At 32.4% G+C, this 72,089-nt stretch overlaps 1 protein-coding gene across 2 annotated transcripts; it reads left to right on the top strand.

The window, feature by feature from the left end:
- Nucleotides 1-31,120: 31,120 nt before the first annotated feature.
- LOC123218974 (30-kDa cleavage and polyadenylation specificity factor 30) lies at nt 31,121-53,290 on the top strand. 2 transcript variants are annotated; one of them, XM_044640629.1, is made up of 7 exons: nt 31,122-31,662; nt 32,257-32,646; nt 36,673-36,835; nt 36,920-37,030; nt 37,677-37,745; nt 45,687-45,773; nt 52,111-53,290. In XM_044640629.1, exons 1-7 carry the CDS (start codon nt 31,277-31,279, stop codon nt 52,999-53,001), a joined length of 2,097 nt encoding a protein of 698 aa, XP_044496564.1. In that variant the 5' UTR covers nt 31,122-31,276; the 3' UTR covers nt 53,002-53,290. The 2 variants fall into 2 exon arrangements, with proteins under 2 accessions (XP_044496565.1, XP_044496564.1); XM_044640630.1 differs by lacking the exons at nt 45,687-45,773; nt 52,111-53,290 and adding an exon at nt 40,343-40,680 and having other exon boundaries at nt 31,121-31,662.
- The last annotated feature ends 18,799 nt before the right edge of the window (nt 53,291-72,089 follow it).

The following is a 72,089-nucleotide window of genomic DNA, read 5'->3' as shown; positions in this document are numbered from 1 at the left end:
TGGCTTAAAGCAAGCTCTTAAACAATGGCATGAGAAATTTGACAGTGTGATCTTATCACATGTTTTTGACATAATAATGCAAATAAATGCATATACTGAAAATTCACTAAAGAATATAATGTCTTGATATGCTTTATGTGGATGATATGTTGATAATAGAAACTAATTTACAAGGGATAAATAATACTAAGGAATATCTCGTTTAAAATGAAAGATTTAGGTGAGGTAGATACAATCTTAAGTATTAAAGTTAAAAAACATGGTGTGGTTATGCTTTGTGTCAATCTTATTACGTTAAGAAAATAATTACAAAGTTCAATCATTTGGTTTAAAAACCCTAACACTCTACTAAATGTATCTTGTAAATTGATTAAAAATCATGAAAGGTCTATTAGTCAAATAGAGTATGCCAATGCCATTGGAAGTTTAATGCATGTCATGCATTGCAGTAGACTAAACATTGCTATTGAAGTTTGTAAACTTTCAATATACACATGCAATCCTAGCAAAGATCATTGAAAAACCATTGGTAGGATACTCTGTTATCTTAAACATACTAAACCATATGGTTTGGTTTATAATAGTTTTCTAGTAGTATTGGAAGGATACACTAATGCAAGTTGCATTACAAGTATAGGTGATAATAAGTCAACATCTGGTTAGATTTTCACCATAGGTGGAGAAGCTATTTCATGGGCTTATAGTTATAGGAAAAAAGGCTGAGTGGATAAGGAATTTATTAATGGATATAGATTTATGGTAATAACCAATGCCAATAATCTCTTTGCATTGTGATAGTTAATGTAATACCCCTAGGTAATGTAAAGGGTAATTCGATCACTTCCTTATTTCAGTACTATATTTTTATTGCTTAAATTTTTTGGTTTTAAATTATGTGTATGTTCTCGTATCTAGAGATTGTCTATGTCATGCATTTATTTGGATATTTATATATTTATAAATATCTTTCTACATTTATATGTATTTGCCTATTTGATTTAAGAATTAAAGATCATGATCCCATGACGATCATGATTGCCAAAACATGCATGAAAGATAAGTGTGGATAGGTGAAAGTTGCCATGAAAAGTATCATCTCTAACCTATATGCAAAAGCCACGACACTCGAAAAAGGAAAAGAGGAAAGTAACAAATTTCTTTAGATTTACTCAATACCCATGCAGAAAAAGAGGGAGATAGAAGAACCTACTGTATGTTGATTAAGGAAGGAAATCACCAAGGTAACCTTCACCACGGGATAACCATCATGATCCTCGAAGGAGACTTAAGCCATCAACCCTTAATTTTCTTACCTCCAAGTCTTGTAATTATGGCCTTTATATGTTATGTTTTGTATTTTTCTAAGGCATGCATATTATGTATATTATGGCTTGTGTGCTTACTTAGTCTTTCTATGTGAGAAATTGTATGTGTTTATGGTGTTTGTATGGATTATAGAATATATATATATATATATATATATATATATATATATATATAGGAATGGAGTTTGGCAATTTTTATTAATAGAATTTGTATAAGCATGGGAACTTGTAGATAGAGATTTATAAATGAGAATTAGAGAAGTTAAGACCCTTAGAATTTTAAATTGTTAGAAGTCAATGGTCGAATATAACAATCGATAGCAAGAAGTAGGTGCATGAGAATTGCGTGGTTGTGCCTTGGTTGGGTCACTGCCAAAAGCTAGGCTAGTAGCCTAGGCAAGTTTGGAGTTTATAAGAATACCAAACGTGCACTTACAAGAGCATCGTCGCTAGCGAGTAGTATACATAACAATCATGTAGCATACATGCTAGACATGTATTGTGCACACTGGTTTATGTTTTGAACATTAACGTGTGAAATCTTTGGCTTGGTATGTCATTATATGTCTGGAATAGGCCAAACATTCATTGTTGTTAAGGAATGTGAAGTCCTCATCATTTTTTAAAGGAAAGAAAAACACTACATGCCATGAATTAAAGGAAGAAAGAGTATAGAATACTATATTGTATGCACACTTGTATGAATCAAGGTGTACCTACACCATTTAAATAACACATGCATAAGCTGGTATATTGTGTGCACACCTACATGAATTAAGGTACACCTACACCACTTAAAACACATTCTTACAACCCATAATACACCCATGCTAAGCATGTCACATTTGTATTAGATCTCGAAAAAGTAATTTTTGCTCTATTCATAAGCGTAAGGGGTGGATTTAGTGTTTATAAGTATTTATAAAAGACCAGGCTCGAAAACATAGTTCTAATTATGAGTTAATGAGATGTCTTAGTCTTAAGAATACTCGAATCGATTGATAAGATGTCTTGATTCTAAAAAAAGAGAAAATTGAATTAATTTGATATGTGATAATGATGCGAGTGCACCTGAGATAGGTGTTTGAATTGACAAAAATGAAAGTAAGAGGTATCTGAGACAAATGTCTTGTCTAATACAAATTTATAAGAGACATCTAAGATGGGTGTCCAACCAGATATATGAAGGATGTGTAAGACAATGAGACTCCATCAAGGGTATTCATAAAGGGATCATAAGGGTTCAGGTCTAGAAATGTGATTTAATTGTGTCTAACTATGGGTAAGTCACGTCAAAGGCCAGTTGATGAGATGTCTCGACCCTTGGAGGTGGAATAAGAATAATTCGCTATTTAATGAGAGGTAAGTGACACCTAAGGTGGGTATCCATCTTGGTTATGGTTATAAAAGGTACCTAAGATAGGTGCTCAATTTGGTATTTATCTAAGATAGATACCCATAAGAGGGGTCTGAGACAAGTGTCCAGCCATTGTGTCTAAGACACGTTCAACAGTAAGACTTTGTCGGGGAAAGATTGATAAGGAATACCTTTGAAATCATGATTACCTACTAAGTATTACACTCATCTTGTTCTTTGTTCTACATTTACAAGTATGAGAGACGACAGGACAAGTGGATCAACACGTTGAGCTGCAAAACTAGCTACCATTATTTTATTGACTTACTTAATATTTTAATGAAATTATGCACGTTGGGATTAATAATATTATTTGTAATTGCTAAACTCATTTTTGGGACACCTTTTAGCACACTAATTTAATATTAATAAATATAGGATTTTTAAACATTTATTAATACATGACACATATGAGAAGGTCTAGTCGAATGAATGATTTTGAAGAGGGGTGTTACATTTTTTATATCAGAGTATGATTTTACGAACCCCAAAAGTTGTTGAAAATAGTTTTTATAAAAATGTGCATAAATTAGTAGCTGAAATACTGTCAATCACTCTCACGCCTTGACTATCATAGGTAAGTTACCTGCTATAATTGTGGGTATGTTTCATTCTAAGTTCTGTATAGTTTTGCAGTATGAGAAGGTCTAGCCGAATGAATTCTCCTATCCTAGAGAAAAGTCATTCAAAGACACTAGCATTGGTATCGACACCAACATTAAGACTAATCCTGACACCAAGGATGGTTAAGATGTCTGAGATTAGAAATATTGTTTAAGAGGTGTTGAGAGAGCATCATGAGTTATTTGTCATTCTTGGGCAATCAGTCAAGGCAAAGCAGCTTTGGTCTAGCCACCACTTATTTAGCAATTTACTTAACCTCTAGTATAATAAATGGCTGATGTGAGGCATCAGATGCACCTAATAAATGGATTAATGGTACCACGAATCCAATTACGACACTTAAATGGTTGAAGACCATGAAGAAGGCTATGGCCATGTTTACTATGATTAACAGAAAAATATGAAGTATGTTATTTACTTGCTCAAGAGGAAGGCTAAAGCTTAGTAGAGGCTTATGTATACCACTCGTCTTGTGGAGAGTATGTCAGAGGTCGATTTCAAATTGATGTTTGATAAGAAGTACAGGTTAGTAGATTTTATGAGATCCAAGACCCAAGAGTTCTCTTGTTATGTATGTCTTAGAAGTAACCAGTACAATTCAAAGCATGATGGAGATGTTTATCCAAAAACTTAAAGTTGACCTCGCTAAAGACATGATAATGGGTAGGGTTGGATTTGAATCGAACCGAGCTCAGCTCGCAGCCAGCTCAAGCTCGGCTTGATTCATATATGGGTGGCTCAAGTTCAGCTTGAGCTTGACTCAAGCTCGGTTTGACTCGACTCGAGTTTGGCTTGAGTTCGGTTCGACTCAAGTTTGGCTCGAGTTCAGTTCAGTTCGGCTCAACTCGTTTTTCGTTATCAAAATGACATTATTTTAAATATATATTGATCAAAACGACATCATTTTGTATAAAATATTTTAAAAAAATCTACCGAGACAACCTAAACCAGCTCAAGCTCGGCTCAAGCTCGATCGAGCCGAGCCAAGCCCAGCTCATTTCAGGTTCGATCGAGTCGAGCTTGAGCTCGAGGTCGAGATGGCTCAGCTTGAGTCCAGCCCTAATAATGGGGGCCTATCCCCCCACTACTTATTTAAAGGCTAAAACTAGGTCATGAGGCCAGAGATTTGATGGACTGTATGGATAGAGAAATGAACTCACAAATGATAAATAGAGGGACTAACCAGGGTGTAGTTCCAAGAGATGTTGCCAACGAGGGTACCGACAAAAATGTAGATAAAAAAGGGAAAATAACTTTTTAGCCAAAAAGATCTAAAAAAGATGATACGAATAAAAGGTCCCGTGAAGAAGAACCTTTGGTATGCCAGATATACAGTCGTAGACATCCAAGTGAGTGTAAATCTAGCCAAAAAATCTATTTCAAATTTGGTCAACTGAGACATTTTGCCAAAGAGTGTCTTACAAGAGCTGAAGTGACCATAGTAAGACCAAAGCAACCTACAGGTAGAGGACAGGCCAAGGTATACACCATTACATAGGCATAGACTATAACTAACCTATTTGTCATGACGGGTTAGCTATTTTTCTATATTATTCCTTTGTATTCTTTAATTGATTTGGGTACAACACATAGTTTTGTAGCTTAGGATTGTGGAAAGATTATGGCCAAAGCCTATAGTAGTAAACCACATCAGTATCAAAATGCTTAAGGGTGATAAGATATTAAACGATAACATGTAATTGAGTCAAACAGTGGTGTTGAAGGGGTTGAGAAATAACAATTAACCTTATCGTATTTTATATACCCGACTTTGACATGATCTTAGGTATAAACTTCTTTAACAAGTTTAGACTTCTTCAATAAGGGTCGACTATTCAATATGTGATAAACAGTGTCAAAGCTCACAAGATGTTAAATAAGGGATACATCGGATACTTGGCATAAGTGATAAATAGATATGATTCTAAGGTAACTTTAAGTGTAGAAGGCATTCTGATAGTCTATGAGTTTTCAAACATATTTTCAGATAACTTGCTAGGGCTACCACCTCGGAGAGAAATAAAGTTCAGTAATGAATTGGCTCTAGAAACAATACCAATATCAAAGGCATTGTATTATATGGCCTTAGCAAAACTCTAAGAATTGAAGAAGAAGTTACAGAAGCTACTTGATAGTGAGTTTATTCAGCTAAGTCATTCACCATATAGTGCATTCATCTTTTTTCTTAAAAAGAAAGATGGATCAATGCATATGCGTATCGACTATAAAGAACTCAATTTGATGACAATTAAGAAAAAGCACCTATTACCAAAGATTGATAATTTGGTCGATTAGTTGGTAAGAGCTACAATTGACCTAATGATAGACTTAAGGTTTAGGTATCATCAAGTTTAGGTTATCGAGAGAGATATTTTAGAAATTGCATTTAAAACTAGATACTAACATTTTGAGTTCATGGTGATTCCTTTTAGGTTAACCAACACCCTAACAATCTTTATAGATCTTATGAATAGGGCATTAGAAGATTGGTTAGACAACTAGAGGTCAGATATGGACTTAAAACTTTGTGGGTTATCATAGACTATTTAACCAAGTCAACATATTTTATTTTGGTAAGATATAATATGAGCACAGATCAACTAGGACAAATCTATGTGTGAATGATAGTCAAGCTCTATGGGGTAGCGAAGAGGATCATATCAGATAGAGATACATAACTTGTTTTAACGTTTTGGTAAGGACTACAGAAAGCATTAGGTACCTGATTGTCTTTCAATACAATATACCACCTTTTAGTCAAATGGTCAAATGGAACGAGTTAATCAAGTGATTGAGAATATGTTACAAACGTGTTGCCTAGATCATAGGGTGAGTTGGATTGACACATTGCCCTTAATGGAGTTCGCCTACAACAATAGTTGTCAAGCGACTATTTAGATAACCCATATAAGGCCCTTTATAGGAGGAAATGTTGATCGCCATTACATTGGGATGAGATTGGGGAAATAGATGAATTGGTTAGAGATTTGGGGCCCAAGGAGATTAGGTAAGATTGATTTGAGAAAGGATTAAATAGGTTTAAGATTTACAAAAGAGTTATGCCAATCGAAAGAAGTGTGACTTGGAGTTTGAAGTTGGTGATCATGTTTTTGTAAAGATTGCTTTGTATTAACATGTAATGAGATTCAACAGCAAAGGGAAGTAAGCGCTGCTATATATTGTTAGTTAGGACTCTAACTACTTAGGTGATAAGGTGTCCAAAAATTCTTATTAAATTAAGACTATTAATTTATTGAAAGTTTTAATGCATAGGAATGCTAATTAAATTAGGATTCCAGCTCAACCTAAACTTTTTATCAAACAAGGACTTTGAAATTATTGAATATTTTAACGCACAAAAATCCTAATTAAATTAGGATTCGAACTCAACCTAAACTTTCTACCAAGCAAGAACTTTGAAAAATCCATGTTTAACTAAAACACCTTACCCATAAGTTGACTCAGCTAGTTGACTTGCATCCATTATTTACCCTTGCTCGATTAGACTTCTAAGTGGGTCCAATATGTAATGCATTTACATGATGACATGTGGCACTTGTACACTAAATGGTTTCACTTAAAACACATCCAAATATTACTCTTTTTTCATGATCTGAAGATTGTCGTCAAACAATCTTTGCTTTTTAGTTCGTATCAAACCCTTAATGCATATGACCAATAAGCTCTTTATCGAATCAGTAGTATCTAAATTTGGGTCAAATTTAGACATGAATCAAGATTGGCCTCTAACAAAGCATCATGGCCATTTGAACGATAGTGTGTTGGTGAACCTTTCGATAAGCTTTTACAATATCATAGTTATGTGTAATTCAATGTTTTTGTCAATCGATATCTCTCGAGGTTAAAACATTAAAGTGTGTCTATCTTAGTAATTCCTTTATATGAGTTGATATATATTAATGATTTACATGGATTAGCCTATAACCTTATCCCACTGTGGCCATAGATTCAAGCAATCATAAATGTATTTTAATGTTAACATATAAGATATCTTCTTTTGTGCTTAGAGAGACAAATCATTTATTGATCAACGATAACTTCCATGTATCTCACGATATGCTTGTTTCCTACCTTTATGATACACCTATTACAATGATACATTGGATAGTGTCAAACCATACCAATCCTTACATGAGATGATTTAGTAACTTCAAGTCAAAAGATCATATACACTGTAGTGTTTAGAGGATTTGTTCCATAGATACTAGAACAATCATTCATATGGATATCCTTTAATAAACTCAGCCTAATAAACACATCTATAACATGTACCTATTGTTGTACCAAGCCGTCAACAAACAGCTTTAACACGTGAGAACTATTGCCACCTTTCGATGGGGTTGCTCAACACTATAATAATTCCATCACCATTACATGTACCCTTGGTCATTGCAATGTCATGATTATGGACATTTATAGAAAGACCATCTAATATGTGCATAGGGTTCCCACGATCAGTTATTTGATCCCCTCATTACAATTCTACCATTCTAAATGCATGTTATTCACATGATCATATAATAGACAAGCACATGAACTAAATAACTATAAATCATTTTATCAATTAATGAGATAAATTACAATTAAAAATGTCAAATCAATTGTCTTTAAAGCATCTACCTTAACAACTTTGTAGTTGAACCCTTGGTGTTTTGATTATGTCAAAATTAAGTTTAAAATTATTAATTAATATTTATTGAGCTAAGTAAGTCCATAACATAAAATTTTTACGATAAAAAAAAGGGCAAAATTTTTGTTTTTAATTTTTAGATTTAGGAAACCCAACCCCTATAGGACATTGGTACCTCTAATTGTCTTATGTCTATCCTTATAAGTCTAAAGCTCTCAAGAATTTTTGTCAAATGGATAAAGATGCCTATTTCAAATGAAAGCACACCCATCTGAGTTTGGAAGATGACCATGTGATGCCCATCCTTTCTCCAGTATATTCAAAAGCTAATTTGGAATGATCAACAAAGTTAACATGATGGGATGCATCATTCTCTTACCTGTCTTTTGCCCGTCCTTTCATATCTAAAGCATTCTGGAATTATGAAGGTGCAAGGTAGGATGTTGTCTCAGTAAAAACGATGTTAGTCCCTCAAGTGGTGCATTTAAAAAATTCGACCATTGGACGTCTAATTTAAAGCTGCCAAAGTAAGAATATGTAAGAGGATATTTGTCCCTCAATATAAAACACCTATCCCATCGTGTTTTCAAGACCAAAACACCATTTTCAAACCTCAATAGATACATTATCCTAACTAATGATTATTTGAGCCATTCTCGCTATCAAAGACTATAAATTGAAGACTTTTTGATAGGGAATAAATTAGAGATTATATATTTTGATGGGGAATAAGTTAGAGATTATATATGTAAAATTTTATACTCATTTTCTTCTCTAATTTCTATTACAAGCTCACAACTCAAATTCTAGAGAGATACATTTGTGCTCATTTTCTTGTATCAGCCTTGTAGAGACATTCACAAGCATTGTTTTTGTATTCAAACCTTTTTAGGCAAAATCCTAGATAAACTATTATGGTGGGCATAATCTCAAATCAACTAATGTACCTAGGTGAAATCTTGGAGAACTATTTTAAAGAGGGATTCTTTATTAATGGAACTTCAAGTAGTTTGTTTAAAGAAGTGGACATAGAAGGCTTGGAAGAAAAGTTATGTACTCTAAATCTTGAGCATTTCTTTTGCTTAGTCTCTTTGCATTACGCTTACATATGAGTTATACGCTTGATAAGTTTTTGAATATAGCTTCTACTTAATTGTTTGGTCATATCATTGAATTTACTTGTTTGGTTGTGATTGTTTATAAATTTTTCTTAAAAGATTTTTATTGGGTTAAAAAGTATTAAATAATCCTGTTCACCACCTTCTAGGATTATTGGTCATTTGGGGTTTTTCAATTGGTATTAGAGCTTAGATTTTAGACTATAAAATCTAATGATTTTTAAAATTTAAAATCGTTTTTAAAATGACTATGCATCTACCCTCGTGTTTGGTGAAGGATATAACATTACTAGACCACCATTGTTTTATAGGTTAAACTACAGTTAATGAAAAATTAGGGTGAAACTTCACATTCAATCAGTGGATTATACGTTGTGGAAAATCATTAAAAATGGTGACTTTGTGCTTAGGGACTCTAGAACAAATTTGTCTAAGAATGAAGAAGATTTTAATGAGAAATATGAAAAATTGATGAGTTTAAATGCAAGGGTTATGAATATGATGTTTTGTGCATTAGACTCAACCAAATTTAATCACATTTTCTTATGTGATTCAACCCAAAAGATATGAACTATCCTTTAAACCACTTATTAAGGTACAAGTCAAGTGAAGGAGTCTAAAAAATGGCTTCTCTTTCAGGGATACGAATTGTTTGAAATGAAGTCTAGAGAAGATATTTACCAGAAAAAATTTAAAAAAAGTCGGGAGAAGATATAACCGACTTGTATAAGAGGTTTTCAAACTTGGTAAATGATCTTAGAGGACTTGGAAAGAAGTTTGAGACCATTGCACTAGTGAATAAGATTTTTCGATCGTTACCAAAGTTATAGAGCATGAAAGTGACCGCTATTGGAGAATCAAAAGACTTGAGCAAAATAGGAATGGATAAGCTCAATGAAAGCTTATTGATATTTGAGATGAAGAAAAAAAACCTGAGGAAAAGGAAACTAAACCGAAGAAGAATATTGCCTTAAAGATAAAAAATGATAATGATGATTCTTCAACGATGAGGAAGATGTTAATCTTCTTGCAAGGAAATTCAAAAAATTCATTTCAAAAAGCAAAGGCAAGAACTTCTCCAAATCAAAATACAAGGAGGATAGTGACGATGAAGTTATATGCTATAAATGTAAGAAATCTAGTCACATCTAACAAAAATGTCCTTAACTCATGAAAAGGAGAAAGAAGAATAAACTCAAATAGAAAGTGTTTGTGACCACTTGGAGCAAGAGTGACAATTCAAGTGATGAAAGTGAGTCAGAGCATGAAAGAGTCAACATATGCTTTATGGTAATGAGCGAATCGAAGGTAGAGAGTAATAACTCTAACTTTTACTCTTTTAATGAATTTTAAGAACGTTTAATTATTTGATGGATAAATATAAATGCAGGTGTACTAAAATAAATCTTTGAGAAACAAATTGACATACATTAGGAATGATAAAGAAAATCTCATTAATGAGCATGCTAAAATCAAGAAAGAACTTGAATTAGTTAAAAATAAAAAGATTTAGCATCAAATGAGTTAGAAAAGTTTAGAAAGGAAAATAATGCAATGCTTGAAAAGTTGACTAACTCTAATGAGATTTTAGAAAAATTCAAGATAGACAAAAAAAAAAAAAAATTAGATGAGAAATAGAGATAAAAGCACCAAGGTACTTTGATAGTTAAGTTTCTTCAAGTTAAAAGCTTGGGATGTCAAGTAAGTACCTAAACTTTTCTTTGAATTCAATAACCATATGATTTTGTTTGTTGAGTTGGTTAGATGTTTGAAATTAAAAGCCTGAATGAATATTGTTTTTAAGGTTTGATCTTTGATACATTCTCTTGATATTTGATCAATATGTTTCATGGGATGTTTTAAATTTTGTATCTGTTATAGGTAAATTGACATGTTTACATGAATGTATACTCTGTGATATGCTTTTGGTTAAATGCTTATTAATATGATGATGATAATATTTAAACGACGCATTTGATTTGATTGAATGATTTCATGTGTATCTTGACTAATATATGATCATATAAATATATTTTACATGTTTGCATATTCCATGATTGACATGTTTCAAAGATATATGAATATATGACATTTGATATAAGTTTGAGTATCTAAATGTGTTTAATGCTTATTACAAAATCGAGTCAAATTGATTTGAACTTGTATTCAAAGTTGATCATGACTTGATTTGCATAAATATTCCTTAAAATGGTATAGGGTTTTAGGGCACTAATAATCGATAACACAATAAAATTAAAAATTTATAAAAATCAAATAATCTTAAACACCTTAACCAAGATACCCGTTTTAAAACATATTTATCATGAACATACAAAACAACCATATGATGTTTTAAGCATGGTAGAGAAACAAACTCTATCTAATCCTCATGAGGCAGTACTCTAGTATCCATGATTCGCATTCATCATAAGACTGGAAGTCAAATAATTGCAAGACCTTTTGTTTAATAAGTCTTGATATACGTTTTGGTCTTATGTGACCTAGCCTGCAATGCCACAGATATGTGGAATTTAGTTCATTTGATTTTAATCATTTATTACTTTGCACATTGAGAATTTCATTATCTAGTTTTAGAATATATAAACTATTATGTAATTCAACTGTTCCATAGAGAATATTATTCAAGCTAACGGTTATAGTACCACCAGCAGTCAAAAATGAATATCCTTCTTTATCTAAAATAGACAAAGAAACTAAGTTTCTAGAAATAGAAGAAATATAATAAATAATTAACTAATTCTAAAACTAGAATAGTAGACAACCTATGATAATAAACCCCTATAGCTAATGTAGCAAAACGTGTTTCATTTCCAACACGTAGGTTAACTTTTCTTTTGGTAAGCAATTTACTTTGTTGTAGTCTCTGCATATCTGAACAAATATGAGAACCATATCCTATGTTTATGACCTAGGATAAACAAAGAGAATAGTTTATCTTAATGACAAACATATCTGAAGTAGAGACTTTAACTACCTTCTTCTTCTTATTCTCTAAGAAAACTTTGTAATGTCTCATCGAATGACCAATTTTGCCACAATAAAAGTAAATAACTTTTCTCTTCCACACACTACCTATTGGCTAACTAGTAGTATCTGGTTATTTCTTCGCTTTGGGTTTGGGCTTAGCCTTGGATCTAAGTGCATGGACTTCAACCATAAACACATTAGTTGAAACTACCTTTCGTACCTCTTGTTCGGCCTGTTTGAGCATATATATCAACTTTTCAAAGGTTTTCTCCTTTTTGTTTAAGTTAAAGTTCATGACAAAATTAGCTCACAATTTAAGGAGAGATTTCATCACCAGGTCAATAGCAAGCTCATTGTTCATGATGAAGTCCAAACTCACCAACCACTCTATGTAACCAATTATCTTAACCATATAAAGGCTAACTTGTCCTCCCTTGAAGAGTTTGTAATCAAACAACACACTTGACACCTTATATCATTCAACCTTTACACGAATGACATACAACTCTTAAAGGTATGCAAGTATGGATGGAATATCCATTTCCTCCTTTTTTTTTTTAAGCTCAGGTGACATGAAAGTTAACATGAGACACTAAACTTTCACGAAGTCATTAATATACTTATTAAAAGTACCTTTTGTTTCTAAGTGGCATCGAGGACCAGACTCATAGGGCAACAACCTCTCAAGGAGTACAACCTCTTCTCCTGACATAGAATGATTCAAAGATTTTTGTACCAATAAGTGAAGTTGCTTCCAATAAGCCTATTTTTCTTTTCAATGATTGATTGGTACGTTGGGTTTGACATGGTGAGTATTTGATCTACAATTTACAGATAAATGAATTAATAATTTTATTCTTTAATTAATATTTATTTTAATTATGCATTTAAATAATAAAAATGTTCCCATTATTTTCCTTAAGCTAATAGCCCTCACTATTGTACTCGTAAAGTTTTAGTGAACTTTTTAGTGGAACAAGACTCCATCGCATTAATTTTTCCCTTCGTTTTGGCAAACAAGTTCAAATTAATCTAATAGGTATATTTTAAATTAATCAACAAAAGCTTATGATCTCAAGCTAAGTTTTACCCCAACAAATCATGCAACCTCAAATGTGACTCTTGGTATCAGTAGGATGGATACTACATATCTCTTTACATCGACAAATGTATTCCCTACTCATGCCTCTAATATACTTCTTCTTTGCTTTGGCAAACAAACAAAATACACTAGTTAAGTTGGATCCAATATAAACATCTTCTAATTTTTCGCTTAGTAGAAGTTTACCCATTGCTTTGGTGAACAAAGTTCCAACAAACAAAAGCTTAATTAAGGCATCATGTTGGAAGATATCAATTTAATTTTAGACTTAATATTTAATTTTAGGGTTTTAATTAATTAGTCTCACCAGATTAAAGCCGCATGTTAGGTGATATTTGCACAATATAATCATCCACATACATATAACAACGTAAAAATAACTATACCAACATATACCCATAACTAATGTCAACCCTTTCAAGCCAAGAAAGGTTTGATTGGTCAACCTAGGTGAATCTTGGTCTTTGGGTTTTCGCACTTGTCCTTTGACCTCCAATCTTTAATAATTACATAGTTTTATTTCCTAATTACATAATTTTAAGAAAATAAAATAAAATCTAAACTAAAAAAGAATAAGGATTAAGGTAGAGCGCATAGGTCCTATTTGAAAATTACAACACAAAGATAATCAAATAAAAATTAAATTAAAAAATTTCACATTGGTTTTTTGGTTGTACATTGGGTACCATGCATACATATATCAATACATATACAACTAATTAAAATTAAATTTTAATTATTATTTAACCAAATGTAAAATTACATTTTGGTTCAGAAGTTTTGCAAAATTATGATTAACCCTAAAGTTCAAGAAAATTTTTAGTTTTGCCTAAATTCAACAAAACATGACCAAACTATAATTTTTCAACTTTGTTGGATGTGCAATTGAATGTCCAGCCATGATTCTGAAATTCAACAAAATTCTAGAATGTTGCATGGCTTGCACATAGTTGGACTAATATGACAAACTGTCCAACTATGACATATAATTGGCTCATGGCTTGACACGTGGCGCTATGATGAGTCATGGTTGGACCAATTTGAATAATGTTCTAACTGTGACACATGGCATCACTAACTATAAGGTGTCACGACCAGACTAATTTGGAAATTGGTCCAACCATGACACCTTATGGCGCCACGACATGATTGCTTCATGGCTAGACCAAGAATGGTCCAACCTTGATGTCTTCTATTGGTATTGAGCACCTTTACTTATGATAGTTTTTTAGAGGAGTCTTTTAGATTTTCTAGTGATGGGAAATCCATAAAATCTTATCTTTACTAAGCCTCCATCAAGGTGAGAAAATATGGCACGTAAATTGTACTTACACTAGTGTAATGACTTTCAACTTGAATTCAACTAGCAAAAATAATAAAACTCAAACAAAACAATCAGAGAACATCACGCAATAATTTACAAACATTTACGTAGTTTATGAAACTCTACGAAACGTTTGACAACACAATTGTAAATCATCATTATCAATTTTAGGGTTGATTAATTGCAAATCATCACAATTACAACAATATGTAAAATAATCAAAATAGACAAGTATAATTTTTCATGAAAATCTGTCTAAACAGTAGCTCTAATATTGTTATAAAGTTTTAGGGCACTGATAATTAGGGGCGTAGTGGAATTAAAAATTTATAAAAATCAAATAATCTTAAAAACCTTAACTAGGATACTCGTTTTAAAACATATTTATAATGAACATATAAAACAACCATAGGATATTTTAGGGTTTATACTTGCATTGATGGCTTCTCTAAGTCTTCATGTGGTAAAGAAACAAACGTTATCCAACCCTCATGAGGCGACGCCTGGTATCCACACTGAGCACGAATATAGGACACTATCCAAGAAGAAGGCTACCAGGGTTTATGTGAGCTGGATTGGAACATATTCACGGGGAAGAGAGAAAATAAAAAGAAAGGGAAAAACCCAAGCGACAACTAGGGTTTTTCTTTTCTGTATGTGACGCATTATTTTTCAATTAATTGATTAATTAACTCATGCTTTGTTTGATAATTATATTTAGGTGTCCAATTGCAACAAGAGTTTAATTCATACTGGACACCATCAACACACGTGCATAGGTGACACACTTTTGTGCCACTCGACACACCTTAAACCATGCACAAATGGACACTAAAGTGTACCACTTAGCATGAAACATGCATTGCACGGTTAGACAAGACTTGTCCAGTCGTGCCATGCATATTAATTTTGTACAGTGCCAAATGGCACTATACACACCAAGTCAAACTTAGTTAAAGAATGGTCAATCGAAATCTCTTTCTCCTTAAACACCAAGATTATCACCAAATGATCATTGTCTCTAGGTTTGTATCAACCTTTATATGCGTGTGACCTATAAGGTCTCTATCAAATAAGTAGAATCTAAATTCAGATCAAATTCAGACACAAACTAAGATTGGCCTCTAACAAAGCGTCATAACCACCTGGATGACAAAGTGTCAACATACATCTCTTAAGTTTTTACAACATCATAGTTACGTATAATTTAATTTTTTTGTCAACCAATATCTCTCAAGGTTGAGACATAGAAATGTGTCTATCTTAGTAGTTTCTCGATATAAACTGATACAAATTAATGACTTACACGGATTAAGCTACAACCTTATCCCATTGTGGTCACAGATTCAATTAGCCATGAATGTCATTTAGTATTATCATGCGAGGTATCTTCTCTTATACTAAAGAGTGACGAATCATTTATTAATCAATCATATTCTCTATGTATCTCATGATATGGTCATACACTACCTTTATGATACCTCAGTTATAATGGTACTTTGGATAACATCAAACTGTACCGATCCTTACAAGAGACAATCTAGCAACCTCAAGTCATAGGATCACATGCACCCTGGTGTTCAAAAGATTTGTTTCATAGAAACTAAAACAACCATTCATATGGATATCCTCTAGTGAGATCAATCCAATAAACACGTCTACAACGTGCATCCATGTGTTGCACTAAGTTGTCTATGAATAACTTCGACACGTGAGAACTGTTACCATCTTTCAATGAAGTAGCTCAACACTATGATAATCTCATCATCATTATATGGAGTAGCCCTTGTTCATTGTAATGTTGAGATTATGGATGTTTCTAGAACAACCACTTAACGTGTGCGTAAGGTTCCTATGATCAGTCATCTGATCCCCTCGTTACAGTTCTACCATTTTAAGGGTACGTTATTCGCATAATCATATAAAAGGACATATATGAATTGAATAACAATTAATCCTTTATTAATTCATGAATGCAAAATTACAATTACAAGTGCTAAATTAATTAGCTCGAGGCAACGTACCCTAACAAATGGATCAAAATATCCAAGATTTGTATTTTGAGGTGTTTTGATTTGATGTATAAATAATGTATTTCATTGCATAGTTTTTAGCTTAAAATCTCTTAAAAAGATCATGTGTTAACAAATTTTATGCAAAATGTTAAATAGCCTTAATATCATATCAAAACTCCAAATTTCTTGCATAAATTTACTCTATTTTACAGATTACGATTCTTTTAGAAACATGTTTATTTTTGTACTCAAACTTATTATCATGTTTATCTTATTGGCTAATCATGTTTATCTTGGTTATCTGTTTACATTACTTTATCTTGTGTTTATGTCTAGGTATCAATTTTGAAACTTTGTATAGATACCTAGTTGACATAACTTCTAACATATTGATAATGCTTTTGATATTTTCCTTGAATATTTCTATTGGTTATCTTGATGATGTTTTGAGTTTAAATTATATACTTTGAATTTTATTGACATGAGAAGATATATTTATTAATGATGATTGATTGAATAACTTTTGGATATATGATATTCTTTTAGATTAAATGTTTGATGAATAGTTTTAAGGTCGAATGAAAATGAAATTTGGTTTAATGCCTTATTTGAATTTTTTGATGTAGATGAATATTAATTTAATTCTTTCTTTTGAAGTCCTATACTTTTACGGATTGAAAGTAAGTTAGTTGCTTAAGAGGAATTGTTGCTTGGGGTTGGAAAGAAGTTTGGAGCATATAAATGCATATATTGAAATGTATTCTTTATATTTGTTGCTAATTGAAAAATAGATTTAAAAAAAATAAGGGATACCATACCAAAATCTTGTCATATGAACTTGCTTTAATACCAAAGTTTGGTAAATATTTTTGTTAAAGTGAGAGAGAGCATATAGACATTAACTAAGGAGGAGTAAGTTTTGAAATTTGTATTGTTTTGATGTTAAATTAGAAATCAAATGAAAATTGAGCTTTAATTTATCTTTCTTTATATTGCTTTTTGATTTATGACAAAAAGAGGAAAGATGGGTTAAAATGAGTTTATAACTTGAAATGGTTTAATTGAAATTGATTTTTTTCAAAAGGTTAAATGGTTATAAAAAGGGGGAGATTTTGGTTTTCTTAAAAAAAAAAAGTTCAAATTTATATGAGAAAAGTTGAATGCCAAATTGAATTGCATTGTTAAAATAAAGGAGAGTTTGTTTAAGTGAGGGGGAGCTCCAAATCTTTCAAAATATTTTCAAACCATTTCACTTATTTTTCAATATTTAAACTTGTTTTGTCATCAATTAAAAATGGGGAGATTGTTGGACCTCTAAATATTTTGATTATATTAAAACTAAGTTTAAAATTATTAATTAATATTTAATGAGCTAATTAAGTGCATGACATAAAATTTTTATGATCAAAAGATGGGTGATATTTATGTTTTTATTTTTCAGATATGGGACGTCGATTCCTCTAACAGTCTTGTGCCTATCCTTTCAAATCTGAAGCTTTCAGAAATTTTTGTCAAATTGATAGGGACACCCCTTTCAAATGAAGGCACGCTTGTCTGAGTTTGGAAGATGACCATGCAATACCTGTCCCCTCTCCAATGTCTTCAAAAGCTAATTTTGAATTGTAACCTCTCCTAACCAATAGGTGTGTTACAGAAAAACGGCAAGAGTTCCCCTATTTTAGAGGGCTCGGGGAATTTTTTTTCTTTTTAATTATGCCCTGTAACACTCCCAATTAGCAATTCACACAAACCAGTCCTACCAACCGACTGAATTTTTATCAATTTAATCACAATTAATAAAATAAGTACATAATAATAACCATCATAAAAATTATCACCAACAGAAACTTTATAACCAATTTTCATAACTAGCCATATATATATATATATATATATATATATATATATATATATATATATATATATATATATATATATATATATATATATATATACATATATTCACATATACATTATGGTGCCTTCCTCCCTTAGCCTCATGTTTCACTAGTGCTCCCCGAGAACCTTTGCTGCAACTTTTTACCTGTAAAATATTAAATTAAACGAAGTGAGCGACCATAGCTCAGTAAGAAGATCATACTCAATACTCAAAATATTTCATACCAGTACTAATCTCTTCCATACTCAGCGTGTCTGGGTTATTCATATATCAAATAATTGACACGGAACACGCATTAAACACATCAAAATTCTCTTCTTTCACCCATTTATTCATTTCCTTACTATACAAATATGATTCACTCGTTATGATTTATGCATGTATGAGTATCATGACTTTTTTATTTTCTGATCGTACATCTTTCTTAACTATTTATCAGCCACATAGGCTTGCATACATGATTCTAATGCAAATTATTTTCATAAAATATTTACTAATTCTTTCTCTCTCTCTTTTTTTCAAATATTTTCATTGACCGGTTTAGACTACATATGACAGTACTTGCAGTCACCATATAAGGTACAATTCTCTCTTACATGTATATTTCACTATTTTGTTATTTATTGTCCACACAGTACAACTGATATTTTTCTTTGCTGTCCACACAGTATAGCTGGTTGTCCATACAATACAACCGATATCTTTCTTTGTTGTCCACACAATATAGCTCACGTGTAAGAAATTTTAAGCATGTTTTATGCTTTCCTGTATCATATGAGTCATTATAAAACCAAAAGCACTTGTTTTCCATTTTTCGAAAACATGCATAACTTAGAAAATGTTTTTCCTCTTTCTTTATTTTTTCTGAAATCATGCATATGCTATGATTCCTCATGTATGCATGTATAATCATAATATGAAATATGCCCATTCATTGTTTTCCCTTATTCTTTTCATTCCTTATCAAACATCATATTATTTTTTCATGCATTTATATATATCTCATGCATCAAATTAATTTTAAATATACAATATAGGCTTAATATAAGGGTTATTCCACATATCATGCACATAATTAAGTAAAAATTAACCTACATCACATAAAATGACACTTTTGCCCTTATGGATAAAATTACATGCTTACCCTTAATGCAAATTCTTTCATCAATTCATCATTTCTCATATATTTAACACACAAAATCCATTGAGCTAACCCTAGGAATATGAAATGTCTAAAATACCCTTATGGACAAAAATTACATCATGAATCATAATGAATTTCTTTATCCTTTTAAGCATAAATCACTTTAATTATAATACCTTACACACTTATATAAGTAAAGGTTATTTAAATAACCTAACTCAAATTACTTCAAGTATGTAAAGTATGAAATTTTTACTTTTTCTTTGCTAATTAGGTGATTTAAGCTTATCCTCCTTCTTTTCTTCTTCCTAGCAACCTTAATCAACCAAAAATATAATCATCCATCAAAACCCTAAACTTGACATCTTTTAAAAATCAAACTTTTTACCTTAGAACTTACCAGAATTGATAGATCTATACTTTTTATAATTGGAGGCTCTAAAAATTAGGTGGTTTAGCTAGGTTTTTTGATGAATTTTACTTGAAGGAAAAATTTTAGCTAAATTATGGAGACTCTCGGCTAAGGAAGAAGAAAATAAATAGTTAATGGGTTTTATAAGCCTTTTGGACCAATTTGCCCTTAACCTTTTCCATAAATGACTATTTTATCTTTAGCCAATTACCAAAAACCCTTAGCACCACCATATAATTTCAAGTGTGTCATTCAATTTTCATTCCCACTTTGTCTCTTAAATCCTTCTAAAATGACCATTTTACCCCCTTAAAAGATTATTGCTCATTTAGTAGTTTTCTATAATTCTTTTGCAATTTCTTTAAACAACAAGTTATAAAATCAACTCTAGGAGTAATTTTGGAAGTAGAGTTCACTGGCATACCTGAATCCGGGTATTACAGGAATGATCGACAAATTCAATATGGAGGATGCATTGTTCTCTTGCCTATCCTTTCATATCTAAAGCATTTTAGAATTATGAAGGTGTAAGACAAGATGCCCGTCCTGGTAAAAAGGACATCAATCCCTCAAGTGGCACATTTAAAAAATTCAACCAATGGATGTCTGATTCAATGTCGCCAAAGTCAGTATGTGTAAGAAGACACCCGTCCCTCAATATAAGATGTTCGTCCCTATCATGTTTTCAAGATCAAAACATCATTTTTGAACCTCAACGGATACATTATCTCAACTGGTGGTCATTTGAGCCATTCTAGCCATCAAAGATTATAAATTGAAGACTCTTTAATTGGGAATAGGTTAGAGATTATATATGTAAAATTTTATACTCATTTTCTTTTCTAATTTCTCTCACAAGCTCATTACTCAAATTCTTAAGAGATACATTTGTGCTCATTTTCCTGTATCAGCCTTGTAAAGATATTCATGAACATTATTTTTTGTATTCAAACTCTTTTCGGTGAAATCCTAGATAAATTATTATGGTGGGCACAATCTTAGATCAACTAGTGTACGTGGGCGAAATTTTAGAGAACTATTGTAAAGAGGGATTTTTTACTAATGAAACTTTAAGTGATTTGCTAAAGAAGTGGACATAGAAGGTTTGGAAGAGAAAGCGTCGAATCATTATAAATTTTGAGCATTTCCTTTCCTTACTCTCTTTGTGTTTTGCTTACGTATGTGTTATATGCTTGATAAGTTTTTGAACATAGCTTCTGCTTAATTAGTTGATCCTATCATTAAATTTATTTGTTTGGTTGTGATTGTTTATAAATTTGTTTAATAGATTTTTATTGGGCAAAAAATTTTGAGTAATTCTATTCACCTCTCTCTAAGATTATTAGTTACTTAGGATTTTTTAAATTTATAGTGAAAAACAGACTAAAAGTTGTGTTTTTAAGGTTAAAGATAAGAGTAAACTTAGTATTATACTACACTTTGTGAAATAATTTTATAAATAAAAAAAATTAGGAAAATTACATCGACACAATGAAATGTGAGTATAAATTTCAATTTCTCTTACTTTTTGTTGACTTCTTTTTTCTATCGAGTGATTTACATTTTTTCACTCAAAGTTTTATTTTAAAATACATTTCAACTCTTAATTGGCCAAATTAATACTTTTTATCATAAATTTAAATGTTTTAATAAAAAAATTAAAAAATAAAATTATTATTTTATATTTTAAAATAATAATATAACCCCAAATTAATAAAATTAAAAATAAATTCTTTAAATAACCAAATTATAATCTTTTATTCCATTTTTCTCTCTTAGAAAAAAAAAAAAGGTGTTAATGAAAAATTTTATGGATTTCTAAACATTTGAAAAATTTTGAGACATCCTTTAATAGTTTAAAAAATAATAATTACGCCAAATAATATAATATAATAGAACAAATTAGGGATGTAAATAATAGAATATAATATACCCTAAAAAAGTAATACAACAAATTAGGGTTGTAAAAATTTGAAAAATTTTGGGACAATTTAAAATTTTAATACGTCCTTTAATAATTTAAAAAATAATAATTACACCAAGTAATAAAATATAATACAATAATTTAGGAATGCAAATATTATATCACAAACTATTAGATTCATAATAATATATGCAAAATATATGGGGTTTAAAAAAATTACGGATTGATTTATGAGTTTTTAACTTTTATTAAGGGTTAAGTATTATTTTTAAAATGTTTGAGTACACTTTTTCAATAAAATTATATGTACCAAATTGGATATTAATAATAATATATTATTATTTGATTGAAAGATTTAGAATCAAATATAGAATAATATCTAATCATATTGTGATATATTATTATTAATATCCAATTTGATATAACATCACTCATATCTTCATTTTTAAAATTATAAACAATGTTTAATACATTTAGTTTTGAGATAATGTGTTATAATATGATTGAATATTATTTTATTATTAATTTAAAATTATCAATAATATGATAATATAATATTTAAATATTTAATTAAATACTTAAAAGTGAGTTAAGATAAATTTATTAAAAAATTTTATGTATGCTAACTTATCTATAGAAGGATGTTGCTAATAAGGATTGAAAAATATGATTGTTTCTACCATTAAATCCTGCGTCCACACGTATTTTGTTACATAATTCATCGTAGCAAGGATGGCGTGGTTTTCTAATTATTTCCTTTTCCAATTAGTTAATTATATTTAGGGGAATTATAAAAAATAGGCAAAAGTAAGGGGGTTTAAGTGAAATTATCCAAAAAATTCAAATTAAAGCAAAAATGTCTAACTTTTATGAAATATCGAAACTACCCCTATATATAAACAAGACAAATTTTCATATTTTCCACTGTGAAACTTCCACTGTCACTGTGTAAATCCAAAGAAAAATTGCATTTTTTCCCACTGTCCACTGTCGTCCCACTATCAAGCCGATTTCTGATGATTTTCTTGCTTTTCGACGACCGAAAATGGTCAATAAGGTTAGTATATCTTCCATAATCTTGTTTGAATCAAATTATTGTTCATATTATTGAGATTTGAGTGAGATTTTGCGGTTTGAAACTTTAGGGTTTCTATTTTGAACAATGCTTAATATGTTTTGATTCTTGACTATTTTCGTTGAATTTGTTGAGGGGTTTTGTGTTATAGCCTATGTAGATTCGATTTATGTTGAAATTGGAGTTTGAAATGACTGATTTTTGGCCGAAAAATACATCTGAAGCATTCGACGGTCCGACAGTGGGAACAGTGTATCCCACTGTCATGACGAACACTCCCACTGTGACAGTGGGTTAGGGGCGTTAAACGGCTTTTTTAAAACATTAGAGATCTGGTCGTGATAGATTAGTCCACTGTGGGTGTTTATGAAATTTGTCATGTAACAGTGGGCTGTTGGTGAATAGCATGGGTTGGGGTGAAAATTTACTTTTTTGAAACTGCAGCGGCGGTAAGAGATTCGAAAATTACTGAGGGGGCAAGGGATAAAATTGGACCTGTTTGTAATAAAAAATTTCTCAAGGGGTAAATTTAATTTTCACATCTAGGGTTTCTCGACGTGTAGTTTCGAATTTTATATCCGTTTTTTCTGTTTTAAGATTTTTCAATATGTAGTTTTCGAATTTGAGATTAAGTTTTTCGATTTTTGTGCCTTGCGGACATATTTTACGATGTAATGACCTAATTTCACTCAATATTTTAGTTTTTTCATTTATAGGATATATTGACTCGTCTTTTTGAATTTCAGTTTCGTTTTTTTGAATTTTGCCGTTTTATGATATATCGATTCATATTTTCCAGATTTCTGAATGATTTTTTTGATTAGTGATATTTTTATGTATTTTAACTGATAGAGTTCGAATTTCAATTTCGTTTTTTCAATTATTCACATTCTAGGGTATATCAACGTATAAAATTCGAATTTCATTTTCGTTTTTTCAAATTTCATCGTTTTAGAATATATCAACTCGTATTATCCAGATTTTGGAACGATTTTTCGATTGTTATCATTCTAGGGTATTTCAACGTTTAGAATTCGAATTTCAGTTTCGTTTTTTCCAATTTCATCGTTTTAGGATATATCGACTCGTAATTTTCAGATTTTGGAACGATTTTTTGATTGTTGTCATTCTACGGTATATCAATGCATAGAATTCGAATTTCATTTTTGTTTTTTCAAATTTCATCGTTTTAGAATATATCGACTCGTATTTTCCAGATTTTGGGACGATTTTTCGATTGTTGTCATTCTAGGGTATTTCAATATTTAGAATTCAAATTTCAGTTTCGTTTTTTCCAATTTCACCGTTTTAGGATATATCAACTCGTATTTTCTAGATTTTGAAACGATTATTCGATTGTTGCCATTCTAAGGTATTTCAACATTTAGAATTCGAATTTCAGTTTCGTTTTTTCCAATTTCACCGTTTTAGGATATATTGACTCGTATTTTTCAAAATTTTGATTGATTTTTCAATTGTTAACATTCTATGGTATTTTAACATATAGAATTCGAATTTCATTTTCGTTTTTTCGAATTTCACCATTTTAGGATATATCGACTCGTACTTTCTAGATTTTGAAACGATTTTTCGATTGTTGCCATTCTAGGGTATTTCAACATTTAGAATTCAAATTTCAGTTTCGTTTTTTTGAATTTTACCGTTTTAGGATATATCGACTCATATTTTTTAGAATTTCGACTGATTTTTCGATTGTTAACATTCTATGGTATTTTAATGTATAAAATTCAAATTTCATTTTCATTTTTTTGAATTTCACCATTTTAGGATATATCGACTCGTATTATTCAAATTTTCGAATGATTTTTCGTTTGTTGAAATTCTAGGGTATTTCAACGTATAAAATTTGTATTTTAGTTTCGTTTTTTCCTTTTAACTGTTTTACGATCCTGAAATCTTATTTTTAAAATTTTGTGATCACATGTTTTATTGTATTGTATTTTTTATCAGGAGAAGGACTATTTCCCACCCAACTTTAGATGCGTTTTCAAAATGCCACTCACGACAGATGAAAATCCACTTTTCCCACCCATGGCCAAACTGCCGTCCAATTTTTCAGTTAGGGACAGGGGCAAAATCATCATTTACTATTTAAAACTTTAAAACTTTAAAATTTTACCATTTTCCCCCTCCAGGTTTTAAAAACTAATAACTAACCTATCCTTAAAGTTTGAAAAGTTTAGATTTCACCCCTAGGGTTTGCTTCCTTCACCAGCCACCACCGACGACTAATGCAATCGATCGATCTCCCATCTCTGACTACAAAGGACGACGAAGGATGACCCTTCGTCGCTTAGATCTGGACGATGAAGCATCGTCTAGATCTGGAAGAACAGACAAAGGATGATGTTCATCGTAGCCTCCAGACCACGCAATGAGCAACGAAGGACGACGAAGAGTTATCCTTCATCGTCTGGGTGGAGCAACGAAGAGAGACCTATTCGTCACACGGTAGTGCGACGAAGAGATCTCTATCTCTTCGTCGCATCATGTGACGAAGAGATCTCTGTCTCTTCGTCGCACCATGCGACAAGGAGATGAAGTCTCTTTATCACACCACCACCATCGCACCAAGAGAATGAGGAGGCCGGTGACGACACCAAAGACGACGTCGAGAGATGAAGTTGAAGAATGGGAGTGAAACTGCTAGTTTTGAAAGTTATGGGGGGCGGTTGTATTTTGAAAAATATGAAAACCCTAGGTTTGGGGTTGAAAATGTTAGTTTTCAAAGTTTAAAAACTTTAGGTAAGGTGAAATGTTAGTTTCTAAAACCTAAGGGGGGTGAATGGTAAAGCCCTTACATCAATTTTTGGATGAATTTTGCAGACTAAATTGAGGGGTATTTTTGTCATTTCATCTAACAAAGGTGGGAAAAGTGGAATTTCATCTGCCATGGGTGGTATTTTGAAAACACATCTAAAGTTGGGTGGGAAATAGTCCTTCTCCCTTTTTTATCTTTTTATGATTTTTCTATGAAGACATTTGTTTACATATTTGCTATTTATGAATGACTAACGAATTTTGTAAATTTTCGTAGGATATTTCTCGCAAAAGAAAACGTGTTGAAAGCGAGCTGCGAATCCCCGATGAGTCTAGACACTTTCGAACATATCTGATATGTTGTGCACAGTACACAACATTATCTAGGATTACGTCTACATTGACCCCAAATTAGCTATGACTATTTGAGAGGACATGTTTTAGGTATCTTCTTCGTTTACTCGAGACCAAATTCTCTGGGATATTGGTTAATTCATTTATACTACGACAGCTACATCGATTCTCTGCCAGAGACGAGTTTTGGTTTAGGATTAACGGGGTTGATGTTCGTTTTAGCCTGTTTGAGTTTGCTTTGGTGACGGCTCTTTCGTTTAGCCGATGCATTGATATCTCTTCATAGGATTAGAGATACGTACTTCGAGGTTGTCTGAAGGTGCAGTATCATGACCTAGAGTGTGTTTTCTTGTCGAGGCCATGGAGGGATGACGATATTGACGCGGTCAAGATGGCCTTATTGTATGTTCTGCACATGGTTTTGTTGGGGAATGATCGACGAAAAAAAGTGTCTTTAAAATATTTGCAGTTGGTTAATCATCTGGACGAGTTTAATTCCTACCCCTAGGGTATCCCTGTGTGGCAGATGACATATGAGTCATGTCACAAACGAGTGACAGAGTGTGCTCCGGATGGATGCCTGAGATGCATAGATACGACCTCTACGGATTTCTTTTCGCATTTCAGGTTAGTTTTAATTTATTGATTATCTATATTAATTGGAAAAAATATGAATTGATTTAATTTAAATCGTAAATGATTATATTGTAGTATTGGATATATGAGACTCTGGACACGTTATACGATTGGATTGCCTTGTTGATCTATATGCGTCCCCATGGATATTTAAGTGGCGTACGCAAGACGTCCCTAGTTGGACTCATATAGGTCGTATTTTCACTGGTGATTCGGTATGTACTCGTTAATTAATAAGTCGATTAATTCATTATATGTTGCAATTATTTTGACTTATATATCTTCATCATTAGGAGGATGTCACATTCCCCCTTCGTCCATCATCGATCGAGGAGGGTTTACCATGGTATGTTGAGATTCGTGAGTACACCGATTTACCCGATGCTGATTCCTCTTCATCTTCTTCGGTTCCTCTTGTGATTGGAGATGGGGCTTCTCCAGCCTCAAGACCTTCAGATGTACTCGTCGAGACTTCTAAGACACATAAGGAGCCTATTCAGCCTCCTGTTATGGAGCAGCCTCTATGTTCCCCTATAGTTCAAAGCGTACGGACGACAGACCATCCTAGAGTGGAGGACCGTACTACCCATCATGCCACCGAGCAGTGTCCCCCATTCATATCACCCAGTATTTCTACATTAGATGCTACATTAGCGCACTGGGGTACTATAATTTTACGTGAGATATCGAGTTTTTGTGACGATATCTCTTCCCAGATGACTCGATTACATGATTGTATGGCTCGTTTGGAGGACATCGTCACGTGTATATATCCAGCCCCCGTCGCTCAGGTTGTAAAACCACTTTTAATTTATTACTTATAAAAAATGTTTACAGTGTTATTATTCTGACAACTATTATTACATTCGTATAGGAGAGGGACGACGATATCCAACCGACATCCCCCATTGATATCGCAATACCATCCCATCAGCCATACGAGGTCCGTATGACATTTCAAATTTATATTTAATGTTAAATGTCGTTATTATATTATAGTATTGTTATATATGAAATGTCACTGATGAAGTTATTATTACTATTATCTTAGGGTAGTCGCCAGGAGGAGACACCGGTTAGCCCTTCTGTTGCATCACCTGTCTGAGTTGAGGTATGTCACTTATCAATGGAACTTTATTTTTATGATTGTTTGGTTATCGATTAATATAAGGTATATATATTCGTATAGGGTCTTCCTCATGAAGGCCATCTGGTCAGATCTCTAGTTGTTTCAGATCCTCCACTTGAGGTATGATAATTATTATAGATATTATATTTTATATGAAATATCATTTACCATTTTGTCCTTTTCATGCATATAGGGAATCAGCATTGATATATTATCGATCGAGGGTTCTCCCCAAAAACCTTCCTCGAAAGTTGAGGTTAACTTTTTTTAAAAAATGTCATTGATTGATTTGTCTTTTCAATTATGTTGTTTATTTAATGATGTTTTGACTCTTTTTCAGGATGTACGATTATGGTTACTTACTGATATCCCGAACTCAACCAAAAAGATAGCAGATATTGGTTCACAGGAGAAGGACTTCCAAGAGGACGCTTCTGAGGCCATCCATATTGAGGTATATCAATTATACTTAGTATATAAATATTTGTATATATTGATCACTGAGATGTTCAAAATTACAATTTTCCAGTCCGCTGAGGGAGCACGCGTGGTGGACTTGACCGTGATTCAAGATTCTCCAGCTAAACCTCCTTCCGCATACATGAAGGAGGTAAAATAAATCGATTAATGCTAATTGTTACGTAAGATGGAATGATGAATTAATTTTTTTTGGGATTATGCAGCTGATTCGTATAGCACGTGGCTGGATCGTCGGAAGGGTCTGCTGGTTCGCACCCCGTATACAAATCCACTCAAAGGGAGGGTGAAACGGCAACTTAGGACCATTCCATCCTCTATCTCAGAGTGTGAGGAATCTTTCCTCACATGGTACACTAGAGTTGTGGCTTCCGATGCACATGATGTCTACTTCATCGGGTCAAAGTCAAAGGATAGTTTTTAGTGGCTTGTGGTAAAGTTGCGCGAGTGGCTGATCGACGATGTAAGTTGTCTATACTATATAATTTGGAAAAAAGTTTGATATATTTATCAATAACTAACACATGTGAACTTGTGAACTTGTTTATACCATTTTAGCATGTGGATTCTTTTTTGGCTTTATTATGTCAGCACTAGGACGACCACCATGCGATTGTTTCACAGCGTTGGACGACTGCCCACACATTCTTCGGAGGCTATATTAAGATGGCTTGGAAGAGTTGGCAGACCACACCGTTTGAGGAGTATGAGTTTTCGAGGCTCTTCACGAGGATGGTTGAGGCAGCGTACACCCTAAGATTATTGTACAAACCATGGGGGATGGTCGATCAGGTATAATATGTATGTATTTTCATTACACTGAATTAGTTGAATTAGTCTATAATTAACTAAAATTTGTCACTGTTTATAGGTTTACATCCCTATAAACTTCGACTGCACACATTGGGTGGTCGGAGTTATAGATTTTCGTGAGTGATCGATTACAGTATACAATTTAGATGTATCATATTCGGGGAATATGAGGTCTCTTGAGCAGCGCATGTGACCGTATATGACATTCATACCCACGTTATTAGAGGCGAGGAGTTTTTGGACCGTTTCTGGATAGACTCCACAACGTGATTCCCTCGCTTTATATCGAGCGACGGATGTCCCTCAGTAGGGATTGGGCTTCGGTGACTGTGGTGTGTTTATGTTACGTTTTTTTGAGTGTTTGACGTTGTCACGGAGCGTCGATTTTCTCCAAGAGTTGTCTACCTCTATGCGTCGACGTTTAGCGTCGCAGTTGTATTTTCACTACATCGAGTAGCTCACGGATGTATATTTAGTTAGCTCATTGTTTATTTATCGTTCTTTATATGTTCGTGTGTATATATTTATTGTATGTGCGTATGTGTACGATATACTTTATCTGTCATTATATATAGATATGTATTTGATTTCATTTTATATGTGATTTGAGTGATATTACTATCCAACAATAATCGAAAAATTCTTCGAAAATATGAAAAATACAAGTCGATATATCGTAAAACAGTGAAATTCGAAAAAACAGAACTGAAATTTGAATTCTAAAAGTTGAAATACCCTAGAATGACAACAATAAAAAAATTCTTCGAAAATCTGGAAAATACGAGTCAATATATCGTAAAACGGTGAAATTCAAAAAAATGAAACTAAAATTCGAATTCTAAAAATTGAAATACCCTAGAATGACAACAATCAAAAAATTCTTTGAAAATCTGAAAAATATGAGTCGATATATCGTAAAACGGTGAAATTCGAAAAAATGGAACTGAAATTCGAATTCTAAAAGTTGAAATACCCTAGAATGACAACAATCGAAAAATTCTTCGAAAATCTAAAAAATACGAATCGATATATCGTAAAACGATGAAATTCAGAAAAACGGAACTGAAATTTGAATTCTAAAAGTTGAAATACTCTAGAATGGCAACAGTCGAAAAATTCTTCAAAAATCTGAAAAATACGAGTCGATATATTGTAAAACGGTGAAATTTGAAAAAATGAAACTGAAATTCGAATTCTAAAAGTTGAAATACCCTAGAATGGCAACAATCGAAAAATTCTTCAGAATTTGAAAAATACGAATCGATATATTGTAAAACGGTGAAATTCGAAAAAACAGAACTGAAATTCGAATTCTAAAAGTTGAAATACCCTAGAAAAATAACAATTGAAAAATTCTTCGAAAATTTAGAAAATACGAGTCGATATATCGTAAAACCATAAAATTCAAAAAAACGGAATTCAAATTCGAATTTTAAAAGTTGAAATACCCTAGAATGACAACAATCGAAAAATTCTTTAGAAATCTGGAAAATACAAGTCTATATATTGTAAAACGGTGAAATTTGAAAAAACCTAAAATTTCATTTACAATGCTTCTATAATGTTTAATATCAAAATACCCCTCAATTTTAATAACATTTCATTTGACCCCTTAATTATCTATTTCTAAAATTTCATTGAGAAATTTATAATGCTCTTATAATGTTTAATATTAAAATGTCCTCTAATTTTAATAAAATTTTATTTAACCCCTTATAATGTGTGAGGAGGGTTTATATAAATGAGAAGAAGGATAATTTTAATATTTTAAAAAAAGTCATAGGTATTTTTGTTAGGAATAGTGAATTTGGGTATTTTTACTTAAAAATAGTGACTTTGAGTATTTTTTTTAGTGAGAGGGTATTTTGGCCATTTTTTATAATTTCCCTTGTATTTAAAGCATTACAGTACAACTGAATACATTAGAGGTGGATTCGATCTCCTCATTATATTTGCTTTAAATTCTCTCAAAAGCCCTACTTTCTTCTTCCTCCAATTCCCATTTTAATGATTTCCAGAAACCCTCATTGGAAGCCCTAACAAAAATTCCTATACCTACGCAAAACAATGGAGGACTCAGAAGGGGGTCTCAGCTTCGACTTCGAGGGCGGTCTCGACGCGGGTCCCGCCGTCCCTACCGCTTCCAATCCCGTTATACAAGCCGATTCCTCGCTCATAGCAAACCCCAATTCAGCCGCTCCTTCTGCTGGTGGAGCTGCCACAGCTGACCCTGGTGCGGCGGGAGGAAATCATGCCGGACGGAGGAGTTTCCGGCAGACAGTGTGCCGGCATTGGCTACGTAGCCTTTGTATGAAGGGTGACGCCTGTGGGTTCCTTCACCAGTATGACAAGTCTAGAATGCCGGTTTGTCGGTTCTTTAGGATGTTTGGAGAGTGCCGTGAACAAGATTGTGTGTATAAACACACTAATGAAGATATCAAAGAGTGTAACATGTATGAAAGAATTGACATTTCTTTATTCTATGAATAATTTGTTTAAGATTATGTTCAGTTTTCAGATGTTATGTTGGCTTGAAATTTTCAGTTGGAATTTAATTAACCGGGCTAAATTTTCATAAAATCTATGAGAATCATCTATATGTGGTAGCTTCTATTAGGCTAAACCTAAAGAATGTTGAATGATATTTTTTTTTTTTTATGGGGTTGGCAAAGATTTATTGTTTATGATTAGGGCTGTGATTTTTACTTTCTAAAGCTTTGGCATCTGAAATTGACTTTGATGACAATCAAGCAATGACACTGATTATATGGTTGACTTCTCAGTTTATTTTTGTGCAAGTACTATTTGTTGCACAGTGTGTCTTCTTATGGGTAGACAGACATATCTTTAAAGCTTATCTTGCAAACTTGAATTTTATTAAGATAGGAGATAGTATACTGAAGTTTGAAGTTGGTGTGATGGAAAGCTATACTGAAGTTTGAAGTTGGTGTGATGGAAAGCTTCATGGCATAAATAGGATTTATATTTGTGCTTTCATTTAAGGATTTATTTTTAATGCTTTTATTTGGGGAAACTTGATTTTGCAGGTACAAGCTGGGGTTTTGTCCAAATGGTCCTGATTGTCGCTATAGGCATGTGAAGTTGCCTGGACCCCCTCCTTCTGTGGAAGAAGTCCTTCAGAAGATTCAGCAAATAAGTTCATACATTCATGGCAACTCAAACAAATTTTTCCAACATCGGAATTCTCTGCCTCAACAAACAGAAAAATCACAGTTTCCACAGGGTACCAATTCTGTCAATCAAGGTGCTGCAGGGAAACCTTCAGCGGTGGATTCAGCTAACGTTCAGCAGCAGCAGCAGCAGCAGCAAGTTCAACAGCCCCAACAACAGGGTATGCAGACCCTGATGCAAAACCTTCCCAATGGCATACCTAATCAGGCAAACAGGGCTACACCCTTGCCCCAAGGAATATCTAGGTGTGTTCAGAGTTCTAAGGTCTATAACTGGGTTGTGTAAATGAATTTTTGTATTTCTTTGGACATTGTTTCAAGGAGTCCATAAATCAACTGATAATCCCGCGAATGAGTTCTGTCTTAATCTATAAGCTGTAATTAGCTTCCTACAGGTTGACAGTAGATTTTTATCCTTATTTTGCTTTATTTATTTTGTTTGCTATAACCAAAAAGAATAAGATTTCATAATTAATGAAATTCTGTAGCATATTTTATGCCATAGATTCTTAATTTTATCATTTGATGTAGAAGTTTGCTCTTCCTCATCTGATGTTGTTTCAAATCATGTACAGATGGGGCATCCACTAAGAAAATGGAAAACTTGTCCCATTTTCATGTTATTGTTTCCAACCTAAGTAATTTTCTAAGGACTGAAGAGAATAACATCTTTTTGTTGTGCTTCCTCTTTTATCTTATCATAGATGTTTGGAAACTTAATTTCTTGGAAATTTACATGGAATAATAATATTGGAGAATGATAAATTTTAATTTTATATTATTGTGTAATACACCATATTACTTTCTTAAGATGGTATTTTAGTAAGCTAAACATTTGTTCTGCAGTTTGTCAACAAAAATTTCGGAGTTTTTTCAATTCCAAATGTTTTCTGCCAAGATGGAATATTTCTATTCTTTTTTTTTTCTTTTGATAGGATGATGGGATTGCCATCTTATGACTGTCATCTATTTCTCTTCTTTTCTGAGTGTTTATGCATGGTCATTAGTCTTTAATAATTTGATTTTACAAAGTTATATTCTAATCAATTTTATGTGCTAGAAATTTCAGATTATGAACTAGTTTATGCCTTGATTATTGTGGTTAATTGGGTTTCATACCTTCATGTTTCCATGTTATTTAAATAGATGCATATACGCAAATGAGCCCATTTGTGGAGAAGAGAGTGGAATCTTTGAATGCATATATCATAATTAATACAGAATGGGCCTTAGTCTTTCAAAAGCAGAAGTTGGTGATTAAGTTGTTATTGAGATATGATTTTCTGTTTTAGCAAATTACTGTTAGACCTCAAGTTGAAGCTACTACTGATATTAAGGAGGTTGGTTGCCTTATGAATAACGGGTGTATTGAGGGAAAACAAAAACAATAATGTTCCTCTTGTAATAATGATTTTCTTTAATCTTAGTTTACCTGTGAATATCCATGGTCATTTTTTAGGGGAGTTGTGGGTTTTTTTTTTTTTTATGTGTGTTGTATTCTGGTCCAGGTGTTTTACTAACTTATAGTATTGATTAATTAGTATTTTTTAGCTCACTCTTGCTTGTTCTAATTTTCCACTAGAGATGGTTACAGATTTAGGAATACTAGTAGGTTTTGCAGTGGAAGTTTCAATTCAATGATAGTTTGCTTAAGGAAGATTAGGATTATCTTATTATATAAAGGTATGGATGCTTGAATGCACTTTGGAAATCAGTCAATTCGTCTTAAAGGCCAATATCATGAATTTTTGCGATGTGAGAGTTTATACCTAGTAGTTAGGTAAATGAAAGGCAAGAATTAAAGGTCATTTAGGAAACTGTGTAAGACAACTTGATAGTACATTTAAGATTTTCTGGAGTGCATGCATGGGGAGATTCTGGATATTTCTTAAATTGGAAGATTTTCAATAAGAGATTTTTTTTTTTGTACTAATCTATGGATTGATACCTACTATAAGTTTGATCTGTGGATGAGGCATCTCAGCTATTTTATAAGAGAAAAGGAAAAGTATCTAGGATGGGGCATTGATAAAACAAGTTTTCCCATTGCATTGTTACTAGTCTCCCAAAGCATAGCAGGTTTGACACCCTGATATGATTTAGCAATGGAAAGCAAATGATTACAGCTTTTTTTCCTTGAAAATACCGAAGGTAAAGCCTTTTAAGGCCAGTTTTTCCAGGTTCTCAATTCAGGGGTTGCCGACATTTAGTATGCTTTATTGGTGATTATTATCAATGCAAACAGAGGGCATTATGGGTTTATGCAGAAGAAAGGATGGATTAAGAATTTCATAGGTGTGCAATTCTTGCAAAGGGGTTCTTAAGAAGGAAGCTTGTGGTATTGATACCAATATAAGAAACTGTCTTTAACATTTTTGTGTGCATTATTGCCTTTTGGGGTCACCTTCTGGGATTTATCATTCTATGCTGTGTATTTCAAATTTCTCAGCCGTAATGAAGATCGATATAGAGGACCTTCTAAGAGTTTATAAAAGACATCTTTATTCATATCTTGTATGACTCTAGTATAGTGAAATAATTTATCTTCTTTTGTGGAAGTTCTCTAATTATGGGTTGAACTTCTTTTGTAGTGAAGGAGCTTGATGGATGAAATGACTGTCACAGTTGGTATAGAGATCTATTTGTATGTTTCAATTGCTTAGGTAGTTGTGATAAAGTTAGGGAGTAGGAATGGCTTGTAGAATTCAATGAATAGCTGCTCAAGCTTTGTTTTTTTTTAAATTAACTGAAGCTCAATACCAGCTAAGTAAATGTTGATGTTAGCTTGTAAATGTTTAAATGCTTTCTTGTCAGAAATATTGGGTCTTGTTGGATTTCCCATTCTCTTCTCTAAATGAGATATTACTTGTTTTGCCCAAAAGAAAATGATAAAGATAATAAAATTGAATTTTCAAACATCTATACATGAAGTGTGTCCACTTTAGCAATTGTTAAGATCTAGCAAGGAGCTTTTTCAGTTTATATCCCCACCATGTAACTCCTGTTGCAGGTGGGCAATTATTTTTTTCTGCTGGTTGAATTTTGAAATCAAAATTGCAAGTTGGTTACAATATTTCTTTATGTTGTTTTTTTAAATAAATAATAACAATTAGTAACAATGAGAATTGTTTTTCTTTCCCATGGATGGTTGATGACCATGTTGGACCAATTTTGGGACTGTTTAAGGTTGCTTCAATGAAGAAGCCAAGTTTGAATTTATGTCTGAGCTTCATTCATTTGGTTATCAAGCAATTCTAAATAAGCATCATAGAAAGCCAGTTGAGTTGTTGACTAATTTGTTTTGTTACAAAGAAAGCCCGTTGAAGGTAGCTTCATCGAAGAAGCCAAGTTTGAATTTATGCTTGAGCTTCATTTGTTTGATTATCACACAATTCTAAACAAGCATCATAGAAAGCTAGTTGAGCTGTTGACTAGTTTGATTTGTTCCACAGCCGGATATGGGGATGATATGGTCAAGTTAGACTGAATCCACTCGCCGTGGTTGGTGTTGAGTCAAAGTTGTGGAGTTAATACTTTGACAGTTGTTGACCATTGGAAGGTATCTGTTTGTTGTGCCGCAAGCCATGTCATTGTGTGAATCCCTAAGTGTTGTAACCCCAGGTTCCATGATTTTCACTGGCATAAAGAATGGAAGGATATGTGCAATGTGAAGGAATTGGGAAGGTGGTACTTGAAAGCTTTTTAACACTGTAAACGCTGAGTGCAAGAAACGCAAGTATGGAACATGTAATTGATGTGTGTAAACATGGTTTTGAGGGCAAGTCTTCCTTTGTCATTGTGTACATGAGAGTATAGTCATCAATAGAGGACCAGCTTTTCAAGTCATCATGATGGCCATCTCAATATGATAGATTTTTTTTTTTTTTTGGTTAGTCTAAGTGCTTTTTTGTTAGTAAAATCTTATATTCATCAAAAGTTGTAATGAATCATCTAGTCCTTGCATTTTCTTGTAACTGTATTCACCATGTTGTCAATTCCCTGCCAGTCAGGTGTCTCTTATGTTTAGTAATTTGTATCTTGGTGTGAATTGTATGTAAATGGTTTGTTAATGCCTTGTCTAGCTGATAGTAGGTATTATTCTAGATGGATATACATATCCACTTTGTAGTCGGTAATCTTGTTCAAATTTATCTAATGCCCCTCTATTGTTACCATATATTATTTTATTTGCTTCCAGTTGTATTATTTTTCATCAATTAGGTTGGATATTTGATGACTGGAGTATAAATATTTATTTTATTTTGGACTTAGGTACTTTATTGTTAAAAGCTGCAACCGTGAAAATCTGGAATTATCTGTACAACAAGGGGTTTGGGCAACTCAAAGGAGCAATGAAGCTAAATTAAATGAAGCCTTTGACTCTGCCGAAAATGTGATTCTAATCTTCTCCGTCAATCGAACTCGACACTTCCAGGTGGTTTGGAATACAACATCATGTGAAAAAAAAAAAACCTTTTTCTTTTTAAGGTGTATAATACATGATAATTGTTGGTTTCAGGGTTGTGCCAAGATGACATCGAAAATTGGCGGGTCTGTGGGAGGAGGGAATTGGAAATATGCACATGGAACTGCACATTACGGGCGGAATTTCTCTGTTAAATGGTTAAAGGTACATCTCCCCACTTGTTTCTTTAAATAAAAAGGCACTTGACTAAATTTTCTGGGAGTTCTTCATTCGCTTTGCTTTATATTATTTCTCTTGAGTTTTCAATCCTTTCTACTGCAAATGAGGCCATAATCCTCACAAATACTCTCTGCACTGTTTTGAATGGTATATACATTGTTTAAGCATTAGAAGCAAAGAGGAAGTAGGAAGGACCTAGTTATTAGTACTGTTTTTGGTTTAGTTAAAGAAATCTGATAAAAATGTTAGCTTGGTTCTCTATGTTTTATATTTACAGATCAATATCACTTTGTAATTCTCAGGGTATGTTTTAGGGAATCCGTAGTGACCCATTTGGTTTCTCCATGGGCACTGTATGGCCCTAATTATATTTCAATAGAATCTAATGTACAAATCCATCCCTTGGTTTGAGGAATGAGAAGAGATGAAATTATGAAGATTGATGGAACTAATTTAAGAAATTATTATTTGTTGCCTTTGGTTTAAATTTGTTTATAATGATGACTAATTGCTCCAATTCGTACACTTATAGTGCTAAAGTTTTGCATGACATGCTATACAGAATTTAAATGGGTATGTTTGGATTGTAAAGATGCACATTTTGATGCAAATTGTGATTTCTTTTATGCAGTTATGTGAACTGTCATTTCACAAGACCCGCCATTTGAGGAATCCATACAATGAAAACTTGCCAGTGAAGGTACAATATCTGTTTAAATTTAGATTGAATTCTATGTTGTCATATTAGTTTTCTTTTGGAGTTGTTGTTATAGTTTTCTTACATTTCTTTTTTTTTCTTTTTATTTTTTGTTCTCTGTCTATCCCTGCTCTTTCCCACAAACTTTATATTCAATTTGAAGATTTTTTTTCCCGATGCATCTTTAAGTATTAAACTTTTGAAACCCTAAGCTAGAATTTTGTGAATTTAGTAATGGGTTGGCTTACTCAGTGGAATATAGAGTGGGCTTCTAAAGTTGACCTGTCCAAATGTAAAACCTTGCAAGCTTGGTTTTGTGTTTATATGTTGGTTAGTCATTTCAATTGGTAAAATACTGCCTTCAGCAATTGCTGATGTACTTTTTGTTGAAACTCCCTTATCTGTAAAGTTTGAAAACAGGGTTTATATGTTGAATGATTGTTTCAATTGGTAAAATACTGCCTTTAGTAATTGCTGATGTACTATGTTGTCAGAACTTTCTTATTTGTGAAGTTGAGAAAGAGGAATTGGGAGTAATGAAATCGAAGTTGCGTTTGGTGACTTATATCAGTTTATGGTTCTCTGTTTTTCTATGGTTATTCATGTATTTATTTGGATATTTTTTAAGTGCTGCTTCACCTTTGTTTTAACCTTTCTCCTATTATATAATTAAATTCATCTGTTCTTGCTTGCAAATTTAGTTTTTTGAAAGTAATGAATGTATACAATTTACTATGTTGATTGCACTAGTGTGGAGATGGATCTTATTTGAACTTAGTTGTAAGGAATGACATCTTTGCTTGAAAGATGGTCCTGTTTGTCTTTAAGCAACCTCATAATTGCTGTTTTGTGTAACATCCTTGTTTCCCTTGGCATTGCTTGGGAATAAGGGTGTGCACGGTTCAGTTTGATATGGTTTGAAAGTTTTTTTAAACCAAACCAAACTATTTTATATTTCAAACCAAACTAAACTAAATTAAAAAAATATGATTTGAATTATGGTTTAAACTATAGTTATCGGTATCTTACGAAATATGATACATATCGTATCCTACAATACAAATGGAAAACAATACGTATCATAAAATGTATTGAATTAATATGATACTGTAAACTTATCATATGATACGATACATATTATCGATACAAATTGATATACTTTTTTAGAGGAAATGATAGTGCATTAGAGGTGTATATGAAAAATTTTAAAATGTTAAGAGTGTTTGTGATTTTTTTCAAAATGATGATATGTTAATTATATTATTTTATTATTTTAGTTAGTATTTTATTTTTTTAATTTTTAAAAAGTATATCATACAATATGATATACAACATCGTAAATTAAATTTTTTATATACGATACAATACAAGATTTAACAGCCATAATTTCAATTTTTTAAAGTCATTCTTTTCTAAATACATATATTATTTAATAAAATTAACTTAATTATAATTTTCTAAAACACATGTAAAATAAATATATATATATACATGTGTAAAATAAATATAAAATTTATATACAATATACATGTAAAGAAAATAATAAAATAAATGTGAAAAAACAAATTGTACACCTAATTGCTTATTAGAAAATTCTGTCAAATATAGTTATATATTTGTATTTTAAAAAATATGGTTTAGTTCAGTTTAAAAATCATTCAAACTGTAACTCAAACTGAAAAAAACGTTTTAAAAAATTCTAACCTAAACCAAGCCATTTTACAAACCAAACCAAACCAAACCATAATTTTTAAACAGTTCGGTTTGGTTTTACGGTTTGAACCGAATTATGTACACCCTTACTTGAGAAGGCATTGCTAAGTGTTGTCATGAGCCAGATCTAAGTGTGAGTTGATTTGTTCCTAATAGATGGTGTTATATGTGTGCTTGCCTTGCCAATGACACTTTAAAAATCATGAGTTTCATGATATCATTTTGTTTGAGACTATAATTAATGTATAAAAGTTGAAAACACTTAGGGTTAGATTTGAGCCGAGCTTGTTCAAGCTAAAAACTGAACTCGAGCTCTAGCTTTAGGGGTGTTCGGCTCATCAAGCTCGCAAGCGTAGAAAATTTCGATACAAATCAACTAAACAATATCATATTAATCAATAATTATTAAAACAACGTCATTTTAATTATTTTTTGCTCGGTTACAATACTGAGCTGAGCTTAAACTCTAGTCGAACCTGAGTTTCCCTCAAATGAGCAAATCTTGAACAACTTTGATGCGAGTTTGGGCTCAACTCAGTTTAGTTCAAATCTAATTTCAAACTCTTTGGCAAGAAGTTTCTTAAAATCCTCTAGTCCTTTGTAATCATCTTTGATAGTAATGATGTCATTCACATAAACTATGTGAATAGTCATTTTTCCGTCAAGAGTGTTTCACAAATAGTATATGATATGTGTGGCAGTGCTGAAAATTATGCTTTTAAACTACCTACGTCAATCTATTGAACCAAGCTTGTGGAGATTGCTTTAGCCCATACAATGACTTGCGAAGTTAGCACACTTCCCAATATTGGATGTCATTCTAATTCTGAAGGAATATCTATGTAGACTTCTTCTTCTAGATCACTTATAAAACTCTTACTAAACAGGTTTATATCAAGAGAAGTAAGCAACTGTACACAGGCTGTCAGTGTAGAAATGAAGAGTCAGAAAATGTATAGTCAAGAGGAAAAAATGAAAAGCCAGGAACTTTGAACGAAGAATCAGAGAATAAATAATCACTCAGGGAAATTTTTACAAATGGAGAAGTAGGCTTTGGCCTTTTTCAAGCAACAAACTACATTTCAAATTATTTCTCTAGTTTGAGTTACATTTGAGTTTGTATTGTTTGAGTTTAGAATTAAGCTTTCCATTGAGTTTACACTAGACTGCACTAAGTAATACAATTGTTGGGATTCTTCTTTGTATTTGAAAATTTCTTCTGTTATTGAGTTGTGTTGTAGTGATACAGTCTTCCATTCTTCTTGTGATTGATTGAAATTAAGCTATAGTTTCTGATTGCTATTGATTGAAGAAGAGTGGGTTGTAATTTTGGGGGAAATTGATGCAACTAGGAGCTTTGCACAGGAGTGTAGCTGAGCCGCAGGGATTCAATTGACAACATTATTATAGGTACTTATCAATCACCATTTAGGAAGGCTATTTTAATGTCAAGTTGATGAAGGAGTCAATCCATATTAGCTACAAGAGATAGAAGTGCATGAATGGAGTTAAGTTTGGCAACAGGGGCAAATGTCTCCTCATATTCCACTCTATATGATTGAGAAAACCTCTTTGCAATGAGGCGAGTCTTGAATTTGTTTATGCTTCCATCAACATTGTGCTTGATGGTAAATATCCACATACACCTAACAAAATGTTTCCAATTTGGAAGCTTTTGTATTTCCCATGTACCATTCTTTTCTAAGGTTTGGACTTCTTCAAGGACAATAGCTTTCCACTTCGGATGGCTTAAAACCTTCTGTACATTGTTGGGAATTTTAATATCTGTCAAGGTAGAGATAAAGGCCTGAAGACCTGAAGATAATCCTTCACAAGAGACAAAGTTATAGATAGGGTGTTGGGTGTAAGATCTCAATCATTTTCTCAACGCAATAGGTAGATCTAACTCATTAGAATAATCAGATTCAATGCGAGTGTGACTTGTGTGAGGATCCAAAGTATTTGGACTAGATTCAACTTTTGGTTCTGCTTTGAATGTGTTTGATTCTTTGCTTCCCTTTGAATTGCCTTTCTCCTAAAATAAACAATCAAGTTTCTTGTGGGATTGTCTTGTACAACTTTTGGAAAATGAAAGATAGGTTTGGTTTGGGACAAATTTTCCCGAATAGGTTTGACAGGTTGGTCAAGTTAAGTTTGGACAGGTTGGTAAGGTTCAATTTGGATAGGTTTGTCAGGTTCAATTTGGATAGGTTTAGAATTTTGCTTGGCATTTTGGACAGGGACAATTTCTCTTCCTTGAATATTCATAGAGTTCCAAAGTATTCCTTCATGATTGGATTCTGTTAGGATCCCAAGTGCAAGGTATGAGACTTGGATTCGCCATTGGAAAGTATAGGCAATTAGTGTGGGGTTTATATGGCCTTGGGCTCTCCCATCTCAATAGCTAGCTTTTGAGGTGTGGTTCTTCTAAGGTTCGTATCATTTGGTATCAGAGCCATCACCATGTCTCCCAGTTGCAATCGTGCGGCGCGGGTGGTGACGTCGGTATTGCAGTGTTCGCCCGGGGCTAGCAGGGAGCTAGCGCACAGCCAGCCCGGTGGGCGCCGGGGCTGTGGAGCGTGGTGGTATGTTAGGATCCTAAGTGCAAGGTATGGGACTTGGATCCCATATTGGAAAGTATGGACAACTAGTGTGGGGTTTATATGGCCTTGGACTCTCCCATCTCAATAGCTAGCTTTTGAGGTGTGGTTCTCCTAAGGTTCGTATCAAATTCTTCCCCTGAATGTCAGCTTGGGTATAATAGGGTTGATTTTTAAAGAATGTGACATCCATAGAACGGTATTATTTTTGAGTAAGTGGAGAGTAACACTTGTGCCATTTTTTATTAGGAGAATAACTAAGAAATATAAACTTGATGGACTTGGGGTCAAGTTTATTATGGTATTGTAATGATATATAAACAAATGTAGTACATCAAAATACTTTAATAGGAATAGATGATAGTATTCGAGTAAAAGGATAAGCATTTAGAAGTGTTTGATTGGGAGTTTTGTACCTTAAAACTCGTTACGACATGCAATTAATAAGATATGTTGTAGTAAGGACAACATCTCCCCAAAACTGCTTTGGCAAATTTGTTGCTAGCATGAGTGATCTTGCAAACTCCATGAAGTGTCAATTTTTCCTTTCGACGACTCCGTTTTGTTGTAGAGTGTTAACACATGAACTTTGGTGTATGATACCTTCATCCAAAAAATATGAGCCCAAATTGGAGTGAAAGTATTCATGTCCATTGTCCATTGTCCATTCGGAGAACTTGGACTTTTACATTGGATTGAGTTTGGATCATGAGATTGAAATTTTGAAATATTTTGCCTATTTCAGTTTTTTTTATGAGAAATATCCAAGTTATCCTTGTGTGATCATCAATGAATGTAATGAACCATCTTGAACCTGAAATGTTAGTGACTTTAGAAGGTTCTCAAACGTCACTATGTATCATAGAGAAGGGTTTTGATGGTTTATATGATTGTAAAGGATAAGAAGTGCGAGTATGTTTTGATAATTGGCAAACTTCACATCGAAACATATTTGGATTTTTATTGAATAATGAAGACAACAATTTTTCAAGATACGTAAAGTTTGGATGTCCTAAGCGATAGTACCACAATATAATTTCACTATCTTTATTAACAAGAGAAAAACCTGCATGTGCGTTTTTTTTGAGATTGTTTAATAAGATCATCAACAGGAAGTAAAGTTCTGCACACATCTTAGCATTGTCAATCATCTTCCCCAAATCCAAATTAAAAAAAAAAAATTTAGCAACACACTTTAAGTTTCATGTAAGTTTATTGATGGACAGAGGGTTACAATCAAGATTAGGAACAAATAAGATAAGATCCAAGGTTCTACTTTTGAAATTCTAACAAAACCTGTATTGATCACTTTGGAAAGTGACCCATCAACTATTCGGACAGTGAGAATAGTAGTATATGGGCTATATTGAGTGAATATAGAAGTATCCCCAGTCATGTGATCAGACTCACTAGAATGCAAAATCCATGATCTTTATTTTTCATTAGTGACATTCAAAGCATATAAAATTTATCGTCTTGTGCCAAAGTTGTAGTACCAATCTAACCGGTTGTGTTTTAGATGGTTTGCTTGAGCATGTTTTGCAATAATTAAATCTGCTCTTTGTTAATTGGAGTTGACTCAGTTGCTACTAAAGTGTTGGCAATAGTCTCAACAATAGTGGTGTTTCCTTGGCTTTCCTTGACTCTAAATGAGCATGGTTTCCAATCTATAGGTTTACCATAAATAGCCCAATAGACCTCTTTCTTGTGTCCTATTTTCCTACAATGATAACCCTAAGGCTAGTTCTTTTATTGATGATGATCACTTTGCTGGTTTCCTCTGCTACCTTGTGAGACTAGTGCAGCACCTTCAATGTTTCGAAAAATTTGATTTCCCAACATCAATTTTTTTCGACTCTCCTGCATCCAAACTTCAAAAAAACCCTCCTTGACATCGGGTAATTTTTTTGAACTTAAAATCCTGCCTTTGACTTTGTCTAGGTTTTATTTAGGTCCAAAAGAAACTTATAGACTCCTTTTTCTAAAATCTTTTGATTGTACTTGCTATCTTCTTAACAATGCCAATTGTGTCCTTCTAAAGGGTCGAGTTGTTGCCACTTTTGGGTTAGCAAGTTGTAATCTTTGAGTGTTGATTCTTGTTGATGTAACTTGTGCAGAATACCTTTGATTTCGAAGATTTCATACATTCTGTGCTTGTTTGAATAGGTTTCCTTTGTCGAGTCCCAAATTTCTTTAGCAATTCAGTAGTACATGAAGTTTTCCCTAGTTTCGTTAGTCATGGAATTGATAAGCCATGACATAACTATATTGTTCTTTGATTTCCAAGTTCTGTATTTTGGATTATTTTTCACCTGGAATGGCAGCCTCTCCTGGGAGATAATCTTCCTTCCGTTTACTGCACACAAAAAACATAACGGACTAAGACCATTGAGGAAAATTATGGTTGTTAAGCTTGTGCCCAATAATGGGTATGACGGGTCCTTCAATTCCACCATTGTTGACAATGAGAAAACCTTATGGGTTAGAGTTAATTCCCATTGCAAAACTCTCTTCATTTACCATAATAAAATTTTAGGGTTTAGATTTTGTGTTTTGATACCATATTAAATTTTTGAGAAATAAAATTCACTATATTGTTGTATGTAGCATCAAGTATACATTAAAGTATATACAAGTTGAGGGTTGAACTAATTTATCACAAAATCTGGTTTCTGTTTATACGTATGGATATTCAACCTAAAAAAAATGAAAAATCTTCTAAATTAGGAAAAAAGCTTAAGATAAAGGAATTCTAATCAACACCCAAATTTCCTAGATAATAAACAAAGAATGAAAAAAAAAAACCTTCTAAAATCATTGGATAAAGAGAAATCCTTATAAATTATGAGATTCGACAAGAAGGTAGGGAAAACAAATTCAGGACCACTTTGAAAAGGATAGACACGTGGCAAATGATATTATAAGTAGTTAGATGAGAAAGAGAAGGATATGGCAGCTTCAGCAGAGTTAGGGAGACTATCTAGCCTTTCAAAAGCTAAGAATTTCAGGAAGAGATTTGGCCTCTCGAATAGCCGGAAGTGCGAAGTGTTTTTTCGTTTTCTTATTTACATACAGGGAAGTGAATTGTTAGTCTTGTAAACACAACTTATATCGCAACATCCATTTTTGTTTTGTTTGTTAATCTCCTGGTCAGCTTGAGATGAGAACTTGTTCATTACTGTAATCCTAAGTGTCCTCCTGCCAAATCATGCAAAAGTAGCTATACAATTCCACAACACTTTGGCCTTATCTCCTTTACCACAAAAAAAAAAAAAAAAAAAAAAAAAAAAAAAGAATGGAAGCCACTACAAGAGGCTGGAATGACCCATTTAAAGTTTGTAGCATAATCTTAAAGAAAAATTACAATAAAAATTATCAGATTGGAGTATTTACTTGTTGGTCCGAGCTTATCTTGATTTATGAGTTGGATTGGAAACTATTTGCATTGAATCCCTATGTATTTATTTACACAAATCTGGATAAATGTTTGTGTTATCAAACCCTTTTTCCAAATATTTTATTCTTAGTAGTTCTTGTGCCTCTGTATATTGCTTTTATGTGATGGTGTAGTTGGCTGCTAATCTTAGTACAAACTCATATTTACTTGTTCATGTTGTAATTGTATTTGCAGATTAGCAGAGATTGTCAGGAGTTAGAGCCCTCTATTGGTGAGCAATTGGCTTCCCTGCTTTATCTCGAACCAGATAGTGAACTTATGGTATGTTATATATTTTTAACATGGAGGATATAGCAGATATTGTTAGAATAGTTCTGGACAAAGTAAGGAAAAGGCAAAAAGTGACATGAATTTCTCATATTTTTCAGATAGCAAATTCCCTCAACATTACATGTATGTATTTTGTTATGCTTATTTGTGTGTGATGCACTAGCACATGCACATCATAGAGTTACACCAAGAATTGGGCATCTTCCCTCATATTAGACACAAGACATTGATAGTGTGGAAGTATGAATCTGCATTGTCCACAACCCTCAAGTTCAAAGCAACCATAGAAAATATTTTGAACTAGAATCATATGATCTTAATTAACCCTGCTTCTAATATTTTAATTAACAAAGTTTGTACTTTCTTCTTTTGCTGGAAAACTTAAAAAAGGGTCAGTGTTCAAGCTGAAGTTAATGGAAATGAGATTAGGAAATTTTAGAAAGTTGCTGAGAAAAAATTAGAGAGAGAACATAGATTGACAGAGAGAAAAATTCATGTATTCCATCCATAACAATTCCATTACAGCGAATTCCTTTTTAATGAAAAACAATCATTTGCTTTCACGTCCAACTCACAACTGCCTCATGCACACCATCTTTCTTCGTCTCTTTTTACAACAAGATGTGTCTCTTCTAAGTTGGATATCTAACGGCTAATTAACCACTAGAACTAATTCATTTAATAAGGCTGAAAACTATGTCACATAAATTGATGACTTGCCATATGAAACATTGTGTTAGACCCCTTCACTTGCGGAATGCAATTGTTTTGGTTTTGATATAACTTGTGAAAATTCACCTTGTCCTCAAGAGGAAATTCTAGAAAGCAAATGCACATTTCATTTGTGAACTCTTATGAAGCCTCTGTTGATGATTGACCTTGCCAATGTATCAATAGTTGAGATGCAGCGACATTCTTTGCTTAACCATTCTGCGATTGAACATTACTTGTGGCTTGTGAGTATCTAAAGGAGTAGCTATGGGCAATTTAGTGAAGCTAGTCCGTAGGCATGCATTGGTTTTAGCAAAGATACATAGAAGACATTATGTATCAGTTCATTTGTTGGAGTTGGAGTTGGAGTTTGCAAGCTACTGCTTCTATGGTGTCTTCAATTTAGAAAGGACTCAAATAATGAGGCTGAAATTATTTATTTCCGTGGTGTGTTGTAACTTGCCTATAAGGTTGAGGTTTCACATAGACAAAAACTCTAATGTTGAACATCCTATCAATCCTTTTCTTATCAGCCATCTCTTTCATTCTTTGTTGGAGTTGTTGATTTAGAAGTTATAGAGTTGCCTCTTTGGTGCAAAGGAAGGTGTCCATTGCTTTAACCTTAAGAGTCATCTAGGAAGTATGGAACATGCAAATGGGGGAGGTGTCCATACAAAGCCTCGAATAAGGACTTCTTAATACTGGTATGGTAAGATGCATTATACCGGTATTTAGCTAGGGAGACCATTGAGTCCAAGTACGAGCCAAGTCTCCTACCGTATACCTCTAGTAAGTTTTCAGACATTTGTTAACGTTTTCAATCCGGCCATCAAATTGTGGATTGTAGGATTGTAGGAGGTTTGATAATTGTAGATTGATTGCTTGTAACAAAAATAACTCCTACCAAAACCTGCTAATAAACATTATACCCCTGTCATTATTTATTTCCATGGTGTGTTGTAATTTGCCTATAAGATTGAGGTTTCACATACACTGAAACTCTAATGTTGAACATCCTGTCAATCCTTTTCTTATTAGCCATCTCTTTCATTCTTTGTTGGAGTTGTTGATTTAGAAGTTATAGAGTTGCCTCTTTGGTGCAAAGGAAGGTGTCCATTGCTTTAACCTTAAGAGTCATTAAGGAAATATGGAACATGCTAATGTGGGAGGTGTCCATACAAAGCCTCGAATAAGGACTTCTTAATACTGGTATGGTAAGATTTATTATACCGATATTCAACCAGGGAGACCATTGAGCCCAACATGGAATGTGGATGCCACTTGATTGATACTCCTTTTCCTAGTCCAAGGTACTATAGGAGGTGGGGCAATAGTCTTAGAACCACAATCCAAATTAAAGGAGGTAGTAAAATTTGAACTAATATCAAGTAAAACGTGGTGGCTGGCCAGCAAAGGATCCTTGCTACTAATCACTGATCAGGATGCTGACCGAGTCAAAATGTAGTCATTGATACCCAAAATATGATTCTAGTCCTTCTCAATAGTTTAGAAGGATCAGAGTTCGAACTAGGTCCTAAAGAAGCTTTGTGATCATCTTGAGTCAGCAATACCATGGCAAAAAAACCTTGTCCTCTCCATCCGAATGAGGTTGGTCACTCACATCCAAACCCAAAATTGGACTCCCAAGTACCTGCAATACCTCTAGATATGTCTCCAAATCAAGTATTGAAATCTTCGACACCTGAATTATGTTTAGTTGTGAGTCAATATCTTTTCCTTTACCTGCCCCCCCTTCTTAAACCTCTATCTATAGTTTTTCCCTTATCTTAACTTTTATCAACTTTGAAACCTTTGTTAGAGTTTAATAGACATACCTTAACAAACAATACTTGAGACACTTCTTATGTTTCACTCATACTCTACCCACACCTTAATTTGGTCTAGAGATAGTTTGCATTGGAAGTCAAGCTTATGTATAGAAGTGGTTGTTGCATCCAGCTTGACACAAACTTGAGCATAAGACAATCTGGTGCACTCATAGGTCATCTTGTCGCACAATGAAGGGCGATGGTCCATACTAGAAACCATGTTTAATCCCCTAAGAGTTCATAATGGAAAAGACAATCCATGTGTTTGAATCCAGACAGGAATTTAGATATGAAATTCTTGTCGAAAGCAAAATAAGTAGGACATTAATGAAGAATGAAAGTTTTACCCCCAAACATCCAAGGCCCTTTTTCTAGTATCAAGTGGACATTATCCTCATCCCGAATTTGGGAAATAATAAATCCCATGTCAGCCAACATTATGTCATTAAGGCCAAAGTCTTTTCATGCTCTAGTTGCAATGGACCAATCTATATGAAAAAGCTTATTATATCCCTAGAAAAAAATCCACTATGCACCTATTTCAATCAATGGTGTTATCATCAATAACATCATCCGAAATTCAAAGCCTATTATTTGAGATAGTAGGCTTCGTGGGATCCAAAGAAAACCTCGTACTAGAGTTGGTAACTTTAACTCTACTACCCAAAATCCTTGGGCAGATACAATTTTGCAGCGCCTAGCCATATTCTACTTGTTCTTGATTGTGATAATGATACGAACCTTAGGAGAACCACACCTCAAAAGCTAGCTATTGAGATGGGAGAGCCCAAGACCATATAAACCCCATACTAGTTGTCCATACTTTCCAATGTAGGATCCAAGTCCCATATTTGCACTTGGAATCCTAACATACCACCACGTTTTGCAGCCCCAGCGTCCACGTGGGTCAGCTCTGCGCTAGCTCCCTGCTAGCCTCGGGCGAACACTGCAATGCCGGCGTCACCATCCGTGCCGCACGATTGCAACTAGGAGACATGATGATGGCTCTGATACCAAATGATACGAACTTTAGGAGAATCACACCTCAAAAGCTAGCTATTGAGATGGGAGAGCCCAAGGCTATATAAACCTCACACTAGTTGTCCATACTTTTCAATGTGGGATCTAAGTCTCATACCTTACACTTGGAATCCCAACAGATAATGACAAAAATGAAAATTATCTATTGATCGTTGGAGTCGATTAAAGGTTAACTTAAACACATAAGAAAAACTAGTTTAAGTAGAAAAAAGTAGTTTTTCTATTGCTTAATCGAAAAAGGCTAGGCGAAGATGTTGCTTTTTTACCTAAGGCTATTAAAAATTTTCATTAAAAAAATTTTCACATCCATTACATTTAAAAAACAAATCAATGCATCGACAATAAAAAATTGATTGACAACTTTATTAGTAGTCTCTGATAAAACTGACTCTATGTTATCGTGCCTAGACCTTTTTTCCAACTATATAAGGGATTAGTAATAGGGAATCTATTCGGCGACTTTAAATCTCTCTAACAATTTTTTTGACAACCTTAGAACTCGTTAACAACCTCTTTGACAATTGTAGAACTTACCGTTGATCTCTCGACATTCTTAGAACTCGTTGGTGACCTCTCCGATGACCTCAAACCTTACTGGAGACCTCAATATTACCAATAACCCTCATACCTAACTAAAAATTGCTCAAAACCTATTGAAAAGTCTAAGGCTGAACCTAAAATTATCCAAAATTGTTGATAATCCTCAAATCTAGTCGAAGATAGTCTAGGTGATAATAAATTGTGTTTTTCCAATGCCTAAAGCTTCCCTAAAAGCATAAAAAAAGAGTTAAAGGTGATGCCCACATTGCCTTGTGTAAAGCATTGCCTAGGCGAGCCTCAAATGCACCTTTGATAACCATGTTTTAATTAATTCCAAACCCTTGGATATTAGAACTCTAGAAAATAACTTTAATTGGATTTTTGATATTTTAATTAAATATTAACGACTAATTAATTAAAATTTCATGACATTAGGAAACTAACTTTAAATAAACTCAAAGACATTAAGAAAGTTAAATTAAATTAAACTTTTCACAACTAGGAAGCTTGACTCCATATGGTTTGTCATATAAACACATCACGACCATAGTTATCAATATCTTACAATACACGATAAGTATTCTACGATACGATATAATACAGGTAAAAAATGATATGTATTATGAGATGTATCGAATTAATACGATACAATAGATGTATAATATAATGCAAGACATTCTACAATACTATACATTTTATCAATACGGATCAATACACTTTTTAAAGAAAATAATAATATAATAGGGGTGTATATGAGAAATCATAAATTTTTAAGGGTGTTTATGATATTTTTTAAAATGATGACATGTCAATTATATTTTTTTATTATTATTTTATAATATTCGATATACGATAGAAAAATTAAATTTTTGATATACATTACAATATCCGATTCGACTACTATGGTTACAACAGACAAGCTATGCAGTCCATTTCATCCACCCTTTCTCTCTATTGCTGTGAGTCTTTCTTCTCTTCATTGCAATTTTCCACCCGATCTCACTTTTACCTTTTATATATATATATATTTTTTTACCTCTTTTCTCTCCATACCTTTGTCCTGTTTTCCTTCTCACAAGTTGAAGATCTGTCCCCCATTAAATAGGATGCGTTTCTCTCACCTAAGTTGGATATGTAATGGCTAAATAACCACTACAACTAATTTATTTAACAAGGCTCAAAACGACTTCACATATGCTGACTACTTGCCCTTCAAAATACTGTGGTTAACCCCATCACTTGGCGGAACACAGTTGATTGGTTGAAATACTTTCATCCTATAACAGTCTAATGATCCCAATTGTTTGTCTAACATAGCATAGATCATCTCTTCATATTCTCTGAGCACAACACTCATCCCAATCACACTTTGGTTCCCAATATAATACCAGCCTCCAATCTTGAGGAGACTGAGCTTTTTCCAGTCGTTGTTTAAAACTTGGACGCCTTTACACCAAATTAGATACCTTGTAAATAGAATCTTTTAGGCTCCTAGAATAAAATCCTATAATAGATCCTGAATTTATCGGATTAGATTTAGGTCAACTATTTTATATTTGGTATTCTTTATTCTGTGTTTGGTAGTTTTCTATTTGTGTATTCCCACCCATATTTATATATATTGTAATGCCTATTGATGGATTAAGATCACTGGAAAATTCCTTGGAAACAATTGTTTCAGTATCATGATGAATACTTACAATTCCAAGAACTTTCGATCTTGGAAGTTGTTGGTTAACATACATAAGATGCTATAGCATGAGAGGACAATCATTAGGAAATTTAATCTGAAATGATAGGCAGATTCTTCTTTTATTTGGGATCATTGTTCTTATCAGTGACATTATTGAGATCCTTTTTCTGAAGGGATAACATTAGAAAATTTCTTTTAATCTAAGGTATCTATAATTAGTTTGTATTCTTCCTCTTACATCACTCTTTATTGCCATGGGTTAGACTTCTTGTTCAGTCCATTTTGTAGTTTCTGTAGGTCCATTCACTAGCTAGGATGTTTAATTTTGACCAAATAGACTCTGGGTTTTTTTGCTAAAATTTTTTTAGCGAAGAACCATTATGGTTGAGTGAGTTGATGGAGGTGGTGGTAGCTTCATATTTTATTTATTATAGCAAGCTCTCTTCATTGCTTTTTATATGCCTAGAGGCCAAGACTAAATGGTTTTGAATCTGTGCTTCTATCTGGAATTCAGGCTATATCAGTTGCAGCAGAAGCAAAACGAGAGGAGGAAAAGGCAAAGGGAGTCAATCCAGAGAATGCTGGGGATAACCCAGACATTGTCCCATTTGAGGACAATGAAGAAGAGGAAGAGGAAGAAAGTGAAGAGGAGGATGAGAGCATCGGATCTGCAAGCCAGGGCAGAGGGAGGGGCAGAGGGATGATGTGGCCTCCTCACATGCCACTAGCACGTGGGGCTAGACCAATACCTGGGATGCGAGGTTTTCCCCCTGTTATGATAGGTGCTGATGGATTTTCGTATGGACCTGTTGCACCTGAGGGTTTTCCAATGCCAGATATGTTTGGTGTGGCTCCCCGTGCTTTTCCACCATATGGCCCTAGGTTTTCTGGTGATTTTACAGGCCCATCTGGCATGATGTTTCCTGGGCGACCTCCTCAACCAGGGGCTGTGTTTCCAGCTAATGGCTTTGGGATGATGATGGGTCCAGGTCGAGCCCCTTTTATGGGAGGGATGGGGCCCAATGCTACAAATCCTCGAGCTGGTCGGCCAGTTGGTGTGCCCACCATGTTTCCACCCGCACCATCATCCTCTCAAAACACTGGTCGTTCTTCTAAAAGAGATCAGAGGGTGCCAAACAATGATCGCATTGACAGATATAGTGCAGGATCCGACCAGGGCAGGGGTCAAGAAATGGCTGGTCCAGGTGGGGGACTGGAGGATGATACACGATATCAACAAGAAGGATTAAAAGGACACCATGAAGATCAATTTGGTTCTGGAAACTTTAGAAATGACGAGAGTGAGAGTGAGGATGAAGCACCAAGGCGGTCTAGACATGGTGAGGGAAAGAAGAAGCGGCGAGGCTCAGAAGGAGAGGTGGGCAACGGTTCAGATCACTTGTAGATGCTATTGACCGAGCAACAGATTGCAAAAATGCCAACTAGAAAAGTGAATTCCCCACCCCCCCCCCCCCCCCCCCCCCCACACTCCTACCAAACACCTACTTTAAAATAGAACATGATTAAACTAATCAAATTTCCGGTGATGAATTCTGTGTTGTAGTTCATAAATTTCAAGAATGAGGGTTTATTCCCATTGTGGGGGGTTCAGGGGTCAAAATGTTTGAATTGCTGTTAGATGTGTGCATATTTTGTAACCAAATGGAGAGAGTGGTGACCCTTTTTTTTTTTTTTTTAAATATTCCACCAAATCACACATCAGAGGAGCACAGGGTCAACATGATAAATACCAAAAGAGAAAATAGAGAAAAAGTAACCGTCTTTATTCTTTTTTTTTTTTTTAAATGTTTATTCATTTATTTCTTTCTTTCCTTTTTAAAGTGATTGATGGAGCTAGATCTTTAAGAAATAAGAGTTTATGAGATTTTTCCTCGTCATCAGGAAGTTTGTTTGCCATTTGGATATAAATTTTTTTCATCTATGAATCAAGAAAATTTGTCTTAGCCAAGTGGCCCTAATATGTTATTCAATGTAAGATCGTTCTTCCAAGGATTATTCTACACAATTAAGAAAATATTATTTTATATTAAACTAAATAGCTAATAAAAAGAGTAAATTTGAACGATTAACCTAAGAAATCAAACATATAACTGTAAGGTTTTGATTTCTTTTAGTTAAGTAATTTATTATTGAGCAATGTGATGTGTTTCACTTTTTTATGTACATAAATAAATATATATATAATGTGTTATTATGTGATCAAGGATAATTTTATTATTAATTCAAAATCATTTAATTATACAATGACGTATTATTTGTATACTAAAGTATGTATGTATAGTTTTATTTATTTAATTAAATTCCAAATCAATTTTCACATGTTCCTGTATAATGCGTGATATGGTAATTTTCCTTTTATTAATAGCCAAAGGACTTATTTACACCCAAAGTATGTTGTTTTTTTAAATTTCTCTCTTAACTTTGAAAATCTCATTTACCCACTCATAGATGGTTAAGTTTGTTAGTTTTAAAGATAAAATTGTTATTTTTTATTTCATATTAAAAATAAACTTAAATTTGATTTTATTTTTTTTCTAAACCCTAAAAACTAACAATTCTCTTCAACCCAAGTTTTCAAAAACAGCATTTTCCCCCTAGGGTTTCCAAACTTTCAGTTCAATTTTTCAATGATGAAGAGTTTCTTCAGTGATCTCTAGGCAACGTCTCTTTCTCTTTGATGCATCTTTCTTCCGATAGTCGTCGGTCTAATTCAATGTGACATTGTCTTTGTCAGAGAACGAAGATAACTCAACGAAGACTCTTTGTCAACGAAGATGAGGTCTTCATCGACGACACCACACCTAATTGGAAGAACGACTACTAGAAGGAGGATACACTAGAGACGAAGAGACATTGCCTGAAGATCGTCGAAGAAGTTGTTCATCATCGAAAAATTGAACTAAAAGTTTGGAAACCCTAAGGCAAAAAATATTGTTTTTGAAAACTTGGGTTGGGGGAAAATTGTTAGTATTTAAGGTTTAGGGGGAGAATGGTATAACTAACAGACTCAATTAATTTTAACCTCTTATGAGTGGATAAATAGGATTTTCAAATTTAAGAGGGAAAAACTTAGGAAAACAACTTACTTTGAAAGGGAATAAGTCCTTTTGGCCTTAGTTAATTAACTTGCTCTCTTAAGTCAAGTTAATTTTACCCTTTTCTATTAAAATAATCATATCACTGTATATTTTTATAAGTGAGCATTTAGTTATGTGGACATTATAGTTTTGTGGGAGAGTTCAAACTCCCTTCTCTTCACATATAAATGTATAATAAACTTCGGTTTATCAAAATATCTCTAAATTTTTTTGCTCTGCCCTCAAGCAAACATCTTGTGGTTATAGTTAATTATTACAAAGATTTCTCATGTAATAACTCCCTTCTCTTCACATATAAATGTATGATAAACTTCGGCTTATCAAAATATCTGCAAACTTTTTTGCTCTGCCCTCAAGCAAACATCTTGTGGTTATAGTTAATTATTACAAAGATTTCTCATGTAATAAAATTATATATACTTAGTTATGAGTATTCAATTAGGTACTCTTATAATATATTATCATATGATTGATTAATAATACTATTCACATGATAATACATTATCTCAATATTAGTAAAAATATTTTTACACATCACAATTGCAGAATCACAAACTCTATTGATTTTGCTCTAGTTCAATTAAACACAGTAGACTATAAAATATTGTAATTCAAAGATTAGAGACTCGACAAACCTATTTGCGACATTTTGTTACAAAAATTGATGTAGAACAATGATAAGCAAAGAAATGCCATTGTGTTTTGATTGAACTACCTTTAATATGCCATTGTGTAGAAAAGCAAGCCCTCCTTTCTAGTATCAAAAGCGATAAGAAGAAAAATGCCAAGAATAATTACGCGCATATTAGAGAGAGGATTGGCCCTTCCTAAGTTTTCATATTAAAGGTTAATTGGACTCTCTCCTCAAAAACCCAATAAACTTTATTAGCCCACACTTATAACATAAATTTAATAATCACAATATGAAGTATATTAGCCCATTTTCAAACAATCACATCGAACCTGTAAAATAAATATATTCTAGACTGTACATTCATCAATTTTTATATTAAATAATTAAAAAATTTAAACAATGTATGCCCGAATTGTTCCAACATACTCTCTCACTTGGACAACATTGATTCAAATACACACACACACACACACACACACACACACACACACACACATGTCAATAATGAATCAAGGTAGTCTTTGTGTCTCAAAAAACAACACAAAATGTTCGTAATTATAATTATTTACAATTATATCACAAAGATCTTTAGTTTGGAAGTAGGACAGGAATAACATCTAATTATGATTATAATATATATATGTTATTGTTTGTTGGTCATTTTTATGATTTTTTTTTAAATCAATATTTTTAAATATAAAAGATAGAAAAATCTGCAACTTCCATTAAAGCCAGCATATTTCACCAATAGTCTCGAGATATATAAAGAAATATATTCATACGACTGTCACACTTAAGATGAACTATATTTTTGAGACACATGTTATATAAATACAACTGTCATATTCAAGATGAAGTATATTCTTGACACACATGTTCTACTTATAAACTTTAATATAATCAACCATACAATTGTCATTTTTAAGAGAAACTTTATTCTTGAGACACATGTTGTACAATAACCAGGGGTTACCAAAATTGGTTAAGTATTAGAACTTTCAGGTAGAAGACATGGGTTTGAGCCACTTTTATGCTTGTGAAACCTTGAAGAAATTACTTACAAAAAATATATATAATTATATATTTATATCACAATGATCATAACCAAAACAAAATCATCAACTCAATCATAAGGAAGCAATTATTGAGTTAACAAACAACAATATCTCTCACTAACCCTCAATATCAAAAGACCCTAAATACCCTCATGTTTTTAACATGACTATATAGGTTACAGGTCTTATCACTTAGTTAAGGGCTTTAACATTATCAACTCTGATTTAATGTACTTTTTTATAATGATCTCATTTTTTTATAAGGTTCCTAACTGCATGACATTTTATTTCTCTATATCTTGATCTACTTGTTGTATTATTCTTCTCAATGAAGAACTGAGTATAATAACATATTTGGAGCTAGATTTTATTACTATTTAACAACAATCATTATCCTTGATATTTTGCTAGTATCTCATTGTCTTTATAGTTATAACCCATAGAGCAAGACTTAAATTTGTGAAATATCAACTGAAAGCCTCAATTGCAGAAGCAATATCAAGTTTCATATACATCTAGTTTATAATAGTTTCATCACAAGGGACAATTCACATGTGTTCCCTTTTAACTTTATTCTTTGTATAGTCTTTGATGTTAGGCTTATCTGTTTTCAAAATAGGTAAATCAATTTATCTTGTTATTCTACATGTTGTGCCTTTTAAACATACGTTTCATGTATGTCATTATGAGATAAGTCAAAAAGCCCACAAACCCTATCATAATGGATCTCAAGCTAAGACCAACTTATGTATCTTCAAGATCCTTCACATTAAAGTTTTGGACAAGGACTAGTTTGTCTCAATAACATGGTTCAAACATTATTAAGATAGAGAACCATACAATGAAGATATATATACTCCCATTAATCTCTTCATATACACATACTAGTTTAATTTGTTCTTTTATAAAGCTATGTCTCATATACACATACTAGTTCAATTTGTTCTTTATGAAGTTATGTGAAGTTACAACTTTGTTGTATATAACATACTATTGTCAAGAAGTCTCGTTCATTCATAAATAAACTTCTTTAGTATGCAGTTTAGAAGCTTTTTTCTTTATACTTCTAACCAAATTGACTGCACCAAATAGACTTCTTCATTAAGACTTTCATTTAGAATGATAATTCTAGCACCCATCTGGTAGAGTTCCAAGTAAACGAACTACCATGCCATCATGGCCTTGAATGAGTGTTTGATAGATACTGAAGATAATGTTTTATCAATACATTCTCTCTAGTGAACTCCTTTGTAGGTGATCTTGCATCATATTTATTTTTTTTGCCTTTTGAAATCTCTTTTGAAGTTGTAAACCCCTTTGCAACTTATTGGTTTACCAATTTGTTCCATAGAATCTCAAACTTGATTCAGGAGTAAACATAATTTGAAGAAGACCCTCATCATATCTACAGTGGAACAAACTTATAGCAACAAAACATATATCCAATCCTTGCATAGTGTTATCAAAGTTCGTACCAAGAAGAGTAAAAACTTTTGGACAAAACTATTATGTACCCCAACTTCCAAAAACTACTACAAATATAGATGTCTTGTCACATTTTCTAAGATACTAATTAACAGTTTACCAATCATCGAAACTCAAACGACAAGGACCATACTTGCATTTCAGTTTTTTTCTTATTGATGTAAAAGACATGATAATCTAAGGTACTATCTTTAGAATAATGTAGCAATCATTACTAGTCCTAGTTGTCACTTTAACACCTATGGGACCAAAACAACACTACTTAAACTTTCATGTATGCAAAAGAAACACCTCCACTAATAATATGATCCATCTTAAACAACTGCTTAAAACTTAACTGGTGATCATTAATCATCCCCGAAGGAAAAGATAATACCATCAATTGAGACAAAAACACTTTCTATCCTTAAACATCTAAGATCTATTCAAAATTAGTATCCATCAAATACGTCTTATGAATCATATGCATGTCTTATAAGGTGTCCAATATCCATTACAAAAGAACTATACATCTTAGGTGAAGGAGAAAGGTTTCTCAAGTGACTCCAAATTTCTCATATTAGTTTTTTGTATACCTCGAAAAACTAGTTCAAAAATACTAAGGTCACCAAAATACCTTAATTTCAATTTTGGACCAAGAATACCACAAGATGACAATCTAGAAAAATTATCTTCCATCATCTAACTTTAACCAATTATATTTTGGGGTCCTAAAATCTTGAAAATTTTGGTAGAATTCTCATTTTGTCTTACTTTAACATTCATATTGTTCTCAACTCTTAATTTGGACTCCCACTTACTTAGCATTCATTATTAACCAACCACATGCTCTTAAAAATCTTGGTTCCTTTGTAAATGTTTTTGAATTTACACAACTCACAAATTGAGAAACTCTAGTATTGTTAGATGTATTATACTTATGATAAACTTGGATGACTAACTCTTTAACAATTATGGCTTAAGGCAATACACCATTTAGGTAATCATCATTGTGTATGTATATCTTTATGGCAAGCGTTATCAGTAAATTGGATTTCTCCCACTCAAAATAGAAATAATTTTTTATTCAATTGAACTTTCATCTTTATGCTTGGGTGGTTCATTTACTCGAAGGGCCAAATTTATAACCTTGATATGTAGTGCATACTTAATATCATACCTCTAACATTTAAAGTCAAAGTGATATGATCAATAGAAGACCAAGAACATATGATCCAATAATAAATGACTATAACATGAGTATGGTACACTGGATAACATTGAAAACATTGAAGAAACATGTTAAAGGTAAGAAGCATGACGTGGCAGCAAGGATGACATGGCAAATGACATAAAGACACATTGCCATAATGAAATGATGATATCTTTTTTTCTTAGTTATTTTGAGAATGCATGAACTTATCAAGAATATTTTTTTGTGTTATTCAAATATGACTTACCACTCTTATTCTTTTTTATTCTAGAGTGTAACGTTAACTTATATTTTTGGTTCATATCAATTATAGACATTAGGTCAATGCTTTTATACCTTTGGTTCATGATTATCCATAATCATTGAGTTAAGGCTTTTATACCTTTGGTTCATGTCAATTATAGGCATTAGGTCAAGGTTTTCTTTAATTTGAAATCTGATTTAGCTTTTCTAGATTCCTAGCTTCCTTGCTTGCGTGTAGGTCTCATAGTTCATTTGTGAAGTTCGTATCAGTTTGGTAACAGAGCTCAACTTTAAATATAAAAAAAAGGAAAAAACGAAATTTAAAAAAACCAATTTAAAATGTGCAAACATAAGTGATTGAGTGACTTTTTTTTTTTTTGAGAGGAGCAAAACATGTGAAGGACTGTGTGAGGTCCTTTCTAACATATTTTGCAGGTTACAATAATGTCATCAATCCAAAATAAAAGTTTAGCTAAAAGTGACAATTTGAGGACAAATCCTTTTGAAGAGAGAGGGAATGATGTGATCCATAAAAGACCAAGAACATATGATCCAATAATGAAGGACTATGACATGAGTGTGATGGGTTGGATAACATTGAAAACTTTGGAGACACAAGCTAAAGGTATGAAGCATGAGTGGCAGTCAGGGATGACACAAGAAATGACGTGGAAACACATTGGCATAATGAAATTATGAGATTTTTTTTTTTGGTTCTTTTGAGAACTCAATAACTTATTAAGAATATTTTCTTGTGACATTCAAATATAACTTATCACTCTCCTTCTTTTCTATTCTAAAGTGTGGCATCAACTTATACCTTTGGTTTATGCCAATTATAGACATCGGGTCAATGTTTTGTACCTTTGGTTCATGATTATCTATAATCATTGGGTCAAGGATTTTATACTTTTAGTTCATGTTAATTATAGGCATTGGGTCAAGGTTTTCTTTAATTTAAAATCTGATTTAGCTTTTCTAGTTTAATCATTGACGTGTATTAGTTTATTTTGAGGAATCATTCTCAACCTTGAGAGATATTGTTGACAAAAAAGGATTGAATTGCAAGCAACTATGATGTTGTAAAAAGCTTAAGAGATGTCCATTGACATTCTATTGTCTAGGTGGCCATGATGTTCTGTTAGAGGCCATTCTTGGTCTATGTCCAAATTCACCCTGAATTCAGATACCATTGGCTCAATAAAGAGCTTATAGGTTCGCACATGAAGGAGTTGAATCAAAGTCAAACGAGTGAATTGTTTCTTGACAATCTTGGTGTTTAGGGTCGAGAGAGAGACCGTGAATGGAGTAAGTTTGCCTAATGAGTTGAGAGGACTCGATTTGATCATGTCTTGACCAAATGCCAACTATGCATGTGTGTTAAGGGTGTCATGTGCACTTGGTAATCGAACCATGCTTGGATGCTTGCACATATAAATATAAGTCATGATTTATTATTTAAAATAGAGGAAAAATACAAAATGAAAACCTAGTCGCTATTCCCTTTGTTTCTCTCCTTCTCGTGAACGTCATGAGTCCAGTCAATAGCCCTGGCAACCTCTTTGCCTGAATTTTCTCTATTTGTGTTCCTACTCCGCATGAATACTAAGGTACTGCCTTGTGAAGGTTGGATAACGTATTTTCTCTAACCATGTGAAGGCTAAATGAGCCATCAACACAGGTATAATTCTAAAATACCCTATGAGTGTTTTTGTATATTCATGAATATATGTTTAAAAAGGTATCCTGGTCAGAGTTTTTCAGGTTTGTTTGTTTTTAAATTTTAAATTTTGCTACACCACCGGTTATTGTTGCCTTGAAAACTATAGTGGTATCAAAACCACCTTTTAGCATATTTTCACGAAAATTATACTTGTTGTTAGTTTTGGTTAATTTTATATGTTGAATACATGTAATTAGATTAATCAAGATTGGTTAGATTTGGTAAAGATAATTTGCAATCATGTTGTTACATGATTTGTTAAGTATCATTTACAACAAAAACTATGTTAAATTATCAAGTTATGATTCCCGAATTTTTGTTGACATATGTAAGTTTAATTGCTAGTCTAATGTCATAGGTTTTGTGTTGTTGCACGAAATCATCTTCGAATCATATTGATTGCATGATTTGAGGGTTGTCACCAAAGTAAGTACGGTTTACGTGTCATAGTCCCTTACCTCAGTGATTGTCCTACCAAAAACTAGGAGGTTTTTTTTGAAATTTTTGTCATTGGAAAACTCAAAAAATCGCGATTGGAAAAAAGCACCATGCATGACTTGGTCCCAGCCATACATGATGGGTGTCAAGTGGCATTTTTCAAGGCGTTATGCCTTGGCCACAATTGGACCAAGAAAAAAAAAGAATTAATTGTAACACCCCAAAACCTTAATAAAACATACATACAAAAGGCTTTGAAAATCTTTTAATTAAAGCAAAGTCTTGAATTCAAAGTTTTTCAACCACAAAACATTAGAATAAAAAGTCCTTAAACCAAAACATACAACTAAATAATTACTAATTTATTTTATTTTTCTTTTAACCAGTCTTCTCAAGTAACTCCTTTTATTTTTTATCCCCCAAATGCTAAACAGAATTCACACACTGTGAAATCTCTAATCTACAAAAAAGTTAATGTGACAGGTGAGCTATCAACTCGGTAAGCAGAAGCTAAACGTTATATATGCATGCTTAAACAATTAATTCAAATATTGATAAAGAAAATCAAACAAAAGAAGGACAAATAAAAAAAGGTGCTTACGCATATAAAACCACGAATAATTGATAAATTATTTCAGAACCTTTCAAAATACCAAACTTAAGTCAAAATTTATTTTAAACTCGTATCACGTAGTGTTACCTATACTCCCGATGACCCAATCAGAATTTCAGAATCAGATGTCACATATAATCCTAGTGACCTGGGTAGAATTTTAGAAGAGTACATAACAGAATAGATCATCAGTTTGACCAAACTTATAGTTTCAGAGTTCAGAGCACATATTTGCCTACGGAAAATGAGTCAAAACCGCATATATATATAAAAAAAAATTTCAGATCATAAATGTACCATAAGTAATCTTATTAAATTAATGTCTAAGTAATTAAAATTTAGGTGAAACAAAAACAAATACAAAAATATTTTATAACTTACAAAAGTCATTTTATACAAACAAAATGAAATATCTATAATATATAACTTATGATCTATGTATTTGAACAAAAGCAATTATATATCAATAAAAAAATATCTATATTATATAAACAAAACATTTGTAGAAATTTTTGGGTATAATAGAAAACATTTATAAAATTATTATATTGCTTTCGAAAACCAAATTTTTTAAACTTGACTATCATATCCAAACATATAACATGTATATACATGCAAAAAGAATAGTTTATACTTACCTCAATTAATAGCAAAAGTCCACACAAACTCTTATGCAATCCAAGCTACCACACACAATCTATTCAAATCCTAGCCAAAATCAATGAATTCAACTTGTATTAATACTTTTTGTAATATCCTTTAATTCCACTAAAAATCCTCAATTCTAAAACTAATTTCATAGATTCTAAGGGTACCCAAAATGAACCACCCTAGACCTGACTAATATATGTCTTCACTATAGAACCTTTGTTCCATGAATTTTATAAATTTCTACACAAATTGAACCATTACAAAACTTTGCATGGACAAAGAAGACATATAAATAGTTTACCAAAAATTATTTAGCTTTATATATATATATATATATATATATATATATATATATATATATATATATATATATATATATATATATATATATATAACAACTCAAAAATTATTTCCTTCCACAGCTCATGAACACTATCAATAGTTTTCAAGTTTGACAGTTCAAGCTTCCAGAAATTTTATAAAATTTTATATAATTCAACAATTTATGAAATTTTGCACATATAAACTTAACATATTGATGTATTAAATCAAAAAAATATGAACTTGAAAATGTTTAAAAAGCCATATAAAACGAAATTTTTGTCACATATTTTAGATTGGCATAACACTGCCAAAAATATTTTAGATTAGGCATACACTCTTGTAATAATTTTAATAGATAGCATATAATTTATAAAATTGTGAAAATTTTCAGAATTAAACTAGATATGCTAATTTAATTATAAAAAAAATATTCAAGTTACAATTAATTCAAAAGGCACTAAAAACTATATTTGTTTTGCCAGTTACAAATTTTGTCAAATAAATTTCAGGTTTAACACTCAATCTTATAAGAATTTTAATAAATTATATTAAATTGATAAAATTACAAAAATTTCAAATGTAACTACACATATTGATTTATATATAAAAATATATTTAAATTGAAAACAATTAAAAAAAACTATAAAAATAAATAAATTATTTTACAAGCATGAACTTTATCAAAAATTTTAGGTTTATCATTTTAAAATTCTAGCTAATTCTATGAAATTTTTATAATTTATAAAATCATGAAACTTCATTAAATGGTTAATAGCTCTCTATAATATTTTAAATAAAATTTTTAGAATTTTTTAAGTACTATAAACCATCTATTTAAATTTACAAATTTAGTATATAAACAAATTACTAAAAATACCAAGTTTTTATAAAATGTAATTAATATAAAATAAAATAGAAACAAATATGTATGATTTTTTTTAATTAGCAAATAGATAACCTAAATGTTAAACTGAAAATCCAAAAATTATATATATATTTTTTTATTTATTTTACAAACTAATATAAAACTATCATGAAACAAACAACATACAATGCAAAATTGAATTGAATTCTTAAAAAAAAAATTCCTCAAATCATTAAACATCTATATACCCAAATAAATGAAAATGTTGAAACATACTTAATGCAAGAAATTATATCAATAACAGTGCTTCACTATTCTAGTGTCATTCTCAACAATTCTTTTCTTTTTAAAACCAATACTTAAAATCTTCTTTTTTGCTTTGAAAGAAAACATCCTTTCTCTCCTTTTTTCTTGTTTGCAACATAAGCTTTAAAATAAAATCACATTTATCTTCAATTTAATGACAAATAAAAATATTCTCTCTCTTTGTGGCAAGTTTGACCTTTATCCTTGCTTGTAATAATAAAATATTTTTCAAATTTGAACTTACCTTATCCCTTAAAAATTTAAATATTTTCCTATAATAACATCTATCATGTTTAAATAATACTAATGATAATAATAATAATAATAATAATAACAACAACAATTAAATAATGAATATTACAATTCTTCCCCCTTAAAAAAAAAAAATTCATCCTCGAAATTAGTACATGCCTTAAGCTTCAAAGAGTTAAGGATACTTCTCCTTTATATTAGCCTTTTGTTCCCATGTGGCCTATTCTAACGAGTGATTTCTCCAATGCACTTTTACCAATGGGATTACTCTAGTCTTTAGAAATTGGTCCTTTCTATCAATAATTTCTAATGTTTGCTCTTCATACAACAAATCTTTAGAGATCTAGATTGGTTGATAGTCTAAAACATAGGAAGGGTTAGCCAAATATTGCCTTAACGCCGAAACATGAAATACATTGTGAAGACTTGAGAAACTTGGTGGCAAGACCGCATGATATGCAGTTGCACCAATCCTCTCCAAAATTTCAAATGGCGTTATAAACCTAGGGCTTAGCTTCCCTCTCCTTCCAAATAAAAAACTCCTTTCCAAGGCGACAACTTTAGAAAAAAAAATCCCCAACCTCAAACTCCAACTCTCGCCTACAATGATCAGTATAACTCTTTTGTCTACTTTGAGATGTGTGAAACCTTTCTCTAATCAACATAATTTTATCAAATGTAATCTGAATAAGCTTTGGTCCTAGCAACTTCCTTTCTCTAACTTCATCCCAACAAATAGGTGATCTACACTTCTGACCATACAAAGCTTTATAAGGAGTCATATCAATACTAGAGTGGAAACTATTAATGTAAATATTATGGGTAAATGTTCTTCCTAAGAACCAGCCAAGTTTAGCATACATGTTCTCAAAATGTCTTAAGGGTTTGGATAGTCCTTTCAGATTGACTATCAATTTAAGGATAGAAGGTAGTACTAAAACTAAGCTTCATTCTAAGCTTTTGGTGTAAACTTACCCAAAAATTAGAGGTGAAACGTGCATCTTTATTCGACAAAATAGATTGAGGAACTCCATGCAATCTCACAATCTCTTAAATAAACAAGTCAGCTAATTGAAACCTATTATAAGTGGTTTTCACAACCAAGAAATGTGTTGATTTAGTCAAACAATCAACCACACCCATACAGAATCAAATCCCCTTTTTGAACAAGGTAAGGCACTCACAAAATCCATGGTAATATGGTCTCATTTTTATTCAGGAACAGGCAAGGGTTGTAGAGATCCTCCAGGTCTTTGATGTTTAATCTTTACTTGTTGACATATCAAACATTTAGAGACATAATCAACAATATCCTTCTTCATGTTTCTCTACCAAAACGTATTCCTCAAATCACGATACATTTTAGTACTCCCTGGATGAACACTATTAGCAAATTCATGAGCTTCAATTAAAATTTTTTTCTCAGATTATTATGATTAGACATAAAAATTTGTTTTCGAAACCTTAAAATATCATCATCAAACAATCCGAATTCCAACTTATTGTCTTTCTTTACTTCCTTTACAATCTCTAATAATAACGAATCTTCCTTTTAAGCCATTTTAATCCTTAACGATGGTTAAACCTTTATGTTTGCCAGAAAACCATTATGACTAGGCAATACAACCGTAACTTCATATTTCCTTAAATCATCCAAGATATGCTTCTGAGTAGAAACCAAATATGTTATACCTCATGATGATTTTCTACTAAGAGCATCAACTACCACATTCACCTTCTATGGATGATAATGAATACGACAATCAGAATCCTTCACAAGTTTCAACTATCTCTTTTGCCTCAATTTCAACTCTTTTTAGGTAAACAAATACTTCAAGCTTTTATGATCAGTGAAAATCTCATAAGTCTCCCCATAGAGGTAATGCCTCCAGATTTTTAAGGCAAAAACCATAATTGCTAACTTCAAATCATGAGTAGGATAATTTTGTTTGTAGTTCTTCAATTGCTTAGAAGCATAGCCACCATCTTACTATGTTGCATCAATACATATCCTAAACCTTACTTCAAGCTTTTATGATCAGTGAAAATCTTATAAGTCTCCCCATAGAGGTAATGCCTCTAGATTTTTAAGGCAAAAACCATAATTGCTAACTCTAAATCATTAGTAGGATAATTTTGTTTGTAGTTCTTCAATTGCTTAGAAGCATAGCCACCATCTTACTATGTTGCATCAATACATATCCTAAACCTTTACTAGATGCATCACTATAAATAACAAAACCATCACCACTTGAAAGGATAGTTAGCACCGATGCAAAAACCAATCTCCTCTTTAGTTTTTCAAAACTCTTCTCACACTCCTCATCCCGTTGAAATTTGACATCTTGTCTTGTTAGTTGAGTCAAAGGTGATGCAAGACTAGAAAATTCTTTCACAAATTGCCTATAATAACCAACTAATCTTAGAAAACTTCTAACTTTTGTAACATTAGTAGGTCGTTGCCAATTCACCACAACTTCAAACTTAGAATGGTCAACAATAATTCCACCTTGTCTATCTAAAACTCAAACTTCTTAAGTTTTGCATAAAGCTTTTTCTCTCAAAGGGTCTATAAAACAATCCTTAAATGTTCTTCATGTTCCTCCTTGCTCTTAGAGAAAACTAATTTATCACTTATAAACACAATAACAAATTGATCTAAATAACTTTGAAATACTCTATTCATTAAGTCCATAAAAGTTGTAAGAGCATTGGTTAACCCGAAAGACATAACTAAAAATTCATAATGTCCATAATGAGTATGAAAAGCTATCTTTGACATATCATCAAGCTTAATCTTCAACTGATTGTACTCTAATCGTAAGTCAATCTTTGAAAACACTGTTGCACCTTGCAATTGATCAAATAGGTCATCAATCTGGGGGAGAGGATACTTATTTTTAATGGTGACCAAGTTCAATTGACGATAATCAATACATAATCTCATAGACCTATTCTTTTTCTTCACAAATAATACAGAAGCACCCAAGGTGAAACACTAGGGCGGATGAATCCTTTATCCAATAACTCTTACAATTGAACCTTCAACTCTTTTAGCTCTAAAGGTGTCATCCTCTATGAAACCTTAGAAATTGGAGCAGTCCCAAGTAACGAGTCAATTGCAAATTCAATATCTCAATTAGGAGGTAAACTAAGTAAGTCTTCTAGAACTAAATCTGGAAAATCTCTAACTATCATCAATTGAACTTGGTCACCATTAAAAATAAACAAATTTACAAAGTTACAAAGTCAGTATATAAACAAATTACTAAAAATCCCAAGTTTTTTTTATAAAATGTAATTAATATATAAAATAAAATAGAATCAAATATATATGATTTTTTTTAATTAACAAATAGATACTTTCAAGGATAACCTAAATGTTAAACTAAAAATCCAAAAATAATATATATTTTCTTTTGTTTTTATTTATTTTACAAACTAATATAAAACTATCATGGAACAAACAATGTACAATGCAAAATTGAATTGAGTTCTTAACAAAAGAAAAAACCTAATCCTCAAATCATAAAACACCTATATGCCTAAGTAAATGAAAATGTTGAGACATACCTTAATGCAAGAAATTATATCAATAACACTATTTCACTATTCTAGTCTCATTCTCAACAATTCTTCTCTTTCTAAAACCAATACTCAAAATTTTTCTTTTTGCTTTGAAGAAAATATCCTTTCTCTCCCTTTTTTTTTTCAACGTAAGCTTTAAAATAAAATCACATTTACCTTCAATTTAATGACAAATAAAAATATCCTCTCTCTTTGTGCCAAGTTTAACCCTTACCTTTGCCTTTAACTAATAAAATGTTTTTCAAATTTGAACTTACCTTATCCCTTAAAAATTTAAATCTTTTCCTCAAATAACATCTTATCCTATTTAAATAATACTAATGACAACAACAACAACAACAACAACAAATAATAATAATAATAATAACAACAACAATTAAATAATGGATATTAGATTAATTTTGGTCTAGTCATGCCCTACCATGATGCCAATAGTTCACTAGGTTGTTTTCCAGTCGTGCCATCTAGTTGTGTATCATTCTAGAATTTTGGTGAATTCCATAAGCATGGCTGGACAATTTACCTACAAGTCTAACAAAGTTGAAATTTTCAATTTAGTCTTGTTTTGTTGAATTGGAACTGAATTGATGTTTTCTTGATATTGGGGTTGAATTACAATTTTGTCAAAGTTTAGGGGTCAAACGTAATTTGACTCTTGGGATAATAATAATTAAAATTTAATTTTAATTGGTATGTATATGTATGGATATATGTATGCATGGTGCCCAATACATAACCAATTAAATTTGTGGGTGGTTTTTATTTTATTTCATTTCGGGTTGTAATCTTAAATAGGACTTGTGTAAGCGCCTTTATGCTTTTTATTCTTTAGAATAAGTTGTTTTATTTTCTTAGAAATATATAACTAGGAATCAAAGCCATGCAATTATTGAAAACTGGAGATGAAAGGAGATTCACTAGGTTAACCAATCAAACTCCTCATGGCTCGAGGGGCTTGACATTAGTTATGGTTGTATACTGACACGTTTTATGTTTACATTGTAGAATGTATGTGTAAGTTTTATTTTACAAATATCACCTAACATGCGACTTAAAATCTAATGAGACAAATTGATAAAACCCTCAATTTAAACATTAGGTCTAAGATTTATTAGTGTCTTCCAATAAGACACCATAGTTAAGCCTCTATCTGTTAGAACATTGTTCGCCAAAGTGAAAGGTACACTTCTACTAGGTGGAAAATTAGAAATTGCTTATGTTGGGTTCAACTTAACTAATGTACTTTGCTTGTTCGCCAAGGTAAAGATATTAAGGGCATGAGTAGGGAATGCATTTGTTATTGCAAGGAGAAATGTAGTATTCACCCTATTGATACCAAGAGTCATATTTGAGGTCGCATGATTTATTGAGATAACACCTGACTTGAGATCATGGACTTTTGGTGATTAATTTAAAATTTACCTATTCAATTAGTTCAAATTTGTTTGCTAAAGCGAAGGGGAGAATTAATGTAATGGGGTCTCGTTCCACTAGGAAGTTCATCGAAACTTTTTGAGTCCAATAATGAAGGCTATTGGTTTGAGGAAAATAGTGGGAGTATTTTAATTATTAAATCTGTAATTAAAATAAATATTAACAATTAAATAAAATCTCTAATTCTTTTATCTGTAGACTGTATATCATAAAATCATCATGTCAAACCCAATATATTAATCAATTCTCAAAAAAGAAAATAGGCTCACTAAAAGCAACTTCACTAATTGGTACAAAAATCTTTAGATTATTTAGTATCTGGAAAAGAGGTTGTACATCCTTAAGGGGTCGTTTCCCCTTGAGCCTAGTCCTGATGCCACCTAAGAGCAAAAAGATACTTTTAATAAGTATCTTGATGACTTTATGGAAGTTCAGAGCCTCATGTTGACTTCCATGTCACCGAAGCTTCAAAAACAACTTAAGAAAATGGATGCGTAATCCATACTTACACACTTTTGAGAGTTATATGGCACTAGTGCAAAGGCTAAATGATATGAGATATCAAGTGCGTTGTTTGATTATAAACTCTTTAAATCATAGATTAAGTTTATGATGAATTTTAATCTGAACGAAAAGGAGAAAACCTTCGAAAAATTATTGTATATGCTTAGGCAGGTTGAACAAGAAGTACAAAAGGTAGCTTTGACTAATCTACTTATAGTTGAAGCCCAAACATCAAAAGTCAAGGCTAACAGCAAAGGCAAGGTTAAGGCTAAGCCCAAGCCCAAGCCCAAAGTAAAAAAGTAACCCGATACTGCTACTCAACCTACAAGTGGTGTGTGGGGAAGGGAAAGATTATCTGCTTCTATTGTGGCAAGGCAAGGCAAGGCAAGTCACTGGAAAAGATATTGTAAAACTTTCTAAAGAATAAGAAGAAGAAGGCAATTGAAACATCTACTTCTTGTATGTTTGTCATTGAGATAAACTATTTTCTATGTTCATCTTGGGTTATAGACACAAGATGTGGTTCTCATGGTTGTTTTGCTATGCAGGGACTGTGGTAGAGTAGATTGCTCACCAAAGAAAAGGTTGATCTATGTGTTGAAAACAAAACATGTGTTGGTGTAGTAGCAATAGAGATTTATCATCTTAGGTTGTCCATTGAGCTAGTTTTAAAATTAAGAAATTGTTATTATGTTTCTTCTATTTCTAGAAACTTAGTTTCTGTGTTTGTTTTAGACAAAAAAGGATATTTATTTTCGATTGTTGGTAGTATTATAACTATTCACTTAAATAATATTTTTTTTATAGAACAGTTGAATTGCATAATGGTTTATAAATTCTGAAACTAGATAATGAAATTCTCAATATGCAAAATGATAAACGATTAAAATCAAATGATCTAAATACCACATATCTGTTGCATTACACGTTAAGTCACATAGGACCGAAACATATATCAAGACTTTTTAAACAAATAATCTTACAATCATTTGACTTCTAGTCATATGATGAATGTGAATCATGCCGATTAGATAAGATGGCTAAAACACCCTTTGTTGGTCACAGTAAAAGAGCGACTAAACTGTTAAAGATCATACATAAGGATATGTGTAGGCCCATGACCATGCATAGCAGATATGGGGAAGCCTACTTTATCACATTTGTTGATGACTTCAATAGATATGGTTATGTGATTTTGTTGAAACATAAGTCTGAATGCTTCGATAAATTCAATAAATTCTAGAATTAAGTAGAAAAGCAACTTGCGAAATAGATTAAAGTTTTTCAAAGTGATCGAAGAGGTGAATATGTGAGTGCCAAATTCAAACAATACCTGAAGGAACATGAGATAATATCTCAACTCATTACTCTTGGTATGCCACAACATAATGGTGTATTTGAACAGAGGAATAAGACCTTAATGGAAACGATTAGATCCATGATAAGTTTTACCGATCTACCTGTGTCTTTCTAGGGTCATGTCCTAGAAATTGCTACCTATACATTGAACTATGTTTCATCTAAATATGTGGATAAAACTCTATATGCATTATGGACTGGGTAAAAGCCCAATCTAGATTACTTGTAGGTTTGCGATTGTGAAACTTATGTCTAAAAATTGACTTTAAACAAGTTGAGCATTAAGTCTGAAAAATATATCTTTATAAGGTATCTGAAGGTTACTAAGCGATACTACTTTTACCACGAAAATAAGAAAAACGTTTTTGTTACTTGAATCGACGTGTTCCTTGAGAAGAAGTTTATTCTCAAGAGAACTAGTAGGAGAAGGATAGAACTCGATGAAGTTCTTGTACCACGAGATATCACAGATGTTAGACATGACAATGTGTCATCATAGATGGTTAATCATGATGAGAAAGTTCTTCCACTTCAAGTGGAATAACCATAACATACACTAGAGTTATGTAGGTCTACACAAGTATGTCATGAGTCATAGAGGTTTGGTTTTCTCTTGACCCAACACAGTGACATACTAGTCATCAATGATAACAAACGTAAAACCTATAATGAGGTTATTTCAAGTCCAAATTTTGATAAACGATTGGA

Source organism: Mangifera indica, chromosome 6 (assembly GCF_011075055.1).
Source record: "Mangifera indica cultivar Alphonso chromosome 6, CATAS_Mindica_2.1, whole genome shotgun sequence".
Taxonomy (NCBI): Eukaryota; Viridiplantae; Streptophyta; class Magnoliopsida; order Sapindales; family Anacardiaceae; genus Mangifera; species Mangifera indica.
This window is presented reverse-complemented; position numbering and strand designations above follow the sequence as displayed.

Coding starts and splice junctions, on each gene's coding strand:
- LOC123218974 (XM_044640629.1), top strand. CDS start 31,277: ATGGAGGACTCAGAAGGGGGTCTCAGCTTCGACTTCGAGGGCGGTCTC. Junction 37,031..37,676: donor TCTCTGTTAAATGGTTAAAG/GTACATCTCCCC, acceptor TCTTTTATGCAG/TTATGTGAACTGTCATTTCA. Junction 45,774..52,110: donor AACCAGATAGTGAACTTATG/GTATGTTATATA, acceptor TCTGGAATTCAG/GCTATATCAGTTGCAGCAGA.